This window comes from Ambystoma mexicanum, chromosome 8 (assembly GCF_040938575.1).
Source record: "Ambystoma mexicanum isolate Mex_15411 chromosome 8, UKY_AmexF1_1, whole genome shotgun sequence".
NCBI lineage: Eukaryota > Metazoa > Chordata > Amphibia > Caudata > Ambystomatidae > Ambystoma > Ambystoma mexicanum.
The window spans coordinates 896,021,741-896,093,829 of record NC_090929.1 but is presented as its reverse complement, the minus strand read 5'-3'; the positions used below and the strand labels follow the sequence as shown (position 1 = coordinate 896,093,829).

At 44.8% G+C, this 72,089-nt stretch overlaps 1 long non-coding RNA gene across 1 annotated transcript; it reads right to left on the bottom strand.

Moving 5' to 3' along the window:
- Positions 1–20,186: 20,186 nt before the first annotated feature.
- Positions 20,187–26,955, bottom strand: LOC138472538 (uncharacterized). Its single transcript, XR_011268627.1, has 3 exons — positions 26,809–26,955; positions 23,802–23,852; positions 20,187–20,477 (listed from the first exon to the last, which is right to left on the bottom strand). It is a non-coding gene; the product is annotated as an uncharacterized lncRNA (long non-coding RNA).
- Between the last annotated feature and the right edge of the window lie 45,134 nt (positions 26,956–72,089).

Genomic DNA, 72,089 nt, shown 5'->3' with positions numbered 1-72,089 from the left:
TGCAGGGTGATCAGTGGAGGCTGCGGGCAGTGCTGCATAACAGTGTGGTGACAGAGCTTGAGGAGTATCAGAGCAGTTTGATCCCCTTTGGAACTCTTGGACTAACTGACCTCCCTGGGCAGTTATTTGGTGAATTACCAGCTGAGGGAATTCCCCAAGTACTGTGAAGTGGGGCAACAATCCAAACTAAACTTTGAGACACCTATTCAGACTGAAAGCTCTAAAAACATAGAAGACGCTGGAGGAGTGAGCCCACAGCAGGGATAGCAAGACGCCAGTGGAGCACTTAATAATATCAAAACTATGTTTGCTCAACTACAAAGTAGCATTCAGTTGCTAGATGGAAAGATGGACATCGTGACCTGCAAGGTAGACCACATGCAGGTCCGCCTGGATAAACACAGAGAGAGATTGGATGAGGTGAAGGGACGGGTGTCCACAAATGAGGACAAGGCGTTCACTACATCCCAAGGGTTTGTTCAGGTACAAAGGGGTCTGAAAGAACTGATCAACATGCATGAGGATCTCAAGTCAAGGTCCAGGAGAAACAATCTTAGGATAGTGGCAGTGCCAGAATCGGTAGATCAGTGAGCTATGGAACCATTGGTTGAAGCAGTCCTGCGGGAGACCCTGGGAGGGTATGACTTTTTGGCAGTGTTCATTGTGGAGAGAGCACATAGATTACCCAGTGGCAGAGGCCCATTCAAGGGGCAACGGCCCACCCAATAATAGCCTGGATGCTGAATTTTCAAGATAGGGACCTTGCAGTATAGAATGCTAGGGACAAAGGAACTCTGACATACAAAGGAGGCTTTTCCCGGATTTCTCAAAGTGCAGGCATCAAGAAAGACATACATCGATATCAAGAAACGGCTCAGGGAGAGTGGCATGAGGTACGCTATGCTTTTCCCCGCTAAGCTCAGAGTGGAACACAAAATAAGGGTACTCTTTTTTTTAAGGACCAGAGGAGGCTAATACTTTCATTGATTTGCTTCTGAGACTTCCTAGATGCAGGGGTAATAATTAATAGAGAGGTGGAATTGCCACTATGGGATTAGCACTCTATGTTGCGGATGCTGCTCTATGTGACATACACTATGGATGTGTTGAGGGGGGAAAAATTGCAAATGGTGGGACGCAAGGAGTGGCTGGGTGCTAGGCTCCCTCATGCGGACGCCTTTGAGAGTTTATGGGTTGGGGGAGTGAGAGCCGGTGAGTTAGGGTTGCCGGCAGGAGGTGGGGGGATTTCTGTGGGGTTGACTTCAGGGAACCTGCGAGTTGGAGCTCTCGGTGGGGACGGGGGATGGGAGGGGTACAAGTGGCTTGGGGGACAAGAGTGGTTCTGGGGACAACTCTCGCTCTGTTCCTAAATGTCCTACATTGATGGGTTGGTCCAGGCATAGCTGGAAGTACACATGGATACACAGAATATCCTGTTGGGTAGGTACAAAGCATGGCCGCAACACTTAAGTGTATGACGTGGAACATTAGGGGTCTGCATTGCCCATCTAAAATCTGCAAGGTACTGTTGTATATGCAACGTCATCATATCGATATTGCGTTTCTTCAGGTGACACATCTAACTCTGGTGGGGGTCACGATTTGGGCAGAAATGGGGTTGCCACCGCTACTTCTCATCCTACTCCTCTTACTCATGGGTGATTGCATATTGGTGCGAAGATCAATTGGGTTTCACTGAGGTGGTTAAAGATAGGGAGGGGTGAGTGGTGATGGTCCTGGGAACAGTGGATGGTCAAGAACTCACTTTGTTTAATTACGATGATCCCAAACAGGACACGGTGGAGTCCCTGGAATGGATAGACCAACAGCTGGATAGGCATACGCCTTGGATGATTATGTGGGCAGGGGACTTCAATGCTGTAATGGAACCAGACCTTGACAGGACCAGGGGGGGGACAAATTGTAAACTGCAGGATATGTGTTGCAATTAGGAGCTTAATGACATATATGGCGAACTAGGCATGAGGGAGAGGGGGGTTAAACATTTCACAACCAATCGGCATCGCGACTCGCCAGAGCTTCTGGCCTTGGAGATACCGGGGTGGAAGGGTAGGAGACCGCCATGGGTGTTTAAAAGTGAAGGGCTTCTGATGAGGTTTTTTGGACTGAGTTACTGTATGCCATTGAGAACATTTTTGAGGAGAATGTGGGCTTGCTTGACTCGGACATGGTGCTCTGGGAAAGTTTTAAATGTGTGATGCCATTAGGGAGGAACTAGATAGAATTAATTAAATTCCTCAGACATGTGATATTTCTGTTGGGAAAGGCAGCAGTTAGGCAAAATGGGGAAGACCGACATCCAGGGCGATTACTTTCCAGAGCCGTGAGAACAGACGCACCTAAGACACATATCTACTCAGTTAAGAATGTGAGGAGGGAGGTGCAACATGCAGATGCTGATATTGCTCGGGAGTCTAGTGTGTTCTACACCCGCCTCTATTCCTAACAAACTCAGGTGTCACAACTTGAAATACAAAGATGCTTAGACCAGGTGGTGCTATACTGGTGTATGGATGTAGAGTGTGAGTGGTTGAACCGTCACATAACGGTGCAGGAAACCCAACTGGCGATTATGGCGTTGACATCTGGGAAGGCCCCGGGGCCTGATGGCTTGACTGCCAAATTCTATCAGTATTTTGCCTGGAAACACGCCCACATCTCCTGGAGGGATATCAGCAGGCTCTGAGAGATGGTAAATTACTGGAGCCTATGAGAGCGGCAGTGGTCGCTGTATTGTGAAGGCCTTGGTAAGCGGCAGATGAGTGCTCATCCAACTGCCCTATCTCACTGATCAACCTTGATAACAAAATTCCTAGCTAAGGTATTGATGACACGACTGGCACCGTTGATGCATAAATGTTGTAGGGTTGGACAAGTCAGGTTTTATACCCGGGCGCTCCACCTCATATGGGTTCAGACATATGTTTGGACTGATGTCAGTGGTTCAACAGGATGAATCATCAGTAGTGTCAGCACTACTGAATGCTGAAAAATCATTTGAATCAATTGAATGGCCCTTTCTCTTTATGGTACTTTGGAGGATGTGGGAGGAGTTTATTTCTATGATCTCGCTTCTATATACTTTACCTGTGGTGAGGGTCAGAATGAATGGCCAGTTCACTCTGAATATAATATTGGAGAGAGGCACGCGGCAGGGATGTCCCTGCTTGCCCCTATTAATTGCCTTGGCAATTGAACCCTTGGCGGAAAGGCTCAGAGTCAGATATGTCCACAGGGGAATTCAGGTATATGATCATAAGGTAGTAGTCTCTCTGTATGTGGACGACGTGGTAATATATACAAAACCTGCACGATAACCTGGGACCGATTATGATAGATGTGCTACGATACGGGGGTTTCTCTGAGCTGAAGGTTAACATTACAAAATCAGTGCTCTTCCTTCTGACTCATTTAATTAGGCAGTTTATGGACAGCTATGGATTCCAGTGGCATATGGAGCATACTAGGTACCTTGGTATAGACATCACAAGGTCCCCAGTCGAGCTATATAAGTGTAATTATGCAAAGGTGTTGGAACAGGTTCAGACTGAGGTGGATAGGTGGATGGGGCTGCCCCTCAACCCATATGGGAGGATCTCGCTGGTTAAGATGGTTTTATTACAGAGGTTTCTCAAAGTGTTCTTAGATGTGCCCCTGGTGGTACCGAGGGCGTACTTCCAAACAATACAGTCAGAGGTTTCCAGAGTTATTTGGGCGGGCAAGCATACGCGAGTGGTCTGGGAGCTGTTAACGCCGCCCTTGATCAGGAGGGGCTCGCACTACCGGATTTTGAGGCATATTATGATGCGGGCCAGGCAGGGTTTCTGATCTACTGGTTTTGAGACAGTATAGGAGTCATGTGGAGGTGGAAAGAGCCCCCGGCATCACCACACCTAATGCGCACAGTTGTATTGACAGCGCCCGGAAGATCAACCAGACCTGGTAATATGGTAGAGTTGACATGTAAATCATGGGTTCGGATTGAGGGGAAAGCGAAAGTTGACGTTGTTCATTCTCCTCGGCTTCCGGTTATATATATTGTGAGCTTACCTTTGACCAGTGAACCAGGATTCACATGCTACATGAAACACCTGGGAATATCATGCTTTTTGGGATCTCTTTCCAGAGGGACAGTTTATAACGACAGAGGTAATGCGTAGCAAAGGGGAACTCACGTCATTGGATCTCTTCTTGTGTTTTAGAATGCGACAAAGCCTGAGACTTGTTCCCGTCCTTCGCCAAGTAACCGGGGGGCCACCTATACTAGATGGGATGTTAGAGCGGGTAGACAGTAGTAGAATTGTGTCCACTATATATAATAAGAGGCAGAATATTCGGGCAGGTTGGGCGGAGTTTTCCAGAAGGAAGTGTGAAGCCGCTTTAGGGGACAGTGTCCCGGAGAAAATGTGGAGATACTGTGTGGGCAAACAAGGAAGATTGCACTCAACAGACGATTTAAGTTGATTCATTACAAGTACCAACACCAGTTTAATTACACACCTGCGATGCTACATAGATTCTTTCCAGGTACTTCAGATAATTGTGCCAAGTGCACCATTGCACATGCTGACTTTATGCATGTGGCTTGGAGCTGCCCCCCAGTTGTGGTGATTCTGGGAACAGGTTTTTCCGATGATGAGTGACATAGTAGGGGAAAAGGTGGACTCACAACCAGGGATGGCCTTACTAGGGGTACACCAAAGGGGTCTTCCATCAAGTAAGAAGATTAGCGTGCTACTACTACTACTGGCTAAAGGAGAGTGTCAATGGTGTAGGGCAGGCCTCGTGGTCCGTGGTAGACAAGTGGAAAGACAATATTCTATATTGTAACGAGATGGAAACAGAATACGGAAGATTAGTGCACCCCTGTGCCATACCTAAGGACATATGAGACCCATACAATCACTATCTGATTGCACAAGCACAATGTCCGGCATCAGATCCCGAGGGGGACCAATCTTGAATCTAAAGTGAATGAGGACTGGGGGGATGGAGGGAAGACTATCACTGCCAGGAGGTACAGGTTTATGGTAAGAGGGGGCTCTTCCCCTCATCTCCCTTACTTTTGCCAGATACGGTGGAGCTCATGTGGGATACAGTGTGGAGGGCACAAGCCTGCAATTGTTATGGGGAAGCAATTCCACTGGATGAGTCATGTAAATGGAGGAATGATATGATTAACTTGCTGCTCTGTTTTGATTGGGTGCTGAAATGTGTATACATTGAAATGAAGATGGAACACACTCCAGGGCACACACTTGATGTCTTGATTTCCTCTGACCTCCCGCTCTCCATCCCACTGACCACTCCTCTCTCCTGGAGCAATCACTCCCTCCTCTCCTCTCATCTTTCCCACCCTTCCCCCCCAAGCCAAGCCTACCCCAACACTGCCACCTACCATCTCGGACATCCGGCCCATGAAGCGTGTGTCAGTTGAGGCTTTCGCTGCCACCCCCACCTCTGGCTGTCTCACATCCTGACACAGCCCTGTCTCTGCTCTACTCTTCAATTTCTGATACTCTTGATGCTCTTGCCCCTGTCATGAGGATCTGTTTGAAGTCCAAAGCCAAGTGCAATTCCTGGTATGACTCCGACCTAGCTACACTTAAACGTAAGTGTAGGGCGGCTGAGAGGAAATGGAGTGCTTCTTGTTCATCCTCTGACAAACTGGCTAGTCGCCTGCTCCAAAGGCAATACCGACTCTCTGTCCTCACCAAGAAGAGAGTCCACATTCAAGTTTGTGTCTCTGCGGCATCTAACAACTCGGCCGAACTCTTTAAAATCTGCAAGGAGCTGGCCAACCCTGATGCAGTCCCTACCCCTCCTGTTGCCTCCCAGGCTCTTTGTAATGCCCTTGCCTCTCACTTTATCTCAAAAACGCAGGACACCCTGTCCACCCTCTCCACCTCTCCCCCTCACCCCCTCTCCCCTCTCTGTCTGTGCTTGCTGACCCTCCTTCAGCCACCGCCTTCCTTCTTGTCCTTTCCTCTTTTCTCCCCTGATTAGGTCGCTAGACAAGTCCGATCTATGAAAGCCTTGTCAAAACAGGTTCATCCCTGTTCCTCTAAAACCATCAAGGACCACATTGACACCCTCGCTCCGGCCCTTGCTGATTTTTGCAACCACTCCTTTGCCTCAGGATCCTTCCCCTCCCCTCTGAAGCACTTCCTTGTGCATCCTCTTGTCAAGAAACCCACAGCTGATCCTTCTTGTTCGTCTAACTATCGCCCACTTTCCATTACTCCCTTTCTCGGCAACCTCCTGGAAAAATTGGCCATCTCTCAGCTTAACCTTCATTCCAATTATGTTGGCTGTCTCCACGACCACCAGTCTGGCTTCAGAGCTGCCAGAAGCATGGAAACTGCTCTACTGAACATCCGTGAAGATCTGCTCTCCAACCTTGACTCTAACATTCCCTCTGTCCTCATCCTCCTCGATCTCTCTTCTGCCTTCGACACTGTCAACCCTACCATCCTGCTCAACCGTCTCCATGATGACCTGGGTATCAATGATCAGGCTCTGGCCTGGCTGACCTCTTTCCTCTCTGAACGACCCTCCCAGGTCCAACTTGGGACCTTCCTATCATCTATCTTCCTCTCTATCTGTGGTGTTCCCCAGGGGTCTAACCTCTCGCACTGGCTTTCCAACCAATACCTGCCAACTATCGCCCACTGCATTGCCATTTTCTTCTCGAATTTCCAGTGCTATGCTGACAACACTAAACTCATTTTCAGGCTGCCCTCGGCCACCTCCTCCCTCTCTCATTTCGGATTGCCTAACTGCCATTCAAGAGTGGTGTGCCGCCAATGATCTTTGTCTGAATGCCAGCAAGACGTAGATCCTCCTCATCGGCACACCTTCACCATCCTTTCCACTCATTCTCTGGCCGGCTACCCTTGGCCTTCCTCCTACCCCCACCTGCGATGGTCTCCCAAGCTCTGGTTCTCTCTAGGTTGGACTATTGTAACAGCCTCTTTCTAAATCTACCTGCCTCTACTCTCCGCCCTCTGCAACTAATCCAGAACAGGACTGCGAGGCTTGTCCTTGGCCTCAAGCCCTGTGATCGTATCTCTCCAGCTCTGAAATCTCTCCATTGGCTCCCAGTAGATGCAAGGATTATATCCAAAACCTTCTGCATTGTCCACAAGGCTTTCTGGGGCCTGGGCCCAAAATACCTTCAGCTATCTGCAAATACCTCCCCTCTCGAGCTCTTCTCTCCTCTATCTCTAACTCCTTTAGGGTCAGTCTTTTTTCAAAGAAACAAGCTGGGGGTAGATCTCTGTCTTCGGCTGGGGCCTCCCTCTGGAACAGCCTCCCTGCCACTCTAAAACTTGAGGAGAAAGATCTCCGGTTCCGGAACAACCTCAAGACCTTCCTTTTTGCTTCTGCCTTCGCTCCCTCTTCGCCCTGCTGATCTGTTCTCTCTTGGCACCGTGCACCTGGCCACCCTCTGTCCTTTGGGCCAAGGTACCTGCTCACCCTGCCAATCTCCTGCAGTGCCTCCGGGCCACCCCTTGCACTGGGGTCTGTATCTGTCCACATACAGTCCCCCCTCCTTTTTTTTTTCCTGCAGTTATCAGACCTACCCTGTCTGCTGCCTTAAGCCCAGCACTTGCCAGTTGCTGGCGGCACTGCCCACTGTTGGTTGCCTTTATTATTTATTTATTAATTATTATTTATCTGTTTCTCCTTTGCTCTGCACTCTCCACTTCTCCCCCTATCCCATGCACCTTTCCCCTCCCCCTATCCCATGCACTTTTCCCCTCCCTCTATCCCATGCACTTTTCCCCTCCCCCTATCCCATGCACTTGCACGTTCTTAATGTCACTGGGGCTAGTAAGATTGTTGTTTTGTTCTCCCCTGTTCCCCTCCCTCACCTTGTCGTGACCTGAACACACTTGTGTACGAGCGTAATAGAAATAAAATATCAGTATCAATAGTCATCATATGGGGGGGATGGGAGGAGGGGCGATCTACTGATCGACTTTAATGTTGTGTCTTTTTGAAGATGAAAACAATAAACAGAGTTTAAAAAAAATTCAAACAAGAAAAAATATGTGGTCCACTTTCAAGGATCACAATTTGTTCATTTCAGAAAAAAATATTGGAAATCACTTGTTGAGACATTTGATAAGAAAATGTATGTAAAATGGTCGATCTTAAAACATATTGGACCAGTAACACAGTACACCAAGTCATTAAACTGTCCCACACTGGCTTGCTGGAACAGACCTTTAGAGATTTCCTTATTACACTATTTATTAAGAATTCTTATACCAGTGTGCAATATGCCCATGGGCCTCAGTTCGTGCACAGATAATCGATAAAACAAACAACACACAAGGAGTATTTAAACGGTACGAGAAACGAGAGACCAATGCAGAAACTCAGAAGTCAATGTGGAGAGAACTCCATGATCAAAAATAAATCCTAACCCGGCGGCAAGTCAAAGAGAAACGTTTTCAGATTCCTCTTAAACTTAGCCAGCGTCTCATTGGCTCTAAAGCCGACAGGGAGCAGGTTCAAGGCATTGGGGCCTTGAACACTGAAACAGCGCCCGCCGGCCTTCACCAACCTAAATTAGGGTCGAACCAGTTTGATGAGATGTTGGGATCTGAGAGAGCGAACTAGGGCGTGTGGTCGAAGACGTGCCATAAGATACTCGCGGGCCAAGTTCAACCACACACTTGTGCGTTAAGGTAAAGATTTTGTTTGATTCTGAGTTTGACTGGTAACCAGAGTAAACCCTGTAATGTGGGTTCGTATAGCCATACCGATAACCGCCCGCACTGCCCCATTCTGCTTAACCTGTAAAGTGGCTATGATAGAATGCAAAAACGGTTGAATATTACACAGGAGCTTGTTAATCAAACAACAAGAAGATCTAATCTGGTCCACATGATGAGTAATGGAAAGTTTGGCGTCCAAAACTATGCAGATAGTCTTATCCTTTTTGGCCACTGGTATAAAGGTGCCCAGGGTAAGAACATTCTTGTACTCTGCAGGGAGTGACTAGAGTTTTGAGCTGGAGGTAACAATCAAAAGCTCTGTTTTGCTTGTATTCAGTGCAAGCAAATTGGCAGCCATCCAAAGAGGAATCGAGTCATATATGATGTTAAGGTTTATAGAGTCCTCGAGGTACGAGCCCGAGAGTTTCACAACAACCTGGGTGTCAGCCGCAAAATTTGCCACCTGGACACCCAGGCTGGCAAGAAGTTATAGAAACGGGATCATATACACATTAAACAATGTTAGGGGAAATGCATTACCCTTGTGCTACACCACAGGTAACAACAGTGGGTTCTGAGGTGACTTTGCCTGCACCCACCCTCGAATTCCTGGGGCCAAGAAAAGCAGAGATCCAACTGACAGCTTTGGGGGAGCAGCCTACCACCAACTGTAGTTGAACCTCTAGTAGAGTATGATCAACAAAATCAAAAGCTGAAGATAGATCCAACAGCATCAGAACCGATAATTGCCCCTGATTAATGTTCTGTAACAGATTGGACTTGAGATCAAGCATAGCGGTTTCGGTACCGAAGCCCTTCCTAATGCCAGACTGGTGGGGCAAGAGAATATTATTGATATATAGAATATCCTCTACAAAGTTCTGGAATTGCAAATGAGCAACCTTATCCAGAATCTTTAGCAGAAATGGCACTTTGGTAATAGGGTGGTAATTGTCTGGTACTAATGGGTCAAGAGACTCCTTTTTTTAAGAGGGAGGTAACCCACGCCTCCTTGAGAAAAAATGGAACACTACCCGCTACAAATGATGAAATTGATGAACCTGGTAACCCATGGGCAGAGGACGTCCAGGCATTTTATAAAAAGACTGGATGGGCAAACATCATCCTGACACGAAGTTGGTTTCATACCTCAGATAGTTTGTGCAATGAAAGATTCAGAACACAGGGTGAAAGCAAAAGCAGGAGGCACAGATGAAGTAGGGACCGCTTCTTTGTCGGCTGCCTCGAACAGGACAAGTGTCCCTTGCCCTTTGAATATTGGTTTGGTGCAGGATGACCTTGTTATTAAATGCGTCATGAATAGACTGACACCAGTCCTTAGCTTTCACTGGTGCTGGTGAGGAAGAAGGTTTACTCTTGAAGTCACGCAAGATAGAAAAAAGTTCCTTTGAACTCGACTTGGCATTTCGAATCCTATTATTGTATGCATCGGATTTGGCCTTGGTAATGGCCTCCTTGTATTTTTTTACCAAGTTTTTATAATTGGCTAATGTTATATCAGGCGATCTTTTCGCCAACACCGTTCTGCTGTGTGTTTATTCTGCCTAATAAGAATAATGTCTTCATTAAACCAAGATTTCTGGATGGCTTCACTTTTAATGTGTCAGATTTTTAACTCTGCAAACTGATTGGTGACATCAGTATGGGAATTTGTAATATGTAGTGCCAGGTCATCCACATTTTCATAATCTTATAAAGCGCCCCACTTCTCTTGCAGTAATGGGGGGACGTTTTCGGGCATTAGGAACTTCAGGTTAAGCATACGAACAGCTGTTCTAAGGTACGTGTCTAGTCTGGCAGGTGGGTCAGGAAGGATAATATCAAACTGAACTATAACCCAAACTGAACGTTGGACTCAGCTTGCATCTTCCTATGGATAACAGCACATGCTTATAATGAGCTGGTGCCCCTGTTAGTATCCTAAAATGAGCTGCATTACCCTGAAATGATTCAAGCCTTCAAATAATGGCAAGCAGATGCAGACTATCATGTCTATTTTAATGGACATGAACATCACTTTTCTTGTAGGGCAAGATAACGACTAAACATGTTTAATACCCTCTCTACACCCAAGATTAATTGGCCTGGTAAATAGCATACAACAGTCATTTCTGTAGAAAAGGATATGCTGGAATCTGTTGCCCCATATACAGACATACAAATTCCATATTACATATTACATACATTTCCCTTGATGCAATGCAATTTGGAACTGGCAATGAGTGCGCTCCTGAAAGTATTCCCTTGTATATCTTCCTGCCAGGTATCTTGCTACACACTTTGTGTGGATTACCTGGTATACTCTCCTGCCAGGAATCCCTTTTTTGGGTCATGCAGATCCCCTGGTATAATTCCCTGCCAGGTATCTCCCCCCCTGTCCCAATGTTCAATGCCTGATGTGTTCCTTTCACCAGGACTTCTTTTCCGATTCAATGTCTTTTAAAACAACATAGTTGTATCACTTCACTGTCTTTCTATTAGTGTGAGGTATAACTTGTTCCAGCTTTCCCCATATTGACATCCCATATATTGAGACTTGTTCAAGTTCTGCTTTTGTATTTCATTTGTTCGGTATTCAAATATTTGAATTTGTTTTGTTTGCTTACATTGCTGTCGGTATGCACTGGGGTCCACTATGGCTCGGGGTGGACTCACCAGTGTTTTGTCGCGTTCACGCCCTGTGGCACATCATCGCGATGAAGCTTCCTCTTCAATACAGTCTCTGTCACTCTGCAGACCTTCCTCCAGATCTCCCCGCAGCTTCCAGGTCACTGCGTCCCTGGCTGCTGCCAGTGTTCTGACGGTCCTCCCGCTGTACCTGCAGTGTCTCTCCCGGTCTCACGCCACGCCTGTAAGTAGCTCTGGTAATTGCGAGCTGCCTTCGGGCATTATCTGCCTTCTTGATCTTCTCTGGTACAGTCCTTTCTCATAACACTTCTTTATCCTACTCTCTCTGCAGTTCGAGTGCGGACAGTATTTTTAAATGTCCCGCACACTTGTGATCTTTCAAAACAAGTAGTCTGCAAATTCAAATTTGAGTTTTCTTCAATCTGCATCAACTCTTCACTCCTCTTCCTCGTCTCACTACTTGAGGCTTCATGGGAGTTGGAGTTCACAGAATTTCTAAGATTTTTACAGTGATATTTTTCAGAGCTTTTACTTAAGAAAACATTAGAAACAGGAGATGATAGGTGTAGCATGGTAACATCTGCTGCTACACTGGTGTGGAACCTACAGGGATTCTGGAAGGAAAATGTGGAAGGGTGAGGAGGACACTGAAGAGACGGTTGGAGAGACTGAAGCATCTCCCTTCAGAGACTCCTTTTATATCCCCTTTTAATATATATTCATAATACTTAAATATACTAATAAACCCCTTGTTATATATATAACTTCTTTTCTCATCATTTATGCTACACTTGGCGACGAGGAAGTCCTTCAACCGACTGTTTACCAGATCAAAGTGAAGGAATCAAAGATTACAGGTGAGCGAGAAAGAACACTGTCTGCATCCATGATTAATAAGGACTAAGCAAGTTTACGGTAGAAACGAGCAACAGCCATATATATAGGAATGCTCTCTTGGTAACTTGCGGCTTCCGTTTGTAATACGCGTGAGCCCCTCGAGCCGCGCATTGAATATAAAGACTGTCCCGAGCTGGTCGCGAGCTCGCAGTGCAAAGGAAAGCTGATCGCTTTAAAGGAAAGGACCCGCAACGCCGTGACGCCCGTTGCGTACGTGTGGCCATTTTGGTCAGGTAACCGTGACAATGGCAAAACAAAGCCATTGCGGTTACGACGGTCGCTGTAATAGCATCTGGAAACCGTCTTTTAAATAAAGCTAATTACGCATATGTGCCTCACCAGTGAAAGATTGCAGTGAACAGCCGTGCATGTGATCGCACGTGGTGTAAAAAAAAAAAAAAAGAGTAAGGATAGTAAATGAAGATCGGGTGATCTGCTCCTACTCCTACTCGTCCCAGTACCTGCACGTTATAAAAAGAAATACAAATAAATGATAATAATTGAACAGTGGAATATATAGTGAAATTTACCAAGACAGAGATATTGAACAGGCAATACATCATACCACATAAGGAAGTGTTTTGTGCTTAGTAAAGAGGAACTATCCATTGTCAATACAAGTGTGTCTGCAGCAATCATAGACAACAGAGGGGCAGGTGATCAACCTGTTGCCAGAAACATGACAATGCACACAGTTCCACCACCGGCCATGTTTTTGCTTGAAGCTGGAGAACCGAACTTACCATGGAAGAGATGGCTAAAGTCATTTGAGCATTATGCTTCAGTGGTCTGTGGAACGAACTACAGTGTGGAAAGAAAGAAGTCACTGTTACTTCTTTGCTTGCGACCAGCAGGACAAGAAAAGTATGAAGACTTGCCGAATCTACCAGATGAAGGGGATATGAATGAATATGAGAAATGCATTGCCAAATTGAATAAACATTACGAACAGAAGTAGAGCACAATTCTGGAAAGATATAAATTTGGTAAGAGATCGCAAGAAAGTGGGGAAAGCGTGGAACAATTTATAACCGTTTTAAGGAAACTAGCAAAGAATTTCAAGTTTCGACCGCAATTGGATGAAAGGCTCAGAGATCAATTCATGCTAGAATGTAATAGAATGTAATAGCGCCCAGATTAGAGAAAGACTATGGGCTGAAGATGACCCTGATTTGGATGTAGTACTACGTATTGCTAAGGAAGTTGAACATATGGAAAATTGTGTAAAGACTTTAGAGGATAGGGTGAAAAGTACCACTCTGAAACCAGAAAATCCTATCAATGCAATTCAAACGGCAAGAGTTGATAATGGTAACAGTCATGGGAACAATCAAAGGTCTTTGATGAAATGGAGAGAGGAACCTAAGATGCAAAGTACATACAAATACAGTAGTGATGTGAAAAGTTGAGGATTTGGACGTGGATATGGAGGATACAACAGCGGGTGCTTTGTAAGTAATCGTCGGCCTCAATTGAGTCAAAGAGGCAGAGGAAGGATCAGGACGTGCTTTAGGTGTGACAGTCCCATGCACTGGGCTAACAGTCCTGAATGTCCAGCTATCCACATCATCTGCAAAAACTGCAATGGAAGGGGTCATCTGGCCAAATGTTGTAGGATAGATAAAGGAAACATGAATTGGATTGGAGGTGCAGAAGAATATGAAGAGGAAGAATATGTTTTTGTTGTCAGCGATACTGCAAATAATACAGAACTGGAAAGTCCCAAGACCATCATCATGATAAATGACTCTCCAGTAAAAATGATGACGGATTCAGGAGCGAAATACATGCTATTACCGGAAGCAATATGGAAAAAGATTGGTCCGAAATGGCTAAATGAATCGGATATTAATCCTAGTGCTTATGGTGGCGTGAAAATAGACATTATTGGATGGTTTGAAGCGAAGTGGGCCTTCAAGGATAGAATCGCCAATGGGAAGGTGTACGTATGGAAAAAGGGAGCGTCACCTTTACTAAGCTGGAGGCACCAGGCATGGCTTATGGTTAGATTAGATGCCAGTGCGGAAGAATCTATTTATGTGATTGAATCAAATGAATTGACTGCAGAGACAATTAAGAAGGAAGTGTTCAAGGAAGGAATAGGTTGTGTGAAAGGTATTACACACAGAATACAACTCAAGGAAAATTGTAAACCAGTTGCACAGAAATTGAGGAACGTGCCTATAGCCATGAGAGAAGAAGTTAAAATAAAAAAGAACTGAAGAAACTAGAGGAGCAAGGCATAATTGAAAGAATTGATGCTGCAGAATGGGTGTCACCATTGGTAGTAGTGAGGAAGAGCTCAGGAAAAGTTAGAGTGTGTATCGACCTTAGAGAATTGGACAAATGTATCATTCCTGAAAGACACCCACTACCTAACATTCATAGGAAACAAATTGAATATCTAGGGCATGTTATATCAGAGAAAGGGATTGCACCTAAACCAGATTTGATGTCTGCAATCAATACTATGGCAACCCCCAGCAATAAAGAACAATTGAGAACATTTCTAGGAATGGCTGAATATTATTCCAAATTTGTTAGGAAATGTTCTGATCACACTGCCATACTGAGGGATTCTCACCAAGATGAATGTGAAATATGAATGGAATGAAAATTGTGAAAGAGAATTCAATTACATAAAGAATGCTTTGACAACTGCGACAGCAGTGAAGAACTATGTAAGAGGACAACGTAAAATGATTACAACGGACGCCAGCAACGTAGGTCTAGGGGCAGTGTTAGCACAGCTGCATTATGGAGAGGAGAAAATAATTGCGTTTGCTTCCCGGTTGTTAAAAGGAGCAGAAAAGTCATATGCAACTATTGAAAAGGAGGCTTTAACTATTGTATGGGCTGTAAACAAATTCAGGAGCTTTTTGTGGGGAACACAATTTGAGATACACACGGATCACAAACCACTTGTAGAACTATTCATGAATAAAGGACTGGATAAAGTGTCAGCAAGAATAAGGAGATGAGTTCATAGAATGCCAGAATTCAATGTAGTGGTTAAATATATTCCAGGAGTAAGGAATTATGCTGCAGACTGTTTATCTAGGCTTACGAATGTTCAAGAGGAAGGTGAGAGTGAAGGTGAAGAAAGTCAACAAGAAATGATATGTATTTTGCAGGACACAGCTATTGCCAAAGAAGAATGGTTGGAAGGCATGAAAAAAGACATACAAATAAAGTTTATGATGGAAAATATCAACAGTAAACATGTTCATATCAATAAAATCAAAGAGGCAGAAGTACAAGGATTATGGAGTGTCAGAGATGAGTTGAGTGTACAAGATGGATATTTACTTAGAGGAGACAGACTAATTCCAGCAGAAGACGTCAGGAAGAAAATAATTGAACTGGGACATGAAGGCCACCAAGGCATTTCCAAAACCAAGAGTAGAATAAGGAATACATACTGGTGGCCGGGATGTGATGCAGAAATCGAGAGGAGCATAAGAGACTGTATCCTTTGTAATAAGTCTGACAAGAGTTGTGTGAGTAATGAGTACCCCATGGTTATGACTGATGTACCAAGTAGACCATGGAAGAAAGTAGGGATTGATATAATGGGTCCGGTATGGAGTGAAGGAAGTCATTTTGTGTGGTAATGATTGATATATTAACAAGGTGGGCAGAAGTGAAAATGATGCCGAGTGTCACAACTAAAATTATTATCAATTTCATGGAAGTGGTATGTGGTCGGGAAGGATATCCTGGAGTTATTTTATCAGACAATGGTCCCCAATTTGTGTCCAGAGAGATGGGAGACTATTTGAAAAAGAAATCAATTAAACATGTAACTAGTGTGGTTTATCACCCACAGACTAATGGTGTAGTAGAAAGATATAGCAGGATTCTCAAAGATGCCATTAGATGGGCATGGGCCAATAGAATGAGCTGGAAAGAAGCAGTTAGAAATGTCATTATGGCACACAGGTTTACTCCGCACAGTTATACAGGTATATCACCATTTGAATTGAGCAGAGGTAGAAAAGCAACCACTAAGTTATGTCCTGGATGGATGACTGAAGTGCTAAATATGGGAGTAATAACCAGTAATGCTGTAGATTTAATTAGACAGAGACAAAATAGGAATAAAGCATAGCAAGACAAGAAAAGATTTAGGTGTAACGAGACACTGGAAGTAGGTTGTTTTGTGAGAGTAAAGCTTCCGGAAGCTTTGAGAGTGAAAGGCATTAAGTGGTCTAATCCAATCCAAGTTATTGAAGTGTTTAAACATGCTGTAAGAACAAGTGATGGAAGGGTATGGAACAATGGAAGAGTTATGGGAATGAATGGTAAAGCTAATGGTGAGAGTATGGACAAAATTGATGTTGGTGAAAGTAGAGGGAACCAAGAAGTTTTCTTACCAGTAAATTCTATATATGCACCAACTTTGATACAAACGTCGGTGTCAAGGTTTGGGAGAAAATACCAAAGACCGAAGTACTTAACGGACTATGGAGAGTAAAGACTTGTCTCGAAAGAAGAGGGATGTGTAGCATGGTAACATCTGCTGCTACACTGGGTGGAACCTACAGGGATTCAGGAAGGAGAATGTGGTAGGGTGAGGAGGACACTGAAGAGACGGTTGAAGTGACTGAAGCATCTCCCTTCAGAGACTCATTTTATATCCCCTTTTAATATATATTCATAATACTTAAATATACTAATAAACCCCTTGTTATATATATAACTTCTTTTCTCATCATTTATGCTACAATAGGTTTGTGTTATGTGTGTGAGGGTATGAATGGCATATTGGCTAGACTGTTTTTCAGGAACGGTTTTCTGGCTTTGACAATGAGAGGGATTTTCATGGTGAAAACAATCCATCAAAGACTTAGAATTTATGAGGTCTTTTTCTCTAGTAAGGGAAGAATACTGTGTCTCTCCTGATGGGGTCACCAACTCTCCGGAACAGACATCTCCTCCTATGTAATCATCCCTCATAATACCAGCCCCAGGGTCAGGATTAGGTAGCGGCCGCCGTACCATGGCCTATGTGATGAGGAGATCTTTGCCGGGGTATCAGTTATGACTTCACAGATTCCTCAAAGTACCCATCAAAGTACCCACAACCGGAATTGGACTTTATCCTCTCTGACTACTCACTGGCATACTCCCATAATTTGCCAACCAATTTTCAAGGCAATTCCATTGACATAATCTTTCCTAGATCCTTCCTTCCCTCATAAAACTTCACTATTGACACCTCATTTTCTGACCATTGTCAACATCTTTTTTCACACTGGATTCCCTTTTCGTTTCCTCCTACCCCTTAAATACCTACACTCGAGTTTAACATGACTCGCTCGTGCTCTATCTGATGGATGTTATATGCTCTCTTCTAACCCTAGCACCATTGACCAGGGCTTCCATCAATTCTACTTGACTCTTAGGTCTCCCTTTGAACAATACTACCCTCAATGTACAATTACTCCATCCAGTCCATGACCCAGAACTGCTTCACCCCATGAATCACCCCCTAAAAACTGTGGTGAAGGTGTAAATCCTGCTCCCTTCGACTCCTGCTCTGCTACAATGAAGCACTCAATGCTTGCACTACACTTCTAATCCAATCTCTAATGTCCACTCGCATCCCCTCAAAATATTCCCTGCTGTACATCTCACATGCCCTAACTGCCCTTAATCTATCTATTGTTTCCTTCTCAGTGAAGCTATTTCCCTTTATTCCTCCTTTAAGCAATCAAAGATTCATGACACACTTACTACTCCCCCTTGTCCCCAGCTTCACCCTTCAATTTCTATTCCATGCCCCATTGGTTCCATATCACCAACCTTTCATACTGAATTGCCTCACATTTTCCATTCAGTAAACATGTCATATACTCCTGTAGATCCTTTTGATTCACAGATTGTCAAAGACCTTGCACCCCTATCCTTCTCCCATCTGTCTGCCCTTTGCAAACACTCCTTCTCAACTAGGATCTTCCCAGCCTGCTTAAAAATCCATAATTAAAGTCATCCTCAAGAAGCCCTTGAGTGATTAAACAACCTGCCATTGATCAGTGTGTCTCTCTTCTCCCCCAATATTCTAAATTCCTGAAGTACATGTTCTTCAACAGATCTCCAGACACTTAGATGTTCTGACCCTGTTCAGTCTGGACTCCATTGCTGTCACTCCACAGATATTGCATTGACCCACTACTAGAACTTTCTCAATACTGCCCACACCTTCAAACCTACATCAAACCGTATTCTTCCTGACCTTTCGGCAGCCTTCAACACTGTTTACCAATCCTCTCTCCTTACCCTTTCGATCCTCAGAATCTAGGACCCTTCACTCATCTCATGTGGTTGGCATCCAGCCACTCTTAGCAATGTTAGTCCATCTCTTGAAACAGGGAGATATCCATTTCAACACCTCCCATATTGTGAGCACCACACGGCTTTGTCCCTGTGCCGCTACTCTTTACCTTCTTCGCCTTGTCACTCTTCCTTCAAATCCTTGTACCACCTATTTGCTAATGATATGCAGATTCTTGTTCTGCTTAGCTTCCTTCATCTCTAACTCCTCTTCAAGGATCTCCAATTGTCATCCAGCCATCCGTCAATTGATGGCCCTATGCAGCCTCACGCTTAACTCCTCCAAGAATTGAACTTTTAAACCCATATGCCCCAAATGCCCCTTCCCTCTTACTCTCACCCATTTGAATTCCTCAAACCTCCTTTTAACCTCTCTTCCTTCACTGCTCGCAGTGCTCACACGTTGGGGCTCCTCTTTGACAGTGACCTTAAACTCAAGCAATGTTTCACCTCTTTCGCTAATGCAGCCAGACTCAACCAGCGTAACCTCTACAAAATCTGTCCTCTCATCCTCCACCCTAGTACTCAGTCACAGTGCATACTGTTGTGCCCCCTTATGGGCCTCCCTCTCTACTATTTTACCCTCCTCAACGAAATTCTAAGCTTTGCAACGAACACTATGCACAACATACAATGCTCAGCTGCCACCAACCTCCCACTCCTCCCACTTTCATGCTTTATGGGTCACTGTGCAACAATTGTCCCTCTTCAAACGTCTCCTTCTCTTTAAATCAGTTCATGGTCTTACCTCTCTTATTTGGCTACCTGCATTTTGTGATATGTCACTAATCTTGCTCTAGACTCTAGCACCCTTCTCATTATCTCTGTCTCTTGCCCACCCTGTGCATCTACTGACTTTTTCTTCTACATTTTCTTCACCCCACTACCGCTGGTACACCCTAACCTAGAAATAAACAGTATAACCAGCATCTGTGCATTCATATGTGCCCTCAAACTCCAACTCCCTTCCCGACTAGGGGCTTGTGTCCCAGCCTTTGTCTCCCCCTGTACACTCTGCACCGCCACCTATGGATTGTATATATTGACTACACACTGTGCATAGAGGTGTGTGTGTGTGTGTATTGAGACCTCCCTCTACATACTCTTCTTTGTCTCCTGTGTAATCATATTTGCTTATGTATGTGTTTTTGGTCAAAACCCCATAACCTTGCAAACAATCTATCAAATACCTTTGCAACAGGAATAATGGTATTAATACTGATAAACCGAATCATATTCATCATTATTATTGATGTTAATAGTATAGTTTCTATCATTAAAATTGGTCCTATTATTAAATATTATAATTATTAGACATCTCAGGTTGTGTGTTCTACACTTGGCATGTGCATCTTTGCTACAGCACTCTCGCTGCGGGGGGAGAGTTTTTTATTTGTAGACATATTTCATGATATTTTTGATGATAGTCTTTTACCACATCTTGCTTATCTATAGAGATAAGGGGGGACCTCACAGGCCCCACTGAGTCTTTTCCAATCATTTCCTCAGTTTTGCAGCTATTGCTAGGAATGAAGCAGAGTGACAGACACCAGGTTCTTTAGATTTCAGGGTGCATTTATTATAGGTAAGACAACAGGTTCATATCTAATGCAGCAGTGCCCCTGTATTACAGAGGGGACCCCAGTCATCAGGTTTTATCTCTTCTGAAATAAGAAATGCAATATTTAATAATGAAGAACTTTTCTGGTTTTCTTCACAACTTGTAGAATTGTGGATTCTTCTTCCTGAGGCAGAATGCAAGAGAACTGGTCCTTCCCAAGTGCAATTAACACTTCTTAGCACCTTTTACCGACTGCTGGTCTTGACATGGAGGTGGGCATGGCTCTATGTGGCAAGAATGAGAAGAATAGTGTTAGCAAAGAGTTGTTGGCAGCTGGGAGATATAGATGTACCGAGGAAGCAAAAGTATGATCTTATGTCTTTGCAATTATAAATGCAGTTTCTTGATCCAGACCCACTTCAACATTAATTCTCATCACTGATTCATTTTACTAAATCTGATTTTGCTTTCTGCTTGAGCACATCTCAGTCCATCACTCAATCACAAACCAATCATATCTCGCACCAAGAACTGTCTGGTCTAGATACTGCCATCACAGTTAAGCCTTGTTATTAAAGCGAGCTGCACTTGCCTGGCATTTTCTCTAAAGCCTGCCAATAGCTAATCACACAGTTCAGAAACACGCATCCCAGCTGCCACAAACATGATCTCTCCTCCTCATCTTGTGAATCATTTGCCTACTGGCTAATCCCCATGTCCTATCAGCTTCCCTTCCCCTCAACCCTCCTCATTTCATATCGAAGGACCATGGTCTGGTAACAAGCTGGCAAGGTCATAATATGCCTCCTCTAGAACAAGGTCAGGTGCTGTAAGATCACTATGGTGGTGATGGGCACAGTATAAATATCAAATAACATAACATTTCCGTGCACAGATCACAATAGAACAAAATGGAACACACTTTGTTGGGGAAATCAAAATATTTCAATGCTCAAAATACATTAGTAAAAATACTGTGTTCAGTGTTTAAGATGTCAGTAGTTTGCGTGGGCACACAGAAAATTCATCAATTATTTGATCCATTGCTGTAGTATGTGAGACCATGAAGGGTTTTGCTTTCCAAATTGGGCAGCACACTGCACTGTCTTTTTAGGTATATGCACACACACTTCACTGATGTCAAAACCCACACACTCCTTCAGTCCATTGCCACACTCTCGAATGGTTTACTGTGTTGCAGCAAGTGGATACATGTATGTAAATGGTGTTTTCAATAGGAAATTACGTTTTCTGATTACAATTGTGTGCATGAAGAAAGGTTGGAACATTTCTCAATTTAAAGAAGATATTGAAAGGTTCCACAGAGCAGTTACTAAAAACATGGGTTTCTGTGACATTCGCCTGTTCTGTTCTAGTAAGAGATTTAGCGCCTTATATCTTATTTACCTCATTGGCATTTATTTATTTATGCACAGTACTTATAGAACACCTTTATCCAATGCACTTTTCAAACATGAACAACAGTACAATATAAATGGAAGAGCAAATGAAGCTAACACCAATAAGTACAGCAATGCTTGAAAAAGGGAAAATCCAGCAGAGCATTCTTGGGTCAGAGAGACAAATACTGTTTTGGACGTGTTTTAAATAAATAAATAGTAGAAGAAGACTGCACATCAAAAGGTCTTGAATACCACAATTTAGGAGCCAGAAGTTGAGCCTATTTTCCTGATGCTGTGAACACAAAGAATGCCCTTTTTTAGGGTAATTTTCTGCCAGAGTGGACATTTCCACCAAGCCTTTTAAGCACTTTTTTAACATCCAGAGTTTCAGGTCTGTACTAGAGTGGAACGCCTTAAAATGCTGTTCTAGATGTTTGGTGTTGTTTAGGTTTCACGGCTTCATAAGCTTTTTTAACTCCAATCTCGTAATATTTGCGGTTTATTTTCACCGGTAAAAGGAGACAGTTCTAAAAATGCCAGGACATAGATATGCAGGTATTTGCATGCTGTGGAACATGATGGCCCCTCCACTCAATGCAATGATCATACCTTGCAGTATGTTTCCAGGAGGAAGGCCAGTATAGTGTAATTGTGAAAACACTACTTCCTGAAATTCTGGGATTGAGACATAGGCTTCCCTACTACATGGCCCCCTTTTTGATCTTTGGCAGGGGATGTTATCTCCAGGTGCTTCCAGGGCTGAGAAGGCTTGCTTAGAGCAAGGTTAGTTAGTGTGAAATGAAAGAAAGGAAATGATATTAAATGTAAAGTTCAGCCTTTTGCTGGTTGAGTGAGTGCATGCCCGCTGAAGAGACCCGTGGGTGGCAGGCAGATACGTGAACATCAAGAAGTCCCTTTTCAAACAATAAAGAGTTTCTATTCTCAACTATATTTCTTTTTTTTATAAGATTATGAGATGTTATATTTTCACTGGGTCACAGATGGTTTTGTTTGAGTGTATTTGTTTCTGCAGGTCACAGCGTGCTGTGATGTTGGTTGGATCCCTGCTCATGCATGAATATACACATCTTACAAAAGAAGAGATATCAACTAACATTTTCAAACAGGTGGACAGAAAGGGGCAGCTGAGAGGAGCCGGCATAGCAGTCTGTTATTTCATAGGTAAGCAACACAATATGCATATTTATCTACAGGTGGCTGAAATATTTCTCGTAATTTACATAGTAACAGTAATTTGTTGGAAGCCATGTTCCATTCATTTCTGCAAATATAATCTCAGTAAGTTATTCGCTAACGTGGGCTGGTAGCAGCATGCACAGGATATACATTATGCTGCATGAAGCCATATTATTGGACTCACAGGTTGCTAATAGTTTTCTATTGTAAAAAACACATCTCTCTATCTCTCTTAAAGGGTGTGTTTGGTCAGCATAGAGCTACCGAGCATGGTAAGCAGAAAGGACAAGTGAGAAGAGGTGGTGGTTGGGTTTTATAGCATATATACACTTGTAGATGAGTAAATATCAACAATGGGGATATAGTTCACCTAAGGGTCTGAGTGACTATGTCATTCTGAGCCCTTCGTGGAAATGGACCCCGCTGCTGATAGGGCCATGCAACAGTGTTATGTTGTGTGTGGCCACTCAGTGCCCATTTTCCATATGACTGTATTGACCAGCAATACATGTGGCGGATAAGACCCGTAAGTGGAATGCATAGACATCCTGGGATGAAAAGAAAAATACCTAGGATCCCGGTCTCTTCCTTAGCCTCCCCCTTTAGTCAGCCTCCTTCCATCGCCACACCACCAGAGACCCAAGAGGCCGATGCAATGCTGCACTCTCCTGCAATGAAGTCACACTGTGTGTAGGAACATAACCTGCTCAAGAATTTCCTTTGAGTCGTTACCATAAGCTTGGTGGGTTCTCATTTGATGTGATGTTATGTTTAAGTGTGGAAGGATCTAGGATAAACACACGAGGGGCATTGTATTGCTTAAGTTCCAGCCAGGATGATTTACACAGCGTGTCTGCCGTTCTAGTTTTTATGGGTGGAGATGGGTCTGCGATTGGGGGTAGGATGGCAGGTGCTGAGTATGCCTTGGATATGCACCACAGTCCATTCAGTGATGAGAGGGCAGAGGGGGTGAGAACAGGAGATTGTTTTGCTGATTTAATCTCTCACCTGGGATACATTGAGGAGTCTGGTCCTGGCACTGCTGCACCGGTTTACAGGCTAAAAAAAGCAGATTATTAAGGTTAAAATAATTGGCACCGACACATCTGCTTGGAAATCAAGGTGTTCCTAAAATATCACATATACTGGAAACATTTTTAACAGCAATAGGCGGACAATCACAAAACAAGATGGACCATCAGTGGTGGCTGAATATTACTCTTAGTGCAGGTGGGCAGTCTGCTTTCACCCACAGGGCAAGGGCATCATGGTGTGAGGAAGGGTGCATGCAACTGTGTAATCCAAGAAGTACAGAGAAGAAGTCTGAAGTTCCCACCACAAGGCTCGTAGGTGGGCAAACAGAAGGCATCCTTTTGGATGGTCATGGCATTGGTCACAGCCCACAACTGAAATGATGTTCAGATTAGATTCTAAGGGTGGACAGCTCATGAGTAAAATGTTGATCTTTGACATGAGTGCGGCCTGCACTTAATGAGGATGAAAATGCAAGCAAGACTTAGCCTTTCATCCTTCCAGGGTCAATTAACCAAGTACCATTAAAAATGGAGAAATTATATCACCTGTTATTACAGAGTGTAGAGGTTGGAGGGATCTGCAAGTAGTGCTATATTAGAAAACAATACTATTATTATTTAAGAAACAACTCCCTAGGTGGGGCGCATTAACACTTGGTGATTTACTCAAGCCAATCCAAATGCACTAACCTCCACTTCATTTGGGAGCCTGTGTATTGGTTGGCACTAATAAGCCCACAAAGTCAATGCAAATTTGATAGGGTTTTCACTTCTTGCACAGCCTTCTACACACAATTAATCCGTGGCTTTCCCTTATGACCAGGCCTTGAGTTATGGGACCTGATAGAGGGTCCTTAATAGCCTTGTGCACCCCTCTTTGGACCAAAGTCCTTGCACCCTAATACAATAAAGAAGCTGTGTTTCCCTTTTGCAGTCTCTAGAGCATGGGTCTGCGCCCTTTGGCTCCCCAGATATGTTGGGCTATGACTCCCATGATCACTCACCATTGACTAATCTGGCTAGGGCTGAAGCTGGCGAGCTGGAGGTTGCAGACCATTGCTCTAGCACCAAGAAGCAAACATTGGGTTTGGCATATACACGTTGAAAGACATTTGGACATAGTTTTTTGCATACTTCCCTTTACTGTTCGTTTGCACTCAAAAAATGTGTTGTCGAGTCCCTGCACGAGCACTCTTTGTAAAATTCTCCAACTATGCTGCAAAGTATGATGTGATATGATATGGCATTTATAACGCGCCTATACACTAGTGTTTCAAAGCGCAACGAGGCAAGGGAGGGTGAACAGAGGGAAGACAGATACAACAATCTTACTAGGGCAGGTGACATTAAGATCTCGCAAGTGCAGTGGAGGGGGGAAAGGGAAAGCGCAGGGGGGCGGGGTAGTGCAATACTAAGTAGTGGCTCATGTTAATTTTTACTGACTTGTACTTTAGATATATTTGTGTCAATGGAACAAAAATAAATAAATGCATAACTTTGCAAAAGAGTTGGGACCACTGCTGTTTTTAATCACAAAGAATTGTCAGTTCCCCCTGCTGGGCATTTGTCTCCATTGGCCTCATCACGAGTTGGGCGGTAACGCCGACGCTATTAGTGCCGGCGGTAATAGCCCTACCGCCAAACCCGCCAGCGCTATTAGCACTGGATCACGGGTTTGGCGGAAGGGTTATTGCCCATTCCCCATTGGACTCATTCGGGAATTCCTGGAAAGTTTGCACTATTACCGCCGGCGGATTTCCCGCCGGTGGTAATCGCACCGAAAATCGGCAATTTTTCCGCGGATTTCCCCCAGCTCAGAGCTGGGGGGAAATCCGCCAAAGCCATGATCTGGTGGACCCTTAAATGCGGCGGTAATAGCACTACCGCCACATTTAAGGGTTACCGCCAATCTCGTGATGAGGCCCAATGTATTGTATTTATCATGTATGCAATTGTGCTGTGTTGGACTGAGGTAAATGGGCCATACTACCACAGAGGTAATCTACTCCCCTCTGACATACTAAAGTCTTTTTTGTGTTAAAGTATTCTGGCCATCTGGGGTGTTGTGCCGATCTGCCAAATCTAATAGTGTGTTATGCTGTATAAGTAAGTATAGTTAATCAGGATTTAGACATTGGGCGGAAGGGTTATTGCCCATTCCCCATTGGGCCCATTCGGGAATTCCTGGAAAGTTTGCGCTTTTCCCCCCAGCTCAGAGGTAATAGCCCTACCGCCCTAGCGCTAATAGCCCTACCGCCAAACCCCCCGGCGCTATTAGTGCTGGATCACGAGTTTGGCAGAAGGGTTATTGCCCATTCCCCATTGGGCCCATTCAGGAATTCCTCATTCCCCATTGGGCCCAATGGGGAAAATTCACACTATTACCACAGGTGGATTTCCCGCCGGCGGTAATCGCGCCAAAAATAAGCAATTTTGCTCCAGATTTCCCCCCAGCTCAGAGCTGGGGGGAAATCTGCCAAAGCTATGATCTGGCGGACCCTTAAATGCGGCAGTAATAGCGCTACCGCCGCATTTAAGGGTTACCGCCAGACTCGTGATGAGGCCCACTATTATATATGGTGATAACTGTAAAAGCTGGGTGAAATGCTATGATAGGGGTTGCATTAGAATAGCACTGTGAAGAGTTCATGTACACAAAAGATCAAAGTGAACATGGACTATTTTTCATTGAGGAAATATAATATGTTTACTCATCAGAACAAATCATATTGTTGGACCACATGAACAATAAGTCAATAAGTAAGATAATCAGTGAGATAGATCAGTGGGTTGAACACTCACTGCAAAGAGCTCTTTGTAACCTGTATATCACACGTTTGAATACATGCAACACCCACTTAGCCCTTCATCCTTGAAAAGTCGATAAAGTGGGCACACATGGGCTGCGTTGTAAATAGCAATCATTTAAGTGCAAAGAGCGATTTTACTCTGTCGACATTGTTGATAATATTGTTACTTACGTTCTTGGCACTTGCCCTGGACCTGGGGCTCTTGGCAGTGGGGCTGCTGATGTTCCTTGCATCCTCCCTTGGCTGACATGGTCGTCTCTAGCACCGGTTGCCCGAAAATGAAGATGTGAAATAATGGAAGAGTCCCTCTGAGCGTTGCCTTCTTGTCTGAGCCTGGGACATATATATACGTGAGATGACTACCACCCCCCACCCCCGCAGCAAGTTGTTCAACATACTTTGAGTATGATCTCAACGAGAATTTCAAAATCCCAAAACATTAAGATATTTCAAGGAACAGCTCAGCCCTAATTGCTTTCTTATCCTCTACCCCCAAGGCAGGGTGTTGAGTTTCTCATCTGATGCAACGTTCCTACCTCAGCAGCCACTTCCTGCATTGGGCAACAGTGCCACACCATGTGGAACCTGTCAGTTGCAACCTTTCCCCACAGAGATGAGTGTACAGTTTCCAGGAACAACTCAAGCAGCACCAAATACATCCCTTGAGGATTCTGGCAATCATGAAAAATATATATCCACCTTGTATATGGGGATTTACAAATGATTTTTAACTATTTTTAAGAGTTTACAATTTTGATGGGATATGGGAAATGAGGCACATGCGATGAAGGTGTACCCCTGAGGTCACAAAACACACATTTGTTTTGCTAGGTGATTTTGCTCAGAAATCAAGTATCTGTGTTCCCACATTATGAAGTAACCAATAAACCGGATCTCCTCCTATGAGACAAATGGGTGCATGAGGAAATGTTAATGGTGAATACATTATTTATTTGTTTTCAGGCTGCTTTATGGATTTATGCTGCCAAATGCCAAGTTTCTTTTGACACCCATTTTACATCGTGGGCGTTTCACAGACTCTAGGGGCAAAATTGAAACACCAGGTGCAACTCTGTTAGTCATTGCCCAGAGAGCTGCTAGCTGCCATAAATTGCCTTTTGATAACACCAGGCCTGTTTTGTTTCTGTTCATATTTGCAGTCCATTCCAATGATGGAAAGTAAGTTTTACCTAAAAAAATAACAGCACAACAAATGCTGTGAGTGACACACCTAGAGAAATGAAAACAGTGGCATGTTCAAAATACCAGCTTTCTTCAAGAGACTGTACCTGCACTGGAGGTTAAAGACCTACTATTTCCAAACTTACAGTTAAAGTCCATGTCATGTCAGTTGGCAGCTACTGGCCATGATGACCTGAGCTGCTGGCTATATTCTTGTTTTTGAGTCTGCAGAAATCCATATCACTAGCACGTGATAAGGATTGACACCTTTTGGACATTCTAAACAAAGAGGAACATAAACATAATGTTTGAGCAACCCCCCTCTTTCTGCACAGTAGAGCAATGAGTATTCACAAGAAAATGAACCGGAAGCAAGAGGATAGAAAGCAACTAATCGGCCAGTTTCACAACAATGTCAATTCCTTTTCATTCATGGCAAATATTTAGTGGGACTGACCAAACATAGGCATTAAAAACCAAATTGTACAAATGTCCTAATAACTCCTAATCCATTCAATCTACTCCTTCACACATTCTCATTCATACATATAAATATCATACTTCTCCACTGTACGTTTCATGTATCGACCTTGTAACATACAAAGCATTTGAACAACAGTAATTAAAAAATGTCCCTACACACCATGTGTATACTAGTGTGTCTATCTATTCTGCAACAGATGTTGTCAAATGTTGTCGACACCAGATCACTTCTTGGCAGAGCCTGTCAAAGAATATAGCAGGTTAAGGAAACAGGCAGTACAATTTGGTTTTTAATGCCTATGTTTGGTCAGTACCACTAAATATTTTCCTTGCATGAAACTAAATTGACATTGTTGTGAAACTGGCCGATTAGCTGCTTTCTGCCCTCTTGCCCCCGGTCCATTTTCTTGTGTATACTCATTGCTTATCTAAGGGACCGAGAGCATACTAGGTACCCTTTATATTTTTTGATTGCACAGTAGAGCAGACACCTAGTGTGGGCTGGTGTATTAGCACTGCCTGGCCTCTACCACACTCGTGACCTAATAGAGAACTTTAAATTGGTCCTGTTCATCTCGGTTTCCAAAACAACCAACAGTGGACAACAATATTTAAAACATTTGATTGCAGACCAAAAGAGTGTGTCATTTGCGACATTTTCCTTTTTCTGTTCACTTAAAGGTTTTTGGTTCCCTCTATTCTAAATGTATAAGACATATCATTTATTCAAGAAAAATGTCCACTAGTGTGGGATACATCAAACCTTCAGATGTGCCCTGAAATATTGTAATGATCATGAGACCATGATAGACCTGTAGGAAAGGTTGAGAGCTAAAGAATGTGTGCAGCATATGCTGTGTGTATTGTTGCGTAGTACATGGATTACTAACATGGGTACTACATTTTAACATAAGGGACAACAAAGGTGGGTTACTTTGGGTACTAACATATAGTACTGGGGGCAATCCAAGGGGGCTTGAGTTGCAGGCTGCAGGCCCTAATATTACTAACATTGCAGCATGCCCATGAATACGCAGCATTGCTAGTGATTGCTAGATTCAGAAAATAAAGCAAACATTGAAAACTGAACAGCAGTGGTTGCGAGGCGAGATTCAGAGTGCACAGCAGGCTCAAGTCCGAATATTTAAAGTGGGGGGACTCATCAACAAATTGAATGCAATGTGAAGTCACCAGAAATTAACATATCAAGGTGAAATGTGCACATTTCATTAAAATGCCTTTGCATAATCACCCAAAATACACAGGACGAATGGCATTTGCCTTTCACAAAATCAACACACACACAAAACCAAGAGGATATTTTCTTCTGATAGTGTTTCTGAAAAAGTTAAAAGGTTTGTATGTTTTAAACAACAAGAACCAATACAAATGGTTTCCCTGGATCTTGCAGTGCCAAAATGTGACATTTCTTTTTTTTGTTGTTTGTTATTTTTCATCAGGTTATATAGTGCAGTGGTGAAGTGCCTGGCCGGCAAACCTGGTTTGATCCCGAGGTCGACTTAAATTCATAAATGCAAAGAGGGCATTCAAGGTTTCTCATTTTAGCTGGGGGGGGGCTGAGTCCACCCTCTGAAAAAAGTGGGTGGAATCCGTTCCCTTGCGGTACCCTCGACTTGAGCCCTGGTGCACAGTGATGGGCCTTGAAAAGGAACACATTCTTTGTTCATACACAGCAAGAAGCGGAAGGAAGAATGGGAGAATGTTTCATTTTCCTCTGGGCTGCAGGAAGAGACCATGAGCAGGAGTGCAGCTTAAAGTTTGCCAGGAACAAGGGGGCGTGAATTGGTATGTAATGAAGTTGGAAGTGACTTCATGAAAGGGGCTGGACAATATGGGGGTGGTGACAGGTGACATCACAGAATAGGAGGGAAAATATACAAATCCATGGGAGCCATATGGAAAAGGGCTGGATGTTGAGACAGGTTTATAAGGTGTAGGGAAAAGCAAGGAGGGGCTTTTGCCCTTTACAAGACATGGACATGTTTGGTTTTTGACAAAACCTGGCTCTTACAAGAGACTGGGACTTACAAGATCTGGAGCTGACAGAGAAAAAGAGGCAAAGAATCGAAGAAAAGAGAAGGAAAATGTTTTTAAACTGGCTACATGGGCTGTTTTGTTGTATGGTGTGAGCAAAGAATTTTACTGCCCCCTCTGATTGCATCAAGTGAGAAAACCTGGGACTGGCTCGTTAACTGTGCTACTCCAGAGTAAAAGACTCCTGGCCAGATCGAGAGGCTGGGGCCTTGGGGCTACCTCATGTTACCTCAGGAAGAGTGTTCTGCAAAGGCAGTGTCTTGACAGCCGGGTAGAGATCCTTCTTAGCTGCAAGGAGGGGCAGTCAAGTCAAGGCAAGCTGAAGGCATTTCATCGGGTGTGGCTGCACCAGAGTCACAGAAAATTGGGGCTGAGTATCAATAGGGTGTAAATTAACTGGGGCTCTTCTGCAGGGTAATCTAGCAAGGTGTCAAACTGACATGGAAGTCACATTTCTGTCTATGCTGTATTGAGGGACTGATGAAGTATCCTGAATCTAAATTTAGTAGTGGTGGGTTGTTCTGCTATGTGGAAGGGTTCATTGGGCCTCATTACGAGTCCGGCGGTAACCGCAGCGGTAAAACCGCCTTGTTACCGCCGGACTCGTATTACCATTCCGCCTCCGTGACTCCCGGAATTACCAGGGCATTACAGCCCCAGTGTCCCGGGAGTCACGGAGGTGGAATGGTGTTAATCCCCATTCCCATTGAGTCCCATAGGACTCAATGGGAATGGGGAAGTGTAAACACCGGCACAATCTCGTGATGGTGCTGGTGTTTCCACGTCCGCCTGCAGGGAGGTGTTCAACCCGCCAGGTCAGACCTCCCGCCTGCAGGACTCGGGATCGGGCGATCCGGAATTAACAGTGGCGGCGGGTTTACCGGCACTGTTAATTCCGGACCGCCCGACCCGTAATGAGGCCCATAGTCTCCTTATCCCTTCACTTAGCTAGTATTAGACAAGGGTTGGGGTGTGGCTAAGGGTGACATTGTTCTCTGTCATGCTACACCAATGATGTCAGTTAGGGTTTATTGGGACAAAAGAAACATACCTGTGTTCAAAATATATTTCGTGTTCTCACATTCACCAATGCAAATTGTTGGCATATTTTGTTTCCTCACCATAACCAATACAAATGGAAGCGTTTGTTTTCTTGCTAACATGTTTGAATATTTTCATATCAAGTGCATAACTGTGAGCATGTGTGGTGGGTTTTATTGTGCTTAGAGCCTGTTCTATGTCTGGTCAGCAGTGTTGCAGGTACATTATGTGTCTGGCACAGTACAACGCCTGCCAATGTCTAGCCAATTATCCTGTTGTATAATAAAATTGTGCAACAAGGTAAGAGGCAGGTTTCTCCCCTACAGACCTAACTGAGCACATAACTGATAACATGGACTCAGTGATGGATGATAATGTTCCTTTAAAGAATATATCCTGAACCAAGAGTTGGTGCTAGACACAGGCTGTTGGCAAATTGTGTCCTCAAATGTAGTAGAAATGTAGAGAACATTTCCTGTCCATATATCAGATTTTGTTTTGCTTTACACTGGCCTTACTCTTATTAAGGGGTAGATCTAAAGGAGGGAGTTTGACCTGACTATCTAACAAACTATCGGCCTGTTGTAACATGATCCAGTTGTACTATAATTTCATTAAGATTTTAAATGTTGGTCTTTCCTCGGGTGAAGATGGTTTGGTTGTGCGTTTTTATAAAGTAGGTGCAGATTTAAATACAATGAATTGGACCAACATTATAATGACTCTTTATAATCTTCACCAGAGTCAGTTACCATTTTAGGAGGCAATTTAAATGCACATTTGGGTCCAAATTTAAGTGGTCCAGAATTTGATCTGAGCGAACTCATAGGTGGAGGAAGTCCAACAATGTCCACTACATCTGAATTTGTAAATTCACTGAGTAAAAGGCTGCCTACAATTCTGGTTGATTATACCATTTTGTTGAGAGAATGGGCCCCTGGATTCAGATGTTCCAGCAAAGATATGTTATTTGCTCTCCCCTTGCTCCTATTGGTGATTTTATTCTTGGATTTTAGCTCATGGTGGATGATTAAAGAATGCATTGGTCTGATCAGCGCAGAAGGTGTCCTGAGCACAGAGCATACAAATCATTTTTGAGAATATAACATCCATTTTGCACAGTTGTATTCTGCTTGCAATCATAGGCACATAAGAGGGTCTGATACTAGGGTTGGATCAACAGTGGACACAATAGTGAGAGTTGGAGGTAATGGGATATATGTCTGTCTGTGCTCTAGCTGCAATCAAAGTACTATTTTATAAGATTGTGATACCTTTAAAAAGAGTCTCAAATGTTATGACAACAGAAAAGAATTATATAACTTCAATGTCAGGACAACATGAATTGAAAAGCACCGTAAAAAAATTCCAAAGTGTCCATACACAAATGTAAGATAGCTAGAGGTAACAATAGGCTCAACGTGAACAGGGGACAAAAAGCATGTGAGTATGAGTTATATCAACAATTGTTATTTTGTAGTTCCCACAATTCAAGCAATGCCTACACCATAGATCTTGGGTGTTATCCCAAGAGATGACTGATTTTTGTGTTTAACTATTTTAGATGAACATCCAATTTCTACTCTTCCTGTATTCGATTATAAAAATATAAATGTTGACCCACTGTTGGAGGACAACTGTTTCAGTTGACAAAATCATATAATAATAATTTAGCATTTATATAGCGCTACAAACCCTCTGGCATCTGAGCGCTGCTTATAATTACTCACGGTGTGTGGTGCTAATTTATTGATCTCGGAAAGATGATAGGCTGAGTTTGGCTCTGCCGGGATTCGAACCTGCGTCAGCAGGCTATGCAGAGATGTGAAAGTGAGCGCTCAACTCGCTGTGCTACCGGACCGGCAAAATTTTAAATATATAAATTACCTGGAAGCCCAGAAAGCCCCAGGCCCAAATAAAGTCCCATAGGATTCATAAAAAGCTTGAATTATGGGCTCTTTTACTAACCAACTTAGTTCAAGGCAATATGGCATATATCATCTATTGTTCCTATACACAAAAAAGTAAGAAAGTAAAATCCACATTGGAATTGACATTTCACCTAAGATCTTTGAAGCATTTTGATGTGAGAAACCATTGACTTGGAAAATGACAGAAATGTTATGTCAGGCGCTCATTAGGCTCTCGTTCTGGGTGAGGTATCGTTCAACAATACATACATCTATCCTTGCTGATTGACACATTCTATGAGGCCAAGCTAGGGAATATCTACCTTGGCATCATAGACTTGTCATCGGCTTTCGACTGAGTGGGTAGGTTCTCTGGGAAGTACTCATATGCATGGGAGTTTATGAACAATATCTGAGTCTTGTTGGGCAACTCTATACATTGGCAAAGTCATATGTGCCATATGGTAGGAGCGGAGAACAAACTGATGCTTTTTCCATCACAAGTGGACTATGCCAGAGAAGCATACATGCTCCCTAATTGTTCATTTGTTTTTAAATGAATGGCTATAATGCTTACCTGAATTGTATAAATGCAGATTAAATAATTGTTTCAGGAAAGCAGATTTCAGGTTTGGCTTATGCCGATGATCTTGATTTTTTGATGAAACCCCAATCGCATTACATTAATTTAATTGTTATGCTTCTAGTATGATCTAATGTAAAATGACTATTGATACAGCGAAGTCTCATGCAATGTGTCTTCAAAGATGAGAATCAGCTGTGTTTCATAACTGTAATGTTTACTTGTGAATAGGTAAAGAGTTTGACTATTTGATTATCAAATTACCATGTACCAATGATTGCAATACACAGATTGAGAAATGTTCGGTGAAGATGAACCAACGTATTGCAGGAAGTTTATGATTCACCTTCCAAATTGAAGGAGGTTCTGGGAATCCTGCAGTAAACATCTAGGAGATCGGATCATGTGGCATGGTTATATATACTTCTGGCTATGCATATAAGACAGACACGTTGAGAAAATTGATAACCAAAGCTGACTGTTGATCAGACATAAACTATGGAGGTTATTATTTTTCAGTGTAATTTGAGATTTTATGACTTTTGTGTCTTGTTTATTGCTGTTTTATAAAGTTGTATTTAAAATAAACAATGGTTAACATGACATTTGACTTTGTTCCCAAAACAAGGAGCAACAATGCACAACAATATTTAAAACATTTAATTCTATTCAGTCCTATTTGCAAGATTATCCAATTTTACATCACGTAAACAACTTCTCTTCTCTGTTCTTAATCATTGTGAAATATAATTTTTACAAAAATGGCAAAATACCAGAGCTGATTTAATGTAGTTGGGTTTCCTTAAACATGTCTATTTTTCACTTCAGTTTCTGAATTTACATACCAAACAATTGAGTACTCTAATTTTAAACAGTGCATGACATATTTTTCAGGAAAGATTTGCCAGGATTGGGGCCTGCAATATGATTTGACTTGTGCCGCTAACGCTACAACGCATCAAACTCTACTTAAAAAAATAGATATGTTGCTATCCTCAGAAAATGAGTTCCACAGCTGCGTTAGCAGGACAAGAACATTGGGATCTTTGATTGTTCTCAGGAGACTCACGGGGCAGTCACATTGGCATGATATAAGGAGATTGAATAGGTTAGCGAGCTGGCCATGGAAGTATGATTAATATGATAAGCTCAGCAATTGTCTATGTCACTGACATTTTCATTCATGTTCGATAATAGCTTTTGTAAAAAAGTTGGAGTTTGTTGCACTCACACTCTATACACATGAGAAAGATGAAAGGCGAACAATGTGTGTCGTCATAGTATGTGACTTCTGGTAGCCACTATGATGAATTAGATGTTTTCCTGCTCACCTCAACTGTGGAACTCGTTTTATGAGGACTGTGAAATTCAATCCTACGGTTACATCACCCTTAAGTAGAACTTAGTATTCAATGTTGGATGTTTCATAGTGTATTGTTCCTCAGAGTAAATATTAGTAGAAATGAGGTTGAAGGGGACTTAACTACTGTGACATTTTTGATGGATTCCTGGCTGCAAAGTATTTTATATTTCAATATGTGTTAATTATGTGCATGAATGTATGTATGTGTTGCTTTTAGTTAGCATGAAACCATCTAACACAACAGCACCATACCAGAATGCATTAATATTGATACAGTTAGGATAGTGTCGAAGGAGCAAACTTGAATGAACATGGATAGAGGTACAGAGGGTTGCAGGCTCCTGCCATGGGAGGGAAAGACAGTGTAAGAATTAGTGGAGACAGAGCTAATGCTGGTTGACTTCAGTGACATATTGTAAGTAGCATTGGGTGAATCCAGGAAGGAGAGGACCACAAGGTAAACCGAAAATAAAAGATTGTCGTAAAACCCTTAAAATACCTAGATAAAGCATCAAATTGTAATTTACAATCATACAACTAGGCACAAAGGCCACAGTGCTGGACCAGATTATATTGTTTAGCCTATCTACCTTTATTCCAAGGCTAAGCCATCTTTACATCATTACCCCGGAACAGGCATGTGCCGATATGATCTGTGAGGGATGTGCTGGTGAGACTAAAAATGGATTCTAGAATCACATTACATGTTTCTAGCACACCAAGGAGTTTGTTTCCACCCGCAGTGATATTGTGGAGTGGGTACCAATCTCCCAGCACCCTACCTCTTAATTAAAGAGAAAAGGAACCCTCATTGTACTCAGAGCTCGTAGGGCATGATCTAAAATTGATATGGGGCATACGGTTTTGTGTAATGTATGTTTGTGTTCCCTGTAAATGAGAGTCTTCAGTGTGCCTAATCAATGTTTAAAAAAGGGCTGTTGTGCTCAGCACAGCAGCAGACTACTCTTTGTTGATTGTTGGGTGAGGTAGAATCTCGCTCGGTCTGTTTCCAATTCTGGAGTCTGTCCCTTCATCTCTGTCTTTTGTCAAACTTTGATTAGAAGCTCTCCTGCCATTGAATCAAAGTTGAATGATGGTAGAGATCATTTTAAAGAGTATGGCTGTTGGGGTAACATGTTGCTTTATACCTGCCACCAAAGTGCCAAGGGCGATATATATCTCATGGCCATAAGAAGTCAATCAAAAAGAGCAGCTGAGTCATAATTCCAGGCCAACCCAGCATAACTCCAGCCTTATCCCCTTTACTCTCTAATTCAAATCCCACAGAAATTAATTAACTGAATTTTTGAGAAAATGTCTGTCTTAACAGAGGTCAGGAAGCTAATTGGCATGAATTTTGTCAATGCTTTTTACTAATGCTCAGGGAGTGCTTTGTGAACCCAGAGTTGATAATGCAGAAGAGCAGAGAAACCCATAGCCCTGCTTTCTGGCTCCTGTCAAATGACCGGGTAGAGTCTCTAAAGAGATTGGGGGTAATTAATGCATTTAATTCTGAATTGATGCATAGGAAAGGAACAACAGTCCTTGTGGAGAGCCATTTTGTCACGATCACAATCTCAGTTCGGAACCCTCATTTTTATACAATGAAGGAGTGATGTCATCTTGTGACAGAATGTGGAGTCACAAGAGGGGAAAGTGCAGTGGGTTCCATGTTCTTCAGCATCACATTTGGTCTCTAAGTATTGCCAAGGGTGGACATTGCTTCCAAAAGATAGGGATCACTTTCAGGGGTTGCCAAGGTCAGACCGGGACAAGATCCTGACCGATCATCAAAAACTGTGGCTGACATTAATGGATCACATTTTGTTAGTTTCAGAAACATTTGGAAATCACTCGTTGAGACGTTTGATAAGAAAACGTGTGTCAAATGATCCATCTTAAAGCGTATTCGACCAGTAACATTGATCAATTCTAAAAGGTGTACGGTGCAACAGATCATCATGTAGATTACCTTATTGCACTATAACCCAAACCGTACCCGGCTTGCATCTTCCTATGGATAACAGCAGATGCTTATAATGAGCTGGTTCCCCTGTTAGTATCCTAAAATTAACTGCATTACCCTAAAATAATTTGAGGGTTCAAATAATGGTAAGCAGACACAGAGTATCATCTTTGCCTATATTAATGGTTATGAACATCACTTTTCGTGCAGGGCAAGATAATGGTGAAACAGATTTAATACCCTCTCTATACTCAAGATTAATAGGCCTGATAAACAACATACAACAGCCATTTCTGGAGAAAAGCCTACGTGTTATTCTCTTATTCCATACACACACATAAAAGTCCATATTGCATATCTTACATACATTTTCCACGATACAATGCAATTTTGAACTGGCCTTTTCACCGGGGCAATGATTGCCCTCATACAAGTATATATTTCAGCATTCAATTATGTACCAAGGTATATTTTACACAATATCCAACGTTATTTTAATAGGGCCAAATCAGTCTATCTCTGGAACAAACTGAGGATGCTTCATATTTAGATCCCTCCTAATGCATCAAAGCAATGAAATGCATATGCTGTACTACAAACTGTCTTATACCATTGGGCAGAGCCAAAAGAAACACTGGATAAGTGAATAGATCACATCAAGTACACAGAATTCTCTCTATAAAGATAATCTCTGCACCCATACAAACTCATTGGGCCTCATTACGGGTCGGGCGGTCCGGAAATAACAGTGGCGGTAAACCCACCGCCACTGTTAATTCCGGACCGCCCGATTTCGAGTCCTGCAGGGGGGAGGTGGCGTTCCTGCCAGGTCTGACCTGGCGGGTTTAACACCGCCCGCCTGCAGGCGGACGTGGAAACACCGGCACCATCACGAGATGGTGCCGGTGTTTCCACTTCCCCATTCCCATTGAGTCCTTCTTCCCTGGCCTGGGCCCCGAACATTTTACCACTATGTCCCCATCAGTCTTATACCTTTATAAGACTGATAGGGACATAGTGTTAACTGTATCCTTCCACAAGTCTCCTGCCCATGACCTGAATTGGACTTTATCCTCTCTGACCACTCACTGGCATTTCCCCATATTGTGTCAACCAATTTTCAAGGTAATTCCCATGACCCTATGTTTCCTACATCCATCCTCACCTCATACAGCTTCACTATTGACACCTCCTTTTCTGAGCACTGTCGCCTGCATTTCAACATCGTTTTGGCCCTGGATCCCTTTTTCCTTTCGTTCCACCCCTTAAATAACCACCTGACCCACTTGTGCTCTATCTGATGGATGTTATATCCTCTCTTCTAAGCCTAGCACCACCTCAGGACTCCTCCATTGACCAGGGCTTCCATCAATTCTACTTGGCTCTTAGATCTCCCTTTGAACAGTACTATCCTCAATGCACAATTATTCCATCCAGTCAATGGCACAGATCTGGTTCACTCCCACAAATCACCCCCTCAAAACAGTGGATATGGTGTACATCCTGCTCCCTTCGACTCCTGGTCTGCTACAATGAAGCACTCTTGCACTACTTATAACCCAATATCGTATGTCCACTCTGACCCCTTCAAAACATTCCCTGCTGTACAGCCACATATCCTAACTGCCCTCAATCAGTCTCTCTCTTCCTTCTCAGTGAAGACATTTCCCTTTATTTCTCCTTTAACAAATCTAAGATTCATGACACACTTACTACTCCCCCTTTTCCCCTGCTTCTCCCGGTGCATCTCGATTCCATGCCCCCTTGGCTCCATATCACCAACCTTTCATACTGAATTGCCTCACATTCTCCATACAGCAAACATGTCCTATACTCCTGTAGATCCTTTTCACCCAAAATCAGGGATGTCGTTTGGGGGTTTGCCAGGGGTCACCCCTGCGACCCCTGTGGTCTCCCTTGCTACTCCTAAAAAAGAAATAAGGGAGCATCTTGTATTTTCCAAAATAAATTGAAGCTCCTGGGCTGTGGCCCGTGCCATGTGGTTCTTTGTTTCTGGACTAGCTGCTTTCTTTTTCAGGCCTCTTAAATATCAGGGGGTGAGTCACTTATTTAGCCTGTTCTTATACCCCTCACATTCACAATGTAGACAAAAACGTCCAAAACACATTTAGAGTAGAATAAGCATCTATTTCGGACTGTGTATTTTGCTTTTTCACAAGTTCCAGTTATAGCCTGTTTTTTCTGCTGTTGTCTCTGTTATACTCATCACAAGACATTCCATCTCAGTGTCCTCGGTCACTTGTCAAAATCCTTTTGCCTAATTCCTTGTGTAAAGTGTAGAAATGTTTGACCATAGCATATAAAATGGCCCTTGATTTCATTGTGCCACAATTAATGCTTTGTTGTAATGTGTCTATCTTTCCAATTTCCATGGCATGCTGTTCAGGATGTTTGTTTGCATGCATGAGTTAACTAGTGCTCAGCATACAGGATGCTTTCCCTGTGCTATTCTAAATTCTTTAATAGACTGTTATGAACCCTCTCAATGGTATGGATTTTGCCAATCTCTGAAGACTGAAAAGTAGATCCAAGCAGACTTGACATGTGCCCAATTTTGCACCAGACCTGCAGATTACCTGGCTTGCTGTTAAATCTCAGTTACCAGTTTAATGGTATCCACTAAAGACTGTAATTTGCTTTATGATTTTGAGAATATTCAGACATGTAATTGCTAATTTTACTATAGCCCGTAAGATGGCTATAGCTGTCATGATGCCTACCTCTAAGGAGCCAGGCCGGGCCCAGCAACCCCAGAGGCAGACATCATTCACTCCAGGGAAGTCTCAGTGGGCCCAAGTCTTGGCCCTTTGGACTCAGTCCTGGCGCCATAGGCGCCAGGCTCATAGTGGACCCCAGTCCTGGCGCCTTAGGTGCCAGGCTCATAAAGGAGGATTTATGTGTAAGTGCTTGGGTGCACACTTACCTGATGCAGACCTTGCTGCTTCATCCAGGCCCTCTTGAGGCCAGGATGGGACTACTTTACTTGTGGGACTACTTTCCACCCGGGTGTGGTCGGGGAAGGATACACACCTTATCGGTGGAAGGATACATACCTGGAACTTCTTCCAAAGCTATTTAAACCCCACCCGAACAGCCACACGTGCTTCGCGTTGTTCTGCACCTAGCAGCTGGACGCTCACCGTGTCTGCTCCTGCATCCTGACTTCTGCCACGCCTGCCAGCACCCTGGATCACCTGCAAAGGGAGAAAGGAGGAGAATTGGTGAAGGAAAGACCTTACCTGCTAAATCTGCATCCCGGAATCATTTCACCGACGATCCTGAAAAGGAAGACATCATTTTAAAATCATTTCACTACGATCGCTGCAGCGCTGCATTTTACTCACCTTTTCCAGGCGCCTCCATCTTCAGCGGCGATCATCCGGATTTCGCCACGTCCCGGCGCCTAGGGGAAAAAAGACAAGAACAAAGGTGAGAGGGAGAAAAGGAATAAGGAAAGCTCAATTTCCTGAAAACTTACCCATTGGGTTTTTCCACTTCATTTCGGGTTCTGCCGCTTTCGGACCCCGGCCCCTAAGGGGGAAAAAGGCTAAGACATTGAATGAGCGAATGCAAAGACATTACCTGAGTGCTCATCCCGAACTTACCTGTCATTTACTGAAGCTGCACGTTTCACTTCGGGTTGGCGCCATATCTCCGGCATACCGAACCCCAGCCCCTATGGGGAAAAAGACATAAGAATTAATGCTTGCTGCAATAAGACTACGAACATTATTAAGGCTTGAACTTTTGGACAGAACTTATACTGCGTCTTACCTGAACAGTCAAGCTTACCTGAACACCAATCCTCAATCCAGTGAAGTAACTGGGTTTCAACGCGCCCCTGCATCAGAAGCAGGATGGAGAGCTCTTCCTTCCAGATCCTAAGGTGAGGCTTCACAGGGGAATCGTGGAAGTGGTATCATGGAGGGTTGGAAGGGAGTGGGAGGCATGAGCACCATTCCGTCAGTGGGTAACACTCCCTTTTCACGCACAGGAGGATATTCCTGCGAGCCTGAGAAGCTAGAGTTGAGGGGCCCATCCTGTTCATCTTTGGAGTCCGGCGCCCCACCTTAAGGAAGCATCAGCACCCGAAGCCGCGCCTCCGTGGGAATCAGGTGAGCGTTACAGAACGCAAAGCCGTACATTAATCTCCCACCCGGGCGCTATGGAGACTTCCGAGACAGATCAGCTGGCCCAGCTTTTAGGGGAATTACGGGCAGAAGTGCACTCAGCCCGCCAGGAGACTAACGCTCTCAGAAGGGAACTAATCCTATCCAAGGAGAGAACTGATGATCTGGCCAAAAGGTTATTGCAGGGCCAGGCAGGACACACGCCTTTACCTGAGTCCGGAAGCACTTCTACATCAATGGGTTCGAATAACCTGGTACAAATCAATCTACCTGGACACATGCCTTTGGCCCCGCCAGAACGTTTTGCGGGGGATCCCAGGAAATATGCCGTTTTTATGAACCAATGCCGTTTACACTTTTTATGCAGGCCCGGGGCCTTCCCCAACGACCAGACCAAAGTAGCCTTTGTACTATCTTACCTCAGTGGCTGTGCTGCCGATTGGTCTATTCCATTGGTAAATCAGGATGATCCCATTCTCCGGGATTTCCAGGGCTTCCAGACCAGCATGGAAAGATTGTTCGCTCGACACGCGCAGGGACAGGCCCTTGACAACGAACTGTTATCCTTACGACAAGGTAATCAGGATCTTTTGTCTTATATTGCCACCTTTAATAGACTGGTTGTGGAAACCGGATGGCCTGAAGATAAAAGGATCACATTGTTTCATCGAGGCCTGCGCGGAGATCTTAAGGATGTTATAGCTCAGATAGTAGATCCACCCCAGGCCTGCGCAGACTACATTGATTTAGTGGTTCAACTTGATCACAGACTTCAAAATAGAAAAGCAGATCGGCTCAAGTACGAAACCAGAGTACCCATCAAGACCCACGTTAACTCCAAGAGTAGTGACATTTCCGGACCTATGCAAATTGGCAGTGTTAAAGGACCTTTGACGCAGAAGGAGCGAGAGAGAAGGCGACAAATGCAACTTTGTTTGTATTGCAGGACTTCCGGTCACTTTCTTCGAAGTTGTCCGGTTAAACCACCCAAGAAGGTGGTTGGAGCCACTGATAACGAGTTATTGACACCTGGTTCGGGAAACGACCAAGCCCGACAAGCGTAGGGGTCCGCTTGCCGAGCTTGAAAACAAACTCTTTGACCTCGTATTTTGTCATGCCAATGGTGCTTGTGAACCCAAAACAGCCTCAGCAGTTGCATGCTATAAAAGCATACATCGACAGTGGAGCTATTGGAAATTACATAGACTGAGAATTGGCTTCCAGGATTAAGCTTCCTCTCCGCCCGAAAGTAACCCAAGATGTAATTACGACAGTTGATGGAACCGAAATAGCCTCTGGGCCTGTAACGCATTCCACTGTTGAAATCACACTGGTGGGTCAGGATGGACATCGGGAAGCAATCGTGTTTGACGTGATCAAGGCCCCACAATTTCAAGTACTTCTTGGAATCCCTTGGTTAGAAACACATAATCCAAGAATAGACTGGCGAGCAAAGAAGATCACTTTTCCTGATTGTGAACCAACTTGTTATCCAAGAAATCCAGCTATGGGTCTGGCCTCTGCAACCTCCACCCCTGTACAGCTACCATCTGAATACCAAGAATTCCAAGACGTTTTTCAGAAAGAGCAGGCTAACACCTTACCTCCCCATCGATCTTAAGATTGCCAAATCGACTTGGTACCCAATGCTCCACTACCTTGCAGTAGGATTTACGCTCTTACTGAACCTGAGAACCTGCATTTGCGTCAGTATCTGGATCAATATCTGGCCAATGGCTTCATTCGCCCGTCAAAGTCTCCAGTCTCTTCAGCTTTGTTCTTCGTACCTAAGAAGGAAGGAGACCTTAGGACCTGTATTGACTACCGCGCCCTAAATCAGATAACGATTAAGAATTGTTACCCTCTGCCCTTGATACCTGAGCTCATCGACCAAGTAAAAGATGCTTGTGTGTACACCAAGCTAGATCTCCGAGGAGCTTACCACCTGGTGCGTGTAAAAGAGGGCGACGAGTGGAAGACTGCATTCCGCACCAAATTCGAGCTTTTCGAATACCAAGTAATGCCCTTTGGTTTATGCAACGCACCTGCCGCCTTTCAGTACTTCATGAATGATGTTTTACGGGAACTTATCGATGTTTGTGTCATCGTTTATATTGACGACATCCTGGTGTACTCTTCCTCAGAATCCGATCACAGGAAACATGTTAGGGCAGTTCTTGAGAAATTGCGCCAGCACAGACTATTTGCCAAGCTCGAAAAGTGTGTTTTTCATACCACAGAAGTGGAGTTTCTCTGATTCATCCTGACACCTCAAGGAATCCGAATGGACTCGCGGAAAGTGGACGCCATTCTCAAATAGCCGTCCCCTAGCTCTGTGAAGGGAGTACAAAGCATGCTTGGCTTTGCCAACTTCTATCGAAGGTTCATCCCGGAGTTTTCTCGAACTGTTCAACCCATCACAGCTCTCCTAAAGAAAAAGAAATGCTTCGAATGGACTCTTGAGGCCGAACAAGCCTTTCAGGACCTGAAAACCAAATTCACCTCTGCACCTGTTTTGAAGCACCCACACCCAGATCTCCCTTACATCGTGGAAACCGATGCATCCAGTTCGGCCATGGGAGCTGTCCTGTCACAAAGAGACCCAGAAACTAACCAACTACACCCAGTAGCCTTTTGGTCCAGAAAATTCTCTCCACCTGAGATCAACTACGCAATTACCGACAAAGAACTACTGGCTATTAAATCGGCCGTCAAGGCTTAGCGTCACTATCTTCTTGGAGCTAGACACACCATCACCGTCATTACGGACCACAGAAATTTGCAATATTTAAAGACGGCCAAAGCTCAATCTTCACGACAACTCCGATGGGCCTTATTCTTTGCGGAATTTGATTTTGTAATTACCTATCGCCCTGGCTGCAAGAATGGTAAAGCAGACGCCTTATCCCGGATTGGCATGGAGGAGCCCAATTCAAGTATAGAACCTGTGCCAATCATACCTGAACAAAGAATTTTGGGCTTAATTTCATTGCAAACTATTGAGGACATCCAAACTCAAGTAAAACAACTTTTAGACTCTTCAGCCTTACTGGAATGGAGTCAAAAGGGTCCTCACTTCACCGTCAAGGATGATTTACCCTACTTCCAGGAGCGGTTGTTTCTGCCAAGTAAAGAATTGCAGGAACTTGTCATCACCCGTCATCACGAATCATTAATGGAAGGACACCCTGGTATCGCGAAAACAGAAGAAAAGATCAAACGCCACTTCTGGTGGCCCTCTTGGAGAAAAGACATAAAGTCTTTTGTGTTATCTTGCGGAATTTGCGCCCAAAATAAGAGTCAAAAGAAAAGGCCTGCCGGTTTACTTCAACCTTTGGACATTCCACCAGCACCTTGGCACACCTTGTCAATGGACTTTATAACTGACCTGCCTCCTTGTGGTGGTTACAACACTATCCTCGTAATAGTGGATCTGTTCTCCAAGATGGCCCATTTCATCCCTTTACGAGGATTGCCGTCAGCTTCCACCGTGGCCAAGGAATTTATGGAGAATATAGTGCGCATACATGGTTTCCCTTCTATATTAGTCTCAGATCGTGGAAGTCAATTCATCTCCCATTTTTGGAAGAAATGTTGCCAACTGGCACAAATAGATGTGCGCTTATCCACCAGCCACCACCCCCAGACCGACGGACAAACCGAGAGAACCAATCAGACTCTCGAGCAATATCTTCGGTGCATGTTACACCAATCCGAGTTAAATTGGAAAGACATCCTTTGGATTGCAGAATATGCATACAATAATTCAGTGCATTCTGGAACCGGACAGACTCCTTTTTATATCTTGTATGGTCACCATCCTCGGACCTCTGACCTAGATCCACCTCTGACCCTGGAAATGCCCGCGGTAAATCACCTACATTCCACAATCACCCGAGCCTTCATAGAAGCTACAACGCATTTACAGCAAGCCAAGAAAAGGTATAAAGAAAACGCTGATGTGCACCGAAGTAAAACTCCTCCTTACCAAGTAGGAGATCAGGTATGGCTTGCAACTAAACATTTACCCCTCAGGGGCCCGCAAACTTTTAGTCCCAGATTCATTGGACCTTACCCCATCAAGGCTATTATCAACCCGGTGGCCTTTAAACTCGATTTACCATCCAATATGCAGATTCATCCCGTTTTTCATGCATCTCTTCTGAAACCGGTACAACCTGGAACCAGACTGTCTGAACCTCCAGATCCTTTCCAAATTGATGGAGAATTAGAATTCGAAGTGAAGGACATTTTAGATTCCGAGATAGTGAGGTCGAAACTCTTCTATCTTGTAGACTGGAAAGGATATAGACCTCAGGAAAGATCTTGGGAACCCAGTAACTTTGTTCACGCACCAGGACTAATACAAAGATTCCATCGTTGATTCCCGCACAAACCAAAACCCCCGGAGGAAAAGACCTTGGGAGGGGCCTTGAGGGGGGGTACTGTCATGATGCCTACCTCTAAGGAGCCAGGCCGGGCCTAGCAACCCCAGAGGCAGACATCATTCACTCCAGGGAAGTCTCAGCGGGCCCAAGTCGGGGCCCTTTGGACTCAGTCCTGGCGCCGTAGGCGCCAGGCTCATAGTGGACCCCAGTCCTGGCGCCTTAGGCGCCAGGCTCATGAAGGAGGATTTATGTGTAAGTGCTTGGGTGCACACTTACCTGATGCAGACCTTGCTGCTTCATCAAGGCCCTCTTGAGGCCTGGATGGGATTACTTTACCTGTGGGACTACTTTCCACCCGGGTGTGGTCGGGGAAGGATACATACCTGATCGGTGGAAGGATACATACCTGGAACTTCTTCCAAAGCTATTTAAACCCCACCCGAACAGCCACACGTGCTTCGCGTTGTTCTGCACCTAGCAGCTGGACGCTCACCGTGTCTGCTCCTGCATCCTGACTTCTGCCACGCCTGCCAGCACCCTGGATCACCTGCAAAGGGAGAAAGGAGGAGAATTGGGGAAGGAACGACCTTACCTGCTAAATCTGCATCCCGGAATCATTTCACCGACGATCCTGAAAAGGAAGACATCATTTTAAAAGCATTTCACTACGATCGCTGCAGCGCTGCATTTTACTCACCTTTTCCAGGCGCCTCCATCTTCAGCGGCGATCATCCGGATTTCGCCACGTCCCGGCGCCTAGGGGAAAAAAGACAAGAACAAAGGTGAGAGGGAGAAAAGGAATAAGGAAAGCTCAATTTCCTGAAAACTTACCCGTTGGGTTTTTCCACTTCATTTCGGGTCCTGCCGCTTCTGGACCCCGGCCCCTAAGGGGAAAAAAGGCTAAGACATTGAATGAGCGAATGCAAAGACATTACCTGAGCGCTCATCCCGAACTTACCTGTCATTTACTGAAGCTGCACGTTTCACTTCGGGTCGGCGCCATATCTCCGGCATACCGAACCCCGGCCCCTATGGGGAAAAAGACATAAGAATTAACGCTTGCTGCAATAAGACTACGAACATTATTAAGGCTTGAACTTTTGGACAGAACTTATACTGCGTCTTACCTGAACAGTCTAGCTTACCTGAACACCAATCCTCAATCCAGTGAAGTAACTGGGTTTCAACGCGCCCCTGCATCAGAAGCAGGATGGAGAGCTCTTCCTTCCAGATCCTAAGGTGAGGCTTCACAGGGGAATCGTGGAAGTGGTATCGTGGAGGGTTGGAAGGGAGTGGGAGGCTTGTGCACCATTCCGTCAGTGGGTAACACTCCCTTTTCACACACAGGAGGATATTCCTGCGAGCCTGAGAAGCTAGAGTTGAGGGGCCCATCCTGTTCATCTTTGGAGTCCGGCGCCCCACCTTAAGGAAGCATCAGCACCCGAAGCCGCGCCTCCGTGGGAATCAGGTGAGCGTTACAATAGCCGGTATGATAGATCAGTAGGTCGAGTGCTCGCAGCTGCAATGTCTGTGTGAACTGAAGGTTGCAGGTTTTAATCCTGACAAGGCCAGCTCAACCTTTCATCCTTCTGAGGTTGATAAATGAGTACCAACACAGGTTCGGTGATAATGCATGTTGATTTGTTCTATATAAAGCACCTAGGCACAAGTGTTATATAATAACACATAAGTATCATCTGGCCTTGGATGTCAGCTTGCATTCAGTCATTTGGTAATGTTGGCCTATACACACTGTCATTAATCATACATACGGTGATCCATTCTTATATGAAATGTATATCACAGTACAGTGATATTGTAACTATATATTTTATAGTGTACTATGGAACAATGCTATTTGATGCCACTTCCTGTTTTGTCAAGGGGTGAAAGGTTGTGTTCTATCACTTCCCGTACTGGCTATCACCCCACAGAAGACCCGCTGATTTTTGCAAAGTGTCCTCTTAAATGGCCAGCCTTCCACTGGTTTTAGAGACACTACGGCAAGCATGACAGTGGTGGACAGGACCCTGCTAATGCCAGAGGACTATGTAGGTGCTCCTCTGAAAACTACCAGGTTAGTAGGTGGGCCTACCAAATTATCTCCTGTGCCCTGGTCACCATACGGATGGAGGACAAGACAGCAAAGCTTCCTGTCCTGGTTCAGGAAAATGTACCTGCACATATATTTTCTGGGGAACGACTTAGTGGAGTTGGGGTTGAACGGTGATGGACTACCTCTGACTGCTGCTGCAGTCACTAGGTCTCAGGCCAAACAGGATCTGATGGATAGTCAGTTACCCATGCCAAAGGGAAGACCCAAGGCAAGAAGGAAGAGCAAAAGGAACAGCTCTGTGAAGGGGGTTCCTTCTCTTCCTGCTGTTTCAGCAACACCCACTGGTATCCAAGCTCTGGATGGGCTAGGACCAGTCGTATCCCTAGGCTCAACTCCTGAGAGAGAGTAGCCAGAAGACCCTACTCACGGAGAGGTACTCAAACCAGAGGATCACCCTGACATTCAATGCCTGCTGGCTGAAGGTGGGAACTCCAGGGGAGACCTCTGTAAGGGTCAGAGAGCTTGCCACTCTCTAGAGGGTCTAAGAAAACAGGCCCAGGCGCAAGGTGAAGTGCCCAGGTCATTAAATAATTATTGGGAGGGTGAGCTCCTTTGTAGTGAGGCCACTAAGCCTGAAGCTTGTTCACTCAAGATGTTGGTGGTACCCAAGGTTTACAGGCCATCTGCAGTTGGCGGTCATCTTGGCATCTAAGAAGACCAAGCAAAGGCTCTCTGCACATTTATACTGGCCCATGATGGGAGTAGAAGTAGAGTCCCACTGCCAAGGTAGTCGCCAGGGCTCTCGGGGGCATTTTTTCTAGAGTCAGTTTCCCTAAAGAGGTGGTCGCTGACAGAGGATCCAATTTCGTGTCGAGTTACATGCAAGCAATTGGAAGGAATGTGGGGTAAAATACACATTCTCTACATTGTACCACCCCCAGACCAATGGTCTGGTTGAGAGATTTAACCAAACTCTAAATGGCATATTGGGTGCTTTGGAAGAGCCCCTAAGGAGGAAATGGGATCTCCTACTACCATGACTGCTGTTTGCCTATAGAGAGATGCCTGAATAGGGTGTTAGTTTCATCTCCTTTAAGCTTCTGTTTGGACATCCAGTGAGGGGGCACTTGCCTTAAGCAGAGAAGGTTTGGAAGCCACACCTTCAGGTCCTGCCCAACAAGTGGGGGACGATGGGTTAGGCCTCAGAAGGAGGATTACACAGATGATGTGCCAGGCATCTGCGAACCTAAAGGCAGGCCTGTCCAACCTTTTTGAATGTGGGGCCGAAGCATTAACTTTTTGTCACCCGGTGGGCCGGCAAGCCAAAAGTGAACACCCTCACCCAAAGCAGTATATTCAAAAGCGATGGTGTGTGACCTTTGACACAATAGCATCACAGGCATAGCCATGCAGTCCCAAAGATAGCTTTTGGTGTCGGGGGCAGTGATCAAAGGTTAGTTTCTTGTGATTTCTTCCAGTGTGTATGTGTTGATATTTCTCTGAAATAGTGGGTGCAACCGAGCGTAGCGAGGCAGCTATAACGATCTATCTGGTGTGCCATGCTGGTTTTGCCCAAAATATGCCTCTGTAGCAACATGTCTATGCTGGCTGTTCCCAATTAAGACCTGCATTGTTCTAATCTGCTAATCTGCAAGAAACTGGCCAATCCTGCTGCAGTCGCTACCTCTCCTGTTCCTTCACAGGCCCTCTGTGCGGCACTGGCCTCTCATTTCATCTAAAAAACTCAGGACATCCTGTCCACACTCTCCTCCTATCCTCTCCCTCCCCCTACTCCCTGCTCCTCCTCTGGCCCTTCTGCAGCCACCCCTCCTTCCTCCTTCTCTTCCTTTCCCCTCTTCTCCGCAGACACGGTTTCTAGACAAGTCTGATCTATGAAAGTCTCGTCGAAACAGGTTTACCCCTGTTCTTCCAAAACTATCAAGGACCACATTGACTCCCTGGCTCCTGCCATGGCTGATTTCTGCAACCACTCCTTTTCCACTGGAGTCTTTCCATCCCCCATGGAGCAATCCCTTGTGCACCCCCTTCTTAAGAAATCCTCTGCTGACCCCACTTGCCCGGCTAACTATTGCCCAATCTCTATTACTCCCTTCCTGGTCAAGCTCCTGAAGAAACTGCCCATCTCCCAGCTGAATCTTCATACTGAATATGTCGGTTGTCTTCATGACCATCAGTCTGGCTTCAGAGCTGCCAGAAGCACGGAAACTGCTCTCCTGAACATCCGTGAAGACCTGCTCTCCAACCTTGATTCTAACACCCCTTGCGTCCTCATCATGCTTGATCTCTCGTCTGCCTTTGATACTGTCAACCATGCCATCCTGCTCAACCGTCTCTGTGATAACCTGGGTATCACTGGTCAGGCTCTGGCATGGCAGACCTCTTTCCTCTCTGACCGACCCTCCCAGGTCCAACTTGGGTCCTTCCTCTCCTCTGTCTTCTACTCTAACTCTGGTGTCCCCCAGGGGTCTAACCACTCTCCTCTGCCTTAATGCCAGCAAGACTGAGATTGTCCTCATTGGCACACCGGCTCCCTCAATCCCTGTAGCTCTCTGGCCGGCCTCTCTTGGCCCTCCTTCTGCCTCCACCTTTGAGGCTAAAAACCTCGGGGTCATCTTCTACTCCACACTCTCCTTCTCTCCTCACATCTCTGACGTCACTAGCAGCTGCACCTCCTCAGAGGTATTCTTCCTTTCCTCTCCTTCCGCCAGAAGCTCACTGTCTCCAGAGCCCTGGTTTTCTGTAGGCTGGACTATTGTAACAGCCTCTATCTAAATCTGCCTGCCTCTACTCTCAGCCCTCTGCAACTTATCCAGAACAGGACTGCGAGACTTGCCCTTGGCCTCAAGCCCAGGGATCATATCTCTCCAGGACTGAAATCTCTGCACTGGCTCCCAGTGGCTGCGAGGATTAAGTTCAAAACCCTCTGCATTGTCCACAAGGCCTTCTGGGGCTGGGGGCCGCAATACCTTCAACTCTCTCTTCCTAAATACCTTCCTTCCCGAGCCCTTCGCTCATCCGACTCCAACTCCCTCAGGGTCAGTCGCTTCTCCAAGCAACGAGTTGATGGTAGATCTCTCTCTTCGGCAGGGGCTTACCTCTGGAACAGCCTTCCTACCTCCCTGAAACTTGAGGAGTACCATCTCTGGTTCCGGAAGCACCTCAAAACCTTCCTCTTTGCTTCTGCTTTCTCTCCCCCTCTCCCCTGCTGAATTCCTGGCTGAAACTGCACTGGTTACCTGGCCACCCTGCCTGATCTCGGGCCCAGGCACCGCCAGCTGCACACCTGCACTGCCTCCCTGGCAACCCCTGCACCTGGGGACTGTTTTCTGGATCCCTTCAGTCCCCGTACCAGCACTTCTGTCTGCACTTACCTTGCACATGCCACCTCTGGCTGTTTATTATCTTATTTTTTCTACTACCCCTTGTACTGCACTTTCCCCTCTCCCTTCCCCCACGCGATTTTCCCTTTTCCCCTTCTCATGCACTTGCGCGATCTGAATGCCGCCTGGCCTAGTAAGATCGCTGTCTGTCTTCCCGTTGTTCCCCCTCCCTTGCCTCGTCGCGCCTCGAAACACTTGTGCATAGGCGCGTTATAAATGCCATATCATATCATATCATATCCTCTACAAAGCATGACTGATGATACTTGAGCATGTGCAGTGTGCCCAATACATATGCCAGCTTATCTCTGTAATACACATTCATTACTTCTGTGGTAAGGAAAGAAGCATAATCCAATTCCAGGGGGCACCTGAGGCAGTAAAAGTCCTCCGCCACGGCCCGGTTTATTGGTCGGACCCAACTTTGCAGAAATAAATAAATTAATTGTGTCCACGGACCCGACAAGCATTGAACAAATAAATAAATCGGGCAGGGGAACCGACTTATGAATTTCCCAGGAGGGTGCCCAAATATAGGAAGTGACATCACCAGCAGTTATATGACCGCATTTGCACGTAGTCGCCAACTTGGTGCAAGGGGGTCAGAGGGTGCAGAACAGTGGAAACATTGGCTAGCATGTACTGCATATACGAAAGTCAAGTAAGAAGGAGGTTTAAGCCTTCCAGTTGCATTCCAGTAGGCCAATACTGCTCCTACTCCACCCCTCTATAATCATCCAGGTTGTAGTAGAGCTCAAAAGGCAGAGCAACACAACTAGGATGGGAGAACGAAATGCCATCCCATCCTGTAAGTGTGTCAAACCTCAGAGAAAAGACTGTGCGTGTGCCTCCTACCTTGGAGCACAATCTCAATAATTTGGTGCAAATCTTGCAAGTGGGTGCATGGGAATCCATGCGCGTGTGTGGGCTGCATACCCCAGATCACTTGCTCACTTCTTCAGTGTGAAACTCTGGCCAAGGCAGTACTGTCCCAATGGTGAGAAGTGTTGCATTTTCACATTAACTATGCTTAAGCACTTTGGGTTATTGAATAGTGCTGCTACATTCTGAGTAATTCCATCCCTTTAAATATATTAGCTCTTGTATAACCACAACAGTGTTGATTTATTCAGATGATGATGAAGATGACGTTAGACTTGCTCAATAGTTCTGGTTCTGTATCATTAAATGTACTTCAGATCTTCAGAGTCTTGGGAGGATATCTCAGGGGCAACATACTCGCCTTGGAAGCAAGACGACATGGAGCAACACAGGTTCGATCCCTCTGGGTATATTATGCGCATTATAAATAACCAATAAAAATAATATCTGCTGTGAAGTGCTAGGGCCTTGTCAATAAGAAATATAGAAGCCCATTAGCTCTGCACCATTAGGCCCCGCAAGTACTGTCCCATTGAATGCTATTACACTGAACAAGGTCAACGGTATGGCAAGGTCCATACTGGGCTCTATTTGATAATTCTGATTTTGAAGAACCAATACAAAAAGGACCGATTTATTTCGGCCGATTTGTGTGGTCAGAAGGCCGAATTGTCACATTCTTCTGCCTACCCACCCCGCTAAACCCCCCCAAGAAGGTGATCCCACCTCACCCCACACTCTGTCATGCCTGCGCCATGGGCGCATCCATTTACGCTCAATTTGGACTATATGTTTATCATTTAGTTACAACAGACTCTTGGATCCATCTATATTTACTTTGGGAACTTTATTTCCCATTTGCGAGACTTTGGTGCTATATTATTATTTCCAACAAACTACGCATACCATAATGCACCTGGCTACAAGCATCGATTCCTGGCTGTTCCTATTGGTTATCAAAGGAACTACACCCCCCAGAAGCCCTAGGGACTTGCCCTGCTTCCACCAGCCCAGGAACAGAAAGGGAGGTGGCCGATTGCCTGCAGGTGTGCTTCGCCAGGTGCAACCAATTAGCCTGCCCCTGTGCTGGGCTAGGCAGTATAAAGGCTGCTGCCTGCAGTGGCTCAGCCTCTTGCATCTGAGAGTTGTTCCTCCACCTTTTGCACCTTTCTACGGATCTTGTATGCTGCTTACCTTCACTCCTGCTTGGACCCTGCCTTGTTGCTTGCTCCACCCTGCTGCCTCCAGCCATAGCCTTCCAGGCTCCCTGCCTCACAGCCCTGCTCCTCTGGGCTCTCCACACTGCAGCTGATCACGCTCTGCTGCCTTCCAGTCTCCGCCCTTGCCCTGCCGGGCTCTCCACATTGCAGCGGATCACGCTCTGCTGCCTTCCAGCCTTCGCCCTTGCCCTGCCGGGCTCTCCACATTGCAGCGGATCACGCTCTGCTGCCTTCCAGCCTTCGCCCTTGCCCTGCCGGGCTCTCCACATTGCAGCGGATCACGCTCTGCTGCCTTCCAGCCTTCGCCCTTGCCCTGCTGGGCTCTCCACATTGCAGCAGATCACGCTCTGCTGCCTTCCAGCCTTCGCCCTTGTCCTACCGGGCTCTCCACATTGCAGCCGATCACGCTCTGCTGCCTTCCAGCCTCCGCCCTTGTCCTACCGGGCTCTCCACATTGCAGCGGATCATGCTCTGCTGCCTTCCAGCCTCCGCTCTTGTCCTACCGGGCTCTCCACATTGCAGCCGATCACACTCTGCTGCCTTCCAGCCTCCGCCCTAGCCCTGCGGACCCTCTACATTGCAGCTGATCACGCTCTGCTGCTTTCCTTCCTCAGCCCTTGTCCTCTGGGCTCCCTGCTCTGCAGCCTGCCTCACTCCGGCTGCCTTAGCCCTTGTCCTCTGGGGCTCCCTGCTCTGCAGCCTACCTCTCTCTGGCTACCTACAGCCCTTGTCCTCTGGGCCTTCCTACTTTGCAGCTTATCACGCTCCGCTGCCTACTATCTACCTTTTCCGCTGGGTTCTCGGCCTAGCAGCTCTCTACAGTCCTCTGCTACCTTCTACGTTCAGCAGCCCTGTGCCTCAGGGTTCACTCCTTACTGCCCGGCCCTTACGGGATCCTTGCCGTGCAGTCTGCTTTACTCTGCTGCCCTAAGCCCTTTTTTCCTCTGGGCGTTCTACCTTACAGTCCTACTCCTGTGGGCTTACTAATTGCTTTCCTGCTCCTCTGAGCTCTCAACCTTGTTCCTTACCGTCTTCTGCTATCCTATCCTGTTACACGACTTTCCTTTCATTTCCTTCTGCTAGTTTGCTATCACCTCCTTTACTGGATTTGTCTGTAGTATCTTCTCTTGTACTGTTTGTAGACCCTTTTGTACAGAGCTTGTCTGTTGGTTCCCATCAGTCAACCTCTGCCCCTTCCCTTGCCCTGTTTCTACATTACAGACACCCAGAGCTGCTGTTCCAAGTCATGAGCAATCAGCGTGGGCCTCTGTTATAGCAAACTGTGCAGAAGGCTAGAGTATTTCCAAGGTTCGTGGAATACTCTTTTCCTCTATCTGCATACACCCCAAGAGGGTATTCATTCTGTATCTTTTCCCTTGCTACTCTTGCTTACTCTTCGTTCTCTTTCCTTTCCGCTGTGTGTGTTCTTATCTGTCCACTTTATTTGGCACAACCACCCAAACCCTTTCTGGGTGTCCTGTGCCACTCTTTATAGAGTGCCATTCCTGACACACTCCCACCCTATCCCACGCTGTTACCTTCCTTAGAATTCAGGGGAGTTACCTCCCTCCACGCCTCTGTTGCACACCCATAACATAGCATTCACCCTCACCATGTACACACTCAGAAAAATGCAAACAGTCTCATTTGCCCTCGCCCTGCCACCTCCCCCTGCAGATGCAATGCAAGAGGGGTTTTTAGGTTGGGTGTACCTCTACATCTGTGCACCCCTCTTAGCAAGAGGGCTGCACAGATGTACAAATACATCCAACCCAAAAAGATTTTTAAAAATTGAGGGACAGACTTGATTTGCATCTGTGCCTCGATTTCTAAAAATCGTTTTGTGTTGGGTGTACCTCTACATCTATGCAGCCCTCTTGCCAAGAAGGGTGCACAGATGTACAAATACACCAACCCAAAAGATTTTTTGCAATTGGGGGACAGACTTGCTTTGCATCTGTGCCTCGATTTCTAAAAGTCGTTTTGGGTTGGGTGCACGTCCACATCTGCTCACCCCTCTTGACAAGAGGGGTGCACAGATGTACAAATACACCCAACCCAAAAAGATTTTTAGAAATTGAGGGACAGACTTGCTTTGCATCTGTGCCTCCATTTCTAAAAATCGTTTTGGGTTGGGTGCACCTCTACATCTGTGCACCCCTCTTACCTAAAGGGGTGCACAGATGTACAAATACATCCAACCCAAAAATATTTTTAGAAATTGAGAGACAGACTTGCTTTGCATCTGTGCCTCGATTTCTAAAAATCGTTTTAGGTTGGGTGTACTTCTACATCCGTGCACACAGATGTAGAAGTATACCCAAACCAAAACGATTTTTAGAAATTGAGGGACAGATGGAAAACAAGAGCATCTTGCTTTGCATCCGTCCCTCAATTTTTAAACATCGTTTTATACCCGGCTTTTACTCGGGCCGCCAGAGAGAGACACAGTATGGATGGAACAAAGGGCCATCCATACTGCGTCTCTTCTCTCCGTCCTGGGGGGGCCAGGAGGGGGGCCCGGAGCACCCGTGTACTCGGCGCCCCTGAAACCGGGCCGTGGACCCAACAAACATTGGGCAAATAAATAAATAAACCAGGCCGTGGCCTGTTACTGCCTCTCATGCCCCCCCCCCCCCTTAGGGAGCACCAGAGCCAGTAACAGTCCTCCGCCACAGCCCGGTTTATTTCTTTATTAGTTCAATGTTTTCTGTACAGCCTCGCGGGCCACATGAAATGGCTTGGGGGGCCGCATTGTGGCCCGCAGGCCGTATGTTGGACAACCTTGCCTTAAGGCAAGCCAAGAATTGAATAAGTCCTGGCATGACCTTAAAGCCTCACAAGTGGATTGTATCCCAGCCGGCCTGGAGATCCCTATGATGGAGCCTACCAAGCCTAGAGCCCTGGTAGACAAGTGGACTGGACCCTTCAGGATAATCTCCAAGATGGGTGTGTAGAGGAGCAGTTACATGCCTCTGCAGGAAGTCCCCACCACATACCTGCTGTATATTGGAAGCCTGAGATTGTGCCATGCTTGACACCAGCAGTTTTGACCATATCATGTCGAATATTCAAAATAAGATGCTCACTGAGAAAACCCTATGAAATGTATTCCTGAAGAGACAATAATCTGAGGGAGGAACTCCCCGAAGGAATATGAAAAAGAGTAAGAAGAGGAGCTGGTGACGTCATGAGAGACAAACGTCACGCCCTAAGAAGACTGGCTGAAGAAAATGCATGGACTTTATAGAAACTGATGCCGAAGTTAAGAATCAAGTAAACTTTCATATACAAGAAGTAGATTGCACGTGTGAAGAGCACTGCAGAAAATGCAAACCATTTAATAACTGTACAGATGCTATACCGCAAGTAGATTAAGTAATCTTAGAAGCTGGCTAGTCATTGTATAGAAGCTGGACATCGGTGTCATTGATTTAGTAAGCCCGGACCCATGAAGAGGAAATGCTGAGAGCTGTGTTGTAGTAAGAATTTGCTGACATCCTGGACATGAATGACATGGCTGTTTGGACTATTATCAAGGCTGAAGCAGCCAAGTCTGGTTAGCTATTCTTGAAGGCAGTGAACGTGCAAAGCTGAATCATCCCTTATTAAGGTGCTAAGAAATAACACCAAGCGTGCTAAGTTTTATTCATTTAAGATATTTCATTGCTGCAAAATGGACCAAGTCATTGTCTCCTGTCACATGAGCCAAGGATGGAAATAGTGTTGAGCTTGGAGTTCTAGAACAACAATGTGCATGCTTGCACTCCGTTATATTCCAAGAGACAAGAATACTCTGCAAGGCCAAGTTCAAAGACAATCTTCATGGCAGAAGGCATGGGTGATGAGATACGTTAGGCTAATTGGGTGGGGAGGTGAATTCAAGTCCAGCTGCTAGCACCTAGGTTTGAGCTTACGTGCTGGTATGGGAACTGAATGTTCCAGACATGGCACGAGCGTGCCAACCAATTGCAGAGGGCCATGTAACGAAGGGCCTTATAGTTTGTAAGCCAATGATATGCTGTGTACTTAATAAGTGTTGAAGATGGCTTGCACTAGAGGTAGGCATAAATTGTCCACCTGACAGTAGACATCCAATCGCAATGCCACCCCTTATAGAAAGTATACTTAGATGTTCGCTTTTAGCCTATCCCAACCCCTCATAGGTTTTTCTCATTTGCCACATAGTATGACATCACGTATGATGAATTATTAGTATGAAGATGTGATTTCTTGTAAAATGTACTGAGAGCTTGTGCGAACATCCGTTGATGTCTGTTGTAACTCCCTGTTTTAGGCAATTGATATTAAAACAGTAAACTTTGTCATGTTCCTGAGTTGGTTTGATTATTTGGTGTCAGAGTTATTTTGCAACCCCATCCATTGGATGCATGTTATCCAAAGGGCTCTAAGTTCACGTGGTAGCACCAAGGATAGTTCAAGATCCAAACTAGTTTGTCTCAAGAGTTTCGGATGATCGGGCATCCACAACATTAGCCGGAAGATTGCGAGGTTTCCTGTGGAGAGTGGCTGAATAGAAATAATCTTGCAAGAAGAACTGAGACGGTGGGTAGGTCCCCCTTTGATGAAATCCCTGCCCGGTTTCCATGGGTGCTCTGCAGGCGGAAGGCGAAGTGGTTGGATTAGAGGAGGAGACAATACTGAAGGCCTCGAGTCGATTAACGAACGAGTGCTGAGTAGACTAAGGGGAATGGCAAATTAAGGGGACAGGGTTGTGATCATTTTTGACTAGCAGGAAATATTGTGTGAAGAGAAGAATAACGCCTACAGTCCTAACTCAAGGGAATTCAGAAGAAGACGTCTCAGTGGGAGTAGAGCAGAAAACTATAACGGTTCCTGTAAGGTGACGTTTTAAACCCTGTACAGGGTATTAAAGTAAAGGCGAGAGAGGAAATCATGATCATGGTGTTTAGTAATGTGTAAAGTCGACTAGTATCTGTGTTTGTTGAGTAAAAATATCGAAGAGTGCTAGAAGTTGTGAAACATTTGGAAAAAGTTTAAGAGCTATAGTGACTACCTAGCAAAAGGCAGAGATAGCTAATTGAGAAATTGAGCAATGAATGATGTTGCACGCTCATATTTGTTGTTTTAAAAGGTGTTGCGAAAGTGGTGATTTAAGCAAAAATAAATGTTATTTCATAAAGTCTGGTAAGTATTGACAGTCAATTGAGACTTGTCATAATGGGAGATACTCTTCTGATGCACTTATGGAAGACACTGCCAAAGCACATGCCCAAGCTCAAACCATATAGTATGGAATGGGTGAAAGGCACGGCAGATAAAATGTTCATGCCCTGGCCACAAGGAGGATCATTGTCAAAAGCGGTATTGCAACACATGACCACCTACTTGCACGCTGCGTATACAGGGAAGGAATTAGAGAAAAGATTAGCAATTCTAGAGCCCTGGAAAATGTATCAGGAATAGAGGGAAGATCCGCCACCTGAGGAGTGGATGCTTAGTCACTGAAGGAGGAAGGTGTTGAGCCCTCAGCTCCCCTGACCTGGTCCGAAGTAAAAGGCACTAGCACAGAAGAAATAGGGTTGTATCCTTTAAAGGAATTGAAAGCTGCGATGGGGTATAGTAATCTAATATACGAACCTCCCGCTTGTAGATAGCCCAGAGGAGAGTAAGAGAAAAGAAGAGATCTGTAACATCATGCACGACACAGAAAAAGAGAGTGAGTGGTTGAATGTGTCGACAGAAATAGAAAGGGAGATAAAGAGATGGAAAGGAGAGAAGGATAAAGCTGATGAGGTAACGCTCGTGCAGAATGAATGAATGGATGGGAGGATAGATATCACTCAAGTTAGATGGGAAAAGAATCAAGGAAGTTAGGCAAAGAGAACATAAGGACGAACAAGATAGAAGGGATAAAGAACGAGAGAAGAGATTGAAAGAAGACAAGCAGAAATGAAGAACAGGGAGCAACAGAGCAGATTTATCAGGAGGAGTAAGAGAAAAAAGAAGAACGGCAGAAGAGCAAAGAAAGCATGACAATAGGCAGAGAGCGATAGAAAATAGGGATAGAAGACAAAGGAAGAGAGAAGAGGAGGAAGCGCAGAAATTAAGGGATAAAAGAATACAGAGACAAAGGGAAGGAGCAAGGAGAGAAGAACAAAGGCAAGAGAAAGACAGAATTAGAAGGGAGGCGAGAATTAGAAGGGAGTCAAGGAGACGGTCGGGACCGATCGTCCCTGCCATGGATAGACTGACAATGGGAGACGACTGTGGGTTAGGGTTTACGTAGTTTCCCTCATGAAAAAAGGGGGAGCAAGTCCACAGTATATTCCATGGCTGCAAATGGACAAGTGTAAATACTCAAAGGGATTGAAAGTGCATAGAATCCTCAGGTAGATGAGTTGTTACTGAATGGTATGACGTGGGCGTGTGCACGATGTTGGTGTGCGTTGCATAGTCATGGTAACAGAAGCGGGAAGCTGAAAGGAAGGGGGCAGAACCGTCTGAGGCTGTGTCGGTCTAGGAGGCAAGGAGGCTCCATGACAACTGCCAGGAGCGCCAGGGCAGAACCGCAGGCCTCGCCAACCTTAGTAAATGACGGAAATGAAGGATAGAAGCCGTAGCCGTGACAACAAGGATAATTTAAGATGTCATTTCCGAGCTTGACTTTGGGCGCTGGAAAATGGATCTATGAGTTAGAAAAAATGACAAGAGGAAACACGCTGGCTTTAGGGGACATAAAAGGTCTCCTGGCAGCTATTCTTGGGGAGAGAGCTGGTGACATGTGGAGGAGAGCAGAGTATTCAAGTGTGACAGCACAAAACATAGCACATGACATAGCACCGTTTAACAATTGTAGAGCAGATGTGTGAAGGGCTCTCAGGGTACAGTATCCTGACACATCATATATGGGTGCGATTATGACATGTAAGATGAAGGAAGATGAAGACCCTATTGCTTATAATCAACACATTCAAGAGAAATGGCAACTTGAAACTCGCAGGCCGTGGGAAAAAAACTATGGCATTATTTTACCAAATTTTATGCCTGGGGTTGCCTGAACCAGTACAGAGGCAGATGAAGAAACAAGTGGGAGTTGAAGCGAAACCATGGTCAGAGATACAGCTAATGATAGAGCATCACTGTCGGCTATTGCAAGAGAAAAATAGGAAGAAAGATGAGACGAGGAAAATCGAGGAAGCCAAGTTAGTTCTGAAAAAAAGTGTCAGAGTTTGTCATAGAAGGAGCAGTATTGACAAGTGGAGAAGGACTGGGAATACAGTAAGCAGTGGGTGCATCGCAGGCGAATACTCAGCGCCTGATGAACCAATGTGGATATTGGTTCGTACGACAAGGCAGAGGTTTGGGCTATAGAGGAAGAGGAGGATTTCAAAATAATCAAGGTGGGTTTATGAATACACAGAATGAGAACCAGAGTACCCAGGGAGGATTTAACCAAGAGGGACTTGTCAGATGAGCACCACCAATATGTCGTACTGTGGGATGATAGGGCACATTGCACGCATATGTGGGAGCCAAGGGAAAGTACAGAATGGCCAATTTTCAAAAGGGGGGATAGCTTATCCTCCACCACATAGAACACACACTAGGGAAGGATATGCCCAAGATCAGACACTGGATCAGACACAAGTGCTGTGAGTGCAGCAGGTACAACAACTACAGCAAGTGCAAAATCCACCACAAGGGCAGTCGCAACAAGCACCCATGCAGACACAGCAGACACAGCAGTATGCAAATACAGGACAAGTGCTGACACCCAGAATAGGAGGTGTCACAGAGGTAGGAGGAAATACTTGAGCCTGTAACGACAATAGGACAGCTCACAGGGTGACTTGATGTGTTCAGTACTATCTGGGACACCAGACCCCCAAGGGGAACCAAGGGTCGATGTGACGATAGGACGCAAAACTTTTTCTTTTTTAGTAGACACTGGGGCTACTCATTCATGTATACGAGAGGGAAAATATCCAATGTTGGGAATTGCCATGAATGCTCAAGGGTTCTCTGGAGCTAAGAGTCAAGTTCCTTTTAAGGATGAACTACCAGTCTCTATAGGAGAGTGTGACATGTCTTGTCCTTTGTTGTATTGATGGCAGATACCGGTTAACATTTTGGGAAGAGATTTGATGACACAACTTAACATGAGGATTTCATTCACTGATCAAGGGATAGTGTTTTCCACTCCAGGAATACTCTATTTAAGCATGGGCGAATATATACTGGCGTTCACAGGGCAAGTGGCTCTGCGAGACATTCCACTAGAGCCAGAGGTTTTCTTGTACAGGATGAGCATTCTATTGACATGTCTACCTGGCCTATTGGGAAAAATTGTGAGGATACCTGATGAGTTCTTGTTCACACCACAAATACCTATGGACGAAGAGGGGGGACAGACTATCCCTATAGAATTAGAACAGCCATAGGGAAATGGCAATGATCGAAGGAATGGACAATGAGGATAGACCGTAGAGAACAGTAATAGCTCTCGAAGAAGGGTACAGATTGACTGACATCACTGATGACATGTTTAGGGAACACCAAACAGATGATGAAGTGCTATTCTTTATGAGCATCACATACTGGATAAGAATAGAGAAAGGGGAGGTCCTGCAGCGAATGGCAATAATGCGGCAGCATCCAGCATTTTTTCAGGAAGATTTGGAGAAAGTGCCAAGTGTCCTTTGGATACACAGGCCCTTATGACATAGGTTTATTAAAGGGAATAGGGGAAGTTAAAATAAAGCTGAAGCCAGGGGCGATTTTACCTCGAGCAAGACAATACCCCATGTCTCGAGAGTCTGATGAGGGTATATTTCAGACTATTTCAGCACTGATGAAACAAGGAATTTTGGTGTCATTGGAATCATCGTGTAACACTGTGGTGTATCTGATCAAAAAATCTAAAGGAGGGTCCTGGAGATTTATACAAGATATGAGACTGATTAACCAGATTGTAGATGCAGAGTGTCCTTTAGTTCCTAACCCGGCGACGATACTATGCAATATCCTGGTGGAAGCTCGATATTTCACAGTGATAAAACCCATTGCACAAAGACTCACAAGACTTGACTTCCTTTACGTTTCGCCAAACTCCACTGAAACATACTCGTTAGCCCCAGGGGTACTGTGAGTACCCATCGATCTTCACGAGAGTCCTACAGATGGACTTAGGCAATATTGATCTTAAGAGTTCAGTGATACAGTACGTAGATGACATTTTAATTTGTAGCACCACGGAGGATGAGTGCAGACAAGATTCTATTCAGTTGAGGACTATTCTAGCAGACAAAGGATACAAGGTAGACAAGGAAAAGTAACAATACTGCAAAGAAGAGGTGTTATTCATGGTAAAATTGATTTCACATGAAGGAAAGAAGATGACACCTGAAAGAGCTGAGCTGATTATGAAAACCGCAAAGCCAAATACAGTGAAACAGATGCAACTGTTTCTGGGGCTATGTAACTATGTTACAGCCTGGGTGTTTGATTACAGTTCATACAGGAGACCCCTTGTGCAAGCCTTAAAGAAAGCACAAGTGGATAAAGTAAAATTAGAATGAACTGAGGAAATGGAGGAAGGGTTTGAGGAGCTGAAAAAAGCAATCTGTACAGCCCATGTTTTAGGAATTGCAAATTATGTTGAGGAATTTAATTTGTTTTCACACGAATGGGACAGTCATGACAGCAGCGCTTACACAGAGAACTAAATTATGGTACAAGCCTTTAGCATATTACAGTGGGATTTGAGACCCAATTATGAGAGGACACTTTTCTTGTGAACAGTCATTGGTAGCCGGCGCATTCACAATTGAGAAGTCTACAAGTAGTGTCATGGGCTGCTATATGACACTCTGCGTGGAGCATGCTCTGTTTGCTATTTTAGAGAAACCCAAAGGTACATTGACATCCCAAAGAACTTTAGCATATGAGGTGATGATTTCTAATCCAACGATTAAGATTTTAAGATGTAAAATAGTGAATCCTGCCACGTTTATAGATGAGGCAGTAGCAGAAGGCGATCAGGTGCATGACTGTGCTAATTATGTTGAATTTTATGTTGAAATACCCCATGTGAAAGAAAATGATTTGCCAGGAGGGGAAATTCTCTTTATTGATGGTTCTTCAAAAATTGATCAGACCAGTGGGGAAAGGCATTCAGGTGCAACGGTAGTGCGGCAGAGATTAAATAGAGAATTTGAAGTTGTACCAAGTGCAAGGCTACCGTCTCACTTTTCAGCGCATGCAGCAGAATTGGTAGTGCTTATTGTCGTGCTTGAGAAACACAAAGGGCAGGAAGTGACGGTGTACAGTGATACCGCCTACGTGACGTCAACTGTACATTCAGGGCTAGCACGTTGGAAAAGGAGGCGCTATCTCCGTGCAGACAGCACTCCAGTTCATTAAGGCACTACAACTTCCAGTGGCCATAGCGGTTGTTAAATGCGCAGCTCACACTAAGCTTACAGATTTTATCTCTTACAGGAATGAAGACGCAGACAAAGAAGCTAAAAGGGTTGCATATTTGAGTTTTGATACTCGAGTATTTGTCATGCCTGCGCCATGGGCGCACACATTGGCAACCATCATGGACTATTTGTTATTCATTTATCTTCAGAATACTCTTGGAACAACCCCTATTCACACTTTGGTACTTAATTCACATTTGAGTGACTTTGATGCCTTCTTATATAACTCAACTAACTACATGTACCACAATGCACCTTGCTACAGCTATCAATTCCTGGCCATTCCCATTCATCAGCATTGGAACCACAATCCCCAGAAGCCCTACGGATCAGTGCTGCTTCCACCATCTCAGGACCAGAGAGGGAGGAGGCAGATTGTATTCAGGTGTGCTGCTCCAGGTGCTGCCAATTAGCCTGCCTCAGTACAGGGCACGGCGGTATTTAAGCAGCTGGCTGCAGGAGCTCAGTCTCTTGCATCAAGAGTCCTCCCAGCCCCTTTTTGCCTTTTGTCGCAAATTTGTATGCTGTTCCTGCTGCTGCATTTTCCTGCTTTTGTTCCAGTTCTCTTTCTGGGCTTCCTGCCTTGCAGCCTGCTACACCCTGCTGCATACAGCCCTAGCCTTTTGGGCTCCCTGCCTCACAGCCCTGCTCCACTGGGCTTCCTGCCTTGCAGCCTGTTACACCCTGCTGCCTACAGCCCTAGCCTTTTGGTCTCCCTGCCTCACAGCCCTGCTCCTCTGGGCTTCCTGCCTTGCAGACCCTGCTGCCTACAGCCCTAGCCTTTTGGGCTCCCTGCCTCACAGCCCTCTGGGCTTCCTGCCTTGCAGCCTGTTACACTCCGCTGCCTACAGCCATAGCCTTCCGGGCTCCCTGCCTCGCTGCTCTGCTCCTCTGAGCTCGCTCCTTGCTGCTCTGCTCCGCTGGGCTCCCTGCCTTGAAGCCTGCTACTCTCTTCTGCTTTCAGCTCTGACCCTCGGGTCTCTCTGCCTCTACGCCCTGTTCTTTTGGGTTCGCTCCTTGCTGCCCTACTCCTCTGGGCTCTCTGTCTGCCGCCTACTACAGCTCTCAGTCCTGCTCCTCTGGACTCTCTGCCTAGCAGCCTACTACAGTCCTCTGCAATCCACTACAGTTTTTCTGTACCTTGTACCATTTGGTACTGCAGCCCTGCTTCCTTGTTTGCAGCCCCCCTCTTTCCTGGCTGCTGCTCCCTTGCTCTCTTCCTTGTTTGCAACCCCTTGTTCTTGATCCCTGTCCTTCTCTTCCTTGACTCCTCTGTCCTCCCATTTAGTTTACCCATTTCTATTGTACTGTTTCTTCCTTCATTCCCTTCTGCTAGATTTCTCTTAGACTCCCTTGTCCCTGGTTATTTCTGTTCTTGTCTCTCTTGTCTTATGTTGATCCTTTGTACAGAGCTTGACTGTTGGTTTCCGGCAGGCAACCTCTGCCCCTTCCCTTGTTGCGTTTTCTGTTTAACAGACACCCACAGCTGTTGTTCCCAGCCATGAGCAGACAGAGTGGGCCTCTGTAATAATAATCCTTGCAGAAGGCTGGAGTTTCCAAAGGTCCGTGGAACACTCTTTTTTCCATATCTGCATACACCCCAAGAGGGAATCCAGTTTGTTTGTATCTTTGTATTTCCTGCCCCTTTCTGTTCACAACTACAGTTGCCTACTTTTCTTTCTTGATGAGTTTCCTGCTGTGTGTGAACTTATCTGTTACCTTACATCAACACAGCCACCCAAACCCTACCTGGGGGCCCTGTGCCACTCTTGACAGAGTGCCATCCTTGACAGTATTAGCAGAGATTCAAGGAAGTGCACCGCAGGAAGAGCAGGAATCATGTAAACGAAGGGGGTATTCTTTGTCCCCCACAGAAGTATTGTGGGGACAGCATAGCACTGGAAAGCCGGTGATGCCAGTAGCATTATTAAAGGTTGCACTTGAATAGCTGCATTGCCCCGCGCATGTAACTAGGGAGAGTCTTGCTGCTACAATTGTGGAAGACTGGTTAATTCCAAATTTGTTGGAGCACGTTCACTATTTATAATGAGCTGCATTGTGTCTAAAAAGTTTACTGCTGGTCATACACTGAGAACAATTAGAGGGGTAATACCTCCACCCAATGGTCCATTTCAGCATTTACATATTGACTATGTTGATATGCTGCAGGTGTGTAATCGATATAGGTATCTATTAGTGGTGGTGTGTCCCTTTTATAGGTGGATCGAGGCAGGTCCATGTACACACCCTGATGACACTTTTGCTACAAAGTTTTTAGTGCGCAATATTTTCCCAAGATGGGGTGTGTGTGAAGTGCTGAGATCCGACAATGTGCCACATTTTGTGAACGAGGTAAGTTTTCTTCTGCTTATCACCCGCAAGCAAACTGATTATGTGAGAGACTCAATGGCCTCCTTAAAGAAAGGATTGCCAAGATTAAATTGACTTTGAAGAAGGGCTGGCTATATTGCCTACTCTTAGCTTTTTATGCCCTTCAGAATCAGCCTGGCTCTGACCATCACCTCAGCCCTCATGAGCTAGTGACAGGTCGGCAAATGAGAACGCATCTTACATCTCCATCTAGAAGTAAAAGTGATGCCCATAGTGTAGCTAAAAAATGTGTTGATGAATTGCATGAATATTTGACATGTATGACCTCTAGCATCTCTCTCATTTCAGATCAGCTCAAGCGTCACGGGGGTCAGTCTCAGAACACAGATGAAGAAAATTCAACAACCAGATCAACTGAACTTTTATCCGCACCCAAGTTGTATGTTGGTGATTTAATACTTATAAAGAACTTGACCCGAAAGTGGCATGAGCCTTGCTTTAATGGCCCCTTTTGCATTGAAAATATAACCCCTTCAGCTGTGAAGGTTCAAGGGAGACGAGCTTCACTTCATTTGGGCGACGTGAAAGTATATAAAGGTGAGACCCTCCCTCCTACCGTAGCCGATCCAGAATCAAGACAAGAAGAAGAATTTCAGCGAGTGCAGATTTGAACGATGACGAAGAAGGATGATAAAGCAACGACCAGCGAATGAGGCAGCTTTAGTTTGGACTACAACTCAAGTGATACTCCTCATAGATATTTTAGCAGGAGTACAAAGCCTTGCAGCAAGTTTTAATAGGCCAAAAATGAACTCTAGAAACTCATTGATGTATCAAAGTTATGCCTAAACGTCAGTTCTTTGTGCATATTTCTTCTAAGCAGGTAAACTCTATCATACTCACTGATAGTGATGTGTATCAGCTTGTGCTTGTTGTTTTTGTTTTTATCCTTCAAGCTTATCCTGCTCTTGTCAGAAGAGACATTGATATTCACACTTTTTTACAGGATCCTAAAAATGGCCCTGTGATGAGAAGACTCCTCATTGCCATAATAGAACAGATTTTACAGTTGCAAGTGTAAAATAATGTTGTAATGATTGTAGTCAAAATTAGACATGTAGAAGCTGGCACCGTTCTAGAAAATGGACAAGTGCATCCAGTACCAGGATGGTGCAAAAGGTGGATGTCCATGGTTTTGTGCATAGTATATGCCTGTGCGATTACTGTTTTAGTTTTAGTTTAGTTTTAATAATTTCTAACGCTCCAGGTACCCGAAGGCTTAAGGGCACAAAACGTAGAACAGAACATGACAAGAAAAAACATAGAAGAAGGGGGAGCCAGAGATGAGATCATGTTACAGGGTGAGGGGTGTTAGGCAGAATTACATGCAATACCCTTTAGGAACACTACACACAATTAAGACTACAGGTGTAAGCACAATCTTACCTTTGGTATAAGTCTGTACTATACAGTTCTGTGGTAGCAGGGCTGGGCAGCTAGGCTTATCTCAAGAGGGATGTGAGCAGTACAAGGTGTTACACAAAGGACTTGCAATCACAGTGATTCAAACAAACACTTACTCAAGGTTTCTTGGTAAAACAATATTAATTTATTTTACACAGTTAGTTAGAAAACATTCCACTAGTAATAAGCAGCTCAATATCACTCTATAATACACTACAGTACCAAACCAATATGTTTCTAAACAAGTTAGGCCCCCTTGGAGTTGGAGCAAAATGGCACTTCAGTAACTTTCAAAAGGGGTAAAAGACAAAGGTTATAATAATCAAACACAATAACTTTCATAGGCAGGGCAAATAGTTTCAGTACACTACAAGAGGCAGTTCAATTCAATAGGCCTGGGCCAAAGTCAATGGATCAGTGTCTTGGAAAGGATAGCACAGGTCTGGTAGCAAACGGTTAAGTCTTTGCCAATGTTCTTAGAAGTAGTTTGCACGAAAAAGAATTATATGTCCGATTAGGAGCAAACAAGACTCCAAAGTTGGGAAAGTTTCACAAACTTTCACTGCAGCAAAGAGGATTTCTCTACTGCATTTGCACAGTAAATTTTGAATGAAGAAAAGCTGTTGCTGAGGCAGTTGTTCCTGGCAGTTCCTGCAGATCTCGCTGTTCCTGAGGGGATAAGAGGGAGGATGTTGGGAGGTTCCTGCACTGCACAGGGTCAGATCCACAAGCTTGGCAAAACGTCGGTTTAAGGTGTGAGTGCCTTAAAGTCCACACTCTGGTATCCTTCTCACTGGCTATCCGGTTTTCAACAACACTTTGACCATTATGGAGATGGTTTCTAGGTGGCTTACGAGTTGGTTATTCCCACCAGCCCAAGGGAAGAAGTCGTCCTTGAAGGGGCTTCTCTGTCGAGGGAATTTCAGGCCATTTGGACCTGCAGCGGGGCTTCGCCGGGCAAACCAACGGTCCAGGAGTTTCAACAGTCGTCTTTCTTCAGCTCGTCTTCGGTTCTTTCATTCCAGTGGTTGACTCTGCCTTCCAATTCCCAGAGACCTGCTTTTAAACAGTTTTCTCCCATTCATTCCAGCCTAGCTGTCATTCACCCAGCAGGGTGGCTGTCCTTGCTGGACAGTCAGCCAGCCAATCATTCCAGAGTGCATTCAGGTCTGCTAGGAGACTAAGCACAGGGAGTTTCGGGCACCTCCCTCACATACTGTCCACCCCAGAAACTCAGTCGCCAGAGGGGGGCTTCAGTACAGAAGCCCGTCAAAGGCAAACGAACAAAGGGACCAAACCTGGTTTGGAGCGCAGAGACAAACACTAGAAGGACATTTCCAAAAAGAAATGGCGAATAAAGTCGATCAGAACCTGTTTTTACAGTGGGGGCACAGACACCATCTTGAAAACCATGGCTCCGGTGGATTTCAGCTACCGGAGCGTTTAAACGGGTCGTGGTCTGGGAAATCATGGTAATACCACCAGCCATTCTGAAAGGAAAGGGTAGCTTTTGAGGGCTACATGAGTTTTCTATGCATAGGGAATACTAGGTATTCCCTCCAGCACTCTGCTGTAAGGCAGTGTGTGCTGGGTCTAGCAATTTAAAAAGACTAGCAAAGTCAATTTAACTTTACATTCACTGGGAGACAGTAGTCAGTCCCAGAGAAGGTATTTAAACCTTGAGAAGTCTAAAAGACATCCCTGTGCCACTGCACTGAGGGTGCTGTGTGACACACAAGAAAAAGATGATGCCTATGGAGTTGTCTAAAACTCCATATCCAAAGAAAATAAACACAGAAAACAAACAGAATTAAAAAGTACAGAGTCCCAAAGTTCAGCAAAAGAGCTGGGAGTCTCTAAGGTAGGGAGGAATTAGCACATTTTTAGAACTCTCGCTAAGAAGGGGCTTCGAGCAGACTAGCAAAAAGAAGTGTCTTCAGTTTCTTCTTAAACATGTCTGTGGACTCGATTATCATGAGGTCAGGGGGCAGGACATTCCAGGTTAATGGAGCTGCTATGTTAAAATCTCCATTGCAGACTTTATTAGTTTTACAGGAAGTTGTTTTTAAAATGTTGGTATTATTGGATCTTAGAGATCTGGGGCTATGCTTTTTTGAAATGGCTTCTGCTAGATAAATTGGCATATGCCTCGTAAAACATCTATGTGTGATGAGTAACATCCTGAAATGTACTCTTGCTTTAACAGGAAGCCAATGCAGGCTCCGTCTTGCTTCAGACACATGATCCTTATGACTCAGGCCTTTCACAACCCTCACTGCACCATTCTGAATGACCTGGAGGTGGTGAAAATCCGCTTGAGTAATGCCAACTAAGAGGCTGCATCAATAGTCAATTTTGGATCCATTAATGGCACTGGCTACGGTTTCTGTATTTTTTTCTGATATCAATGGGCGAGTATGTCGAAGTAACGATATAATAAGATGAAGTGGAAACTAGGCTGTTCACTTGCGTTTTCATGTTCAAATTCTTATCTAGAATGATACCTAGTGTCTTTACTTTATTCTTCACCTCAATGTAAAGTTGTTGATGTTGAAATTGTTAAACATCAGACCTAGTTTCACAAGTTTAATGTCAGTACCAGCAATCATGAGCTCTGTTATCTCGCTGTTCAACGCCAGGCCATTCAGGACCATCCAAGTATTGATCACATGATATGCTTTATTGATGTTTTTTTCATCAGTGTCATGTGACCCTGAGATAGGGATGACACATTGGGCCTCATTACACGGTATGCGTTAAGGGATTACCGGCACCGGTAAGGGCACCAGTGCCGGTCATCCCTTACCGCCCTACTTCGAGGTCCCTTAGCGGGTCCCTTCCGTAACGCCTGGTAAAACCAGGCGTTAAGGAAGGGACCCGTTGAGGGACTTCAGAGCTAATAACGGGCCCGCTAACAGCGGGCCCGTTATTAGCTCCTTCCCCATTCCCATTGAGCCCTATGGGGGCTCAAATGGGAATGGGGAATGGTTCCCGGAATGGGGACTTACCGGTCCCGCCAGGTTCGGAATGACCTGGTAAGTCCCCATTCCGGGAACACGGACCCGGAATGTGGTAAGGGTGTAGCCATGGCGCTAATAGCGCCATGGCTACCGCCTACCTTGTAATGAGGCCCATTGTGTGTCATCTGCGTAGTTGGCGAATGGGATCCCCTCTTGTTATAACATATGGAAGAATGGCACCAGAAGATGTTATAGAGACATGGCGATACACACGCTCCCTGAGGAACCCCATACAGGAAAGGAACTGGTTTCACCTCTGCTACCCCACTGGCAACTCTCACCTGTCTACCGCTCAGGAACAAGGCGATCCATTTAGTGGCCTGATCTGAGAAGTGGGCAATATCCTGTAACCTGGTTGTCAAGATGGAATGATCCACCGGGTCAAAGGCAGCCCGAGAGGTCTAAAATCATAAGCATGGATGTTTGACCGTTATCCAAGGATTGAAGCAGCTGGGATTTTAGCGCTAAAAGAACAGTCTCTGTCCCATGATTCTGCCGAAATCCGGATTGAAATTTATCCACAATCTGTGAGTTATTTAAGTGGAGTGATATCTGATTGTAAGTGACCCTATCCAACATTTTCAAAAGAAATGGGGTATTGGTGATGGGTCTGCAATTAGTGGGGGTCAAAGGGCAGAGATTGTTTTGTTTTTTTAACAGTGGAGTAATCCAGATGTTCTTGAGGTCTTTTGGGACACAGTTCTGAGCAAAGGAAGTGTTAACGAATTTTGTGAGAGCTGAAATAAGTATGGGTGAGCACTCCTTGATGATCATGGCAGAGCAGGGATCCTCTTTACAGCTAGTAGTTTTAAGCTGCGCAATGATCTTAGATAATTCTATTTCAGAAACGGGTCAGAAGTTAAAGGTCTGATGCCCCTTGGCCTTGGCTGGGATAGCATAGAGATTTGATTCAAGATGTTTTTTTATTAAAGGATAGTTTTTTCCCTTCAATATTCTCTTTGATCTTTTCCAGTTTGCTAAACATAGCTGTCTGAATATTTGTACACCATATCTCGATTTTTAATATAGGATCTTTATTGGGGCTCTTTGGCTTTCCTGTTCCTTTAATATTTTGAAAATCTCCTTGCTGTCCGATGTTGCATTCACAATTCTGTGATTCAGTGATTCCTTTTTGGCTGAGAGGAACGCCATTTTATAAATTGTTGCTGCTTTTTTATGCATCCAGGCTGGGCGAGTCTCGTCTCTTTCGCCAAGCATAGAGATATTTAATTTTCTTAGCCTTAAGCTCAGTACGGTTGGCATTAAACCAGGGACTACTTCTGCATTTCACCTGGCAGCGTTTTTCCTTAAAGGGTGGTAGATCCTCTGTAGGATCTCTCAAAGATTTAGCGAGAGTGTCAGTAATATCATCTAACTTTCCAGAATGAAAAATCTCTGCATTCAGGGTCAAGGCCCATGGTCTAAGGTTCCCTGAAGTCAGTTTCTCATATATTCTAACTGGTATTAATACCTTAGTATCATCCAAT